This window comes from Rana temporaria, chromosome 4 (genome assembly GCF_905171775.1).
Source record: "Rana temporaria chromosome 4, aRanTem1.1, whole genome shotgun sequence".
In the NCBI taxonomy this organism is placed as follows: domain Eukaryota; kingdom Metazoa; phylum Chordata; class Amphibia; order Anura; family Ranidae; genus Rana; species Rana temporaria.
Genome location: NC_053492.1, coordinates 108,550,140 through 108,622,228, shown reverse-complemented (window position 1 = coordinate 108,622,228; position 72,089 = coordinate 108,550,140).

Below are 72,089 nucleotides of genomic sequence, written 5' to 3'. Positions count from 1 at the left end.
CATGCATTTATTGCACTTTTACATCAAAGTTTATTTAATTGAGTTGGAAACTCCAGTCATCGAAAAGGTCACAAATAAACTTATGTAATATCAAGTGGTGCAGGCTTATTAAAAAAAGTGCAAAATACAAGCAGAAAAAAAGCACTGCTCAAACAACCAATCAGAATTCCTCCTGTAAACCAAATTGAATTAGCTTGTTATGGTGTAATGCATTTGCCTCTTGGACTGTCTTTTGAATAGACCAGTTGGTTGACACTGCATTGTGCATAATTCTCAGTATTCTGTCTACAAACAGATAAAACAAGATGTCTTCCGAGACATGATTAATTTCTTAAACAATTATGGAATACTAAACATTATGGAATACTATTTGTGCTTTTATAGACAAAAACTGACAGCATATTCATTCTAAATAATCGTGTTGCAAGTACTCCTTTAAAAAAAAAAAAGACCTTGACAAGTATAGCACCCACCTCGTTAGGTTGCTAGGCAATTTTAGTTTTTTTTGCTTCTGCTGTAAACACAGGATAAGTGATTGTTTAATCTGGTCTGTTCTAAGCTTCACAAGCCAGAGTTTGACTGCTTCTTTCTGCCCCTCTGCCTCTAGGAGACGTTTTCTAGAGTTTACAGCAGCAGAGTCTTGGTATCCAGACTGAATATTTAGCAGGACACAGCCAACCCCTGAAGGACAAGGGGATTGTGCCGACATGGTGGTTTGAGTTCTGTTTAATAGGTTGGAGCACTGAACAGAAGAGTCTTCTCTCCCCAGTGGGGGAATGTATCAGCCCTCCTGTACTGGATGCTGGATGCTCTTATGGGAGCTGCTCCCAAGAACTGACTATAAGCCGGGACTTTGTTGAGTAGAGCCTCTATGCTAGCTACACCTGCATGGTGTTTAGCTGTGCACCCATAGACTGTCCAAGTCTTTAACTTCTCATGTTGCATTCTTCTGCACAGTCCCCAGCTATGCATCTATACACCGTATTGGTCAATATGTCTTTGTACTACTGTAACACTGTCCTCCTCAAGCAGTGTTAAGTGCTTTGGAGTATTCCACACCCCACTACCCTTTCCAGTACAATTTTAATCAGCAATAAAATATATCCCATTGATGTGTGCAGCTTATGGCATTAAGGTGTGCACCTCAAAGCTCAAACACAAGTGTGTATATATACAGTATCTCATAAAAGCGATTACGGTATATCTTTTTATGTGACAGCACTGAAGAATAGACACTTTGCTAGAATGTAAAGTAGTGAGTGAGTGAGTGAGAAACTTATATAGCGCAACACATGCAAACTGAATCGCCTCTGGGCGCTTAGTATGCATTCCCTGAATGAACTTTTTGATCTCAGAAGAGATAGGTTTTGATCTTTCTTCTGAAGGCCAAGTGGTTCACCTCCAATCGGATGGTGGTTGGTAGAGCGTTCCACAGTCTAGGTCCTTCGACTGCAAATCTTCGTTCTCCTTTGGACTTGTATCTGGCTTTGGGTATCTGGAGTAGATTTTGGTTGGTGGATCGCAGAACGCTATTGGGTTTGTGAGCTTTTATTTTTTCGCATAGATATTGGGGGGCATTTCCTTGGATACACTTATGTGATAGGCAGAGTGCTTTGAAAGTGATTCTGTCTTTTACTGGGAGCCAATGAAGGGATCTCAGAGAAGGTGAGATTTATTCCCATGTTTTTTTTACTATCTAGTCAGAGTTCAATACTGGATGTGCCATAAGTCACAGTCACCAAATCAGAATCCTCCCTTTACTAATCAAACTGCAGTAAAGTGAAAGTTTGATTGGTACACAGATGTACTGTACAATACACCATTATTGCATATTTCTTTTCATTGGTGGCCAGTGCTGTAGACCAAAGTTTTCAAGTAAGAGAGGGGCATCAGTTAATGGAAACCCCTTGTAACCACAGAAGCCTATTGCATTAGGGTGTGCACCCCAAAGCTCAAAAACACAAGTGGGTGTGTATAGTATATATAAATATACATACACAGACACACACACATACTCTTAAGCAGCCCATAGAAAGAAGTCCACAAAGCCTCCCATACATCAGAGTTCCTCTTACATTAGAGTACTGACTGGGAGGCATGAGAGAGAAGGAAGGGGTGAGAATTCACTCACAGTGGATGGATGGATGGATCGGCAGACGGGACCTTACCTCTTCTGGCTGCTGGGCTTCAAACTTTCCGTGGCAGACACAGGAGGAGAGGGTGGCAAAAGGAGGGAAAAGGAGGAGTATATATATATACTCCAGTATATTTTCTGTCAACACAACCTTTTAACCGTTCAGCTGGAGAATATTTTTCTGGAATGGATTCAAGAACTCATACTTTTAGATTCTTGGAGGATTGTTTATCTGGATATTGCTTATCCAGAAAGTGGTGGGGAACACTGTGTTTGGGGAAACCTGCATCAACAAATCATTGGTGTTCCCCAAATCTGGCACAGAGGGCCCCGATGGTATGCCCACCAATGGAATAGGTATCAATGGAATTTTGTCAATCAAAGATGTAGTGGATTTGATTTTTCTACGAGCAACCTTCCCTTTGTCATTAGGAGCCTTCCTATAAGCAAATTGAGGAACTGTAGAAAGAGTGGGTTTTAAGTGGGGGTCCTGCTATAGAATGAACCATTGTTATTTGAATACACTATTCAGTTTGTTATGGTATTGGGTTATAAATCTTACTCCTACATTTTTTTGCGATCGCTGTTTGGATTTGACTTGATTTTTGACTGGATTTTTTGCTGAATTACAAATGTCGATCTTGTAACTTTTTTTTTTTTTTTACCTTAGGGCATTTTTTACAAACTGAGGAAGAGTGAATTAGGCATACAGGGTTAATTTCAGTGCTGGCTGGGATGACCAGAAGCTCTGAGGGCAATATATCTACACTACCAAGATACTTAAACAGATTCTTCTTGCTGCACAATCTGCAAAGAGGGATCTGTTAACAGAGACAACAATTGTGAAGTCTCCTCCTGTCTGATGACCACTGTTCTTGACTGGATATATCACATGGGGTACAGGGTCAGTGTTAAGAGCAACCTCTATAGTCCTTAATGATACAGTACTATACTGTATGTGTGTTGTCTCCATATGCACACAAATCTTCTAGGTTTAATTTGCTTCAAGAGCCCCCCAAATGGGGCCCCTTCCACTAGCAGGCCTCATACAGGCGCCTGACCTGCTATGGCTATTTGAATGCAATTTATATAAGTGATACCTGTGTGTGGTAATTATATATAGAACGGATAGATCATAAAGCAGCTACATTCACAGAAGACGTACAGCCAAGTTTAATGGTCTTAGTGTTAAAGCTTAACTAGAATAAATTTACTTTTAATAACCATTTAGCATATACCTGGCATACGTACACCGTTGATTAAAAGAAAATTGAATGAGTGTTTTGTCTCCCGACTCACTTAGGACATAAAATGCAGTTTAATTGAAATTCTAGCAAAGCATGATGCCGCGTACACACGATCATTTTTCGGCATGAAAAAAAAACGTTGTTTTTCAGCATGTCCAAAAAACAACGTTTTTCCAACTTCATCATTAAAAACGACGTTGCCCACACACCATAATTTTTTAAAAATGATGAACAAAGTGCGGTGATGTACAACACGTACGACGGCACTCTAAAGGGGAAGTTCTATTTGCCTTTGGGCTGCTTTAGCTGATTCCGTGTTAGTAAGACGATTCACGCTTTTCTGTCTGTTACAGCATGATGAATGTGCTTACTCCGTTATGTACGGTAGTTTTACTAGAACGAGCACTCCCGTCTCATAACTTGCTTATGAGCATGCGCGGGTTTTAAAACGTAGTTTTAGCCCACACACGATCAATTTTTACAACCCGAAAAAATGCAGCATGTTCGAATTTTTTTTTGTTGTTTTTCAGAAGCCGAAAAATGATGTGTAGCCCACACACGATCATTTTAAATGACGTTTTTCAAAAACAACGTTTTTTTCATGCCGAAAAGTGATCGTGTGTACACGGCATAAGGCACAATAATATATGATGGGATGGACATTGAGAAAAAAACATAGCGCTGTATTTGTGTTGTCATTAATACACATCAGACTCCATTACATCATGAGACACTCTTTCTGTTAAAGCATATAAACATGTATATATGTATACACCTGCGCACTTGTAAATAACCAGCACATGGTTTTGTAACCTGTGACTCTGATCATTAGAGGGATGCTGAAACCAGAACCGTAAACACTGGAATCATTAAGCATACTTAACACTGTATATCAAGAAATGCTAGATGACTTTAAGGATTCCAATTAGAGGCCTCATGGGAAGCAGCCATTTTGATTTCCCCAGAGGAAAGACACTGGTATTAATCAGGGGAATTGGGAGGCAATTGAGCTGAAAATTAGGCAGGTGTTTCTTATGTCTTACTTAGAATTTATTTAGTGTGCAACTGCACTACTGTTTACTAGAAGATTTTATGTATGCAGACTTTTCTTTCATCTGGAATTTTATGTCCATGTAGTAGAAAGCAAGTAGACCATGTAGGCATCCAAATAAACATGCTGTAAATAAGAGATTAAAGCACGGCTGTACTGTTAACAAAATTAACAATACCCCAAACCTCCTAGACCTCCTAGACTATTCTACATTATACACCCCCTTCTCCACATCCGCCCACTTACCTCAGTAGTCCAACCATGGCCTCCTTGGCTTTTTACAGCCTTTAAAGCAAACATTGTTTGGTCACAACTGCAGAATGAGACCCCTAGACTTATTTAAGGCCAGACCCCAAGCATATCCAGCCTGGGAAAAGGGATAATTCTCCTGGAAAGGCTGTAAACATCTAAAGAGTCTTTGCGCCTGGCTTTAACCCCTGCATTTAACAGTGAAGGAAAAACAAAAACAACATCAACCAGTGCACATTTTTGATTCGGTTCAACCTGATCTATTACATAGACCTGAATATTGCCCCTTCACTTGCCTTGGCTTGCATGGCCATCACTGGGATGTGCTAAATGCTTGTTCCATTTCCTCTTGACACCTTTCGGACTTCATGTTATGGGGGTGTCTTATGTCTGAACACAGTTGCAAATTATGAAAAATCTATCTATCTATATCTCTATCTCTCTATCTATTTACACTATATTACCAAAAGTATTGGGATCCCAGTCTTAGTTCATAGGGTTCAATATTGAGTTGGGCCACCCTTTGCAGATATAACAGCTTCAGCTCCAAACTCGCTCATCCATGTCTTTATGGACCTTGCTTTGTGCACTGGTGCACAGTCATGTTAAATTGGCCAAATGTCTTGGTATGCTGGCACCTTGAGGCCGCATAAACACGATCAGTCCATCCGATGAGAATGGTCCGACGGACCGTTTTCATCGGTTCACCGCTTACGCAGACTGATGGTCTGATGTGCGTACACACCATCATTTCCAAAAACGAAAAAACAAAGTTCAATGCTTCCAAGCATGCGTCGACTTGATTCTGAGCATGCGCGGGTTTTGAACTGATGCTTTTGCGTACAAACCATCAGGCGTCCATCGGTTCGATTTTAAAGCAAGTTCTCTTTTTTTGGACCGAAGGACAACTGACCGGTGGGGCGTACACACGGTCGGTTTGGACCGATGAAACTGAACTTCAGTCCATTTTCATCGGTTTGGACTGATCGTGTGTACGCGGCCTAAGAGTTCCCTTCACTGGAACTAAGAGGTACAGCCTAACCCCAGAAAAACAACCCCACATCATAATCCGCCTTCCACCAAATGATTTGGACCAGTACTCAAAGCAAGGTCCTTAAAGACATGAATGAGTGAGTTTGGGGCAGAGAAACTTAACTGGCCTGCAAAGAGACCTGACCTCAACCAGATAGAACACCTTTGGGATGAATTAGAGCAGAGACTGCGAGCCAGACCTTCTCATTCAACATCAGTGCCTGACCTCACAAATGCGCTTCTGAAAGAATGGTCAAACATTCCCATAGACACACTCCTAAATCTTGTGGACAGCCTTCCCAGAAGAGTTGTTATAGCTGTAAGGGTGGGCCAACTCAATATTGAACCCTATGGACTAAAACTGGGATGCCATTTAAGTTCATGTGTGTGTCAAGGCAGGCATCCCAAAACTTTTGGTAATGCAGGCCCAGATTCTCAAAGGACTTACGACGGCGCAGCGCCATGTACGCCGTCGTAAGTCCTAATCTGACCCGTCGTATCTATGCGACTGATTCTTAGGCCCCATACTCACGACCAAACATGTTTGCTGAAACTGGCCCGCGGACCAGTTTCAGCATACATGTTTGGTCGTGTGTAGTTACGAGCGTACAGAATTTCACCGTACATTTGCCCGCCGGGCCGTTTTCCAGCAGACATTTATTTCCAAACTTGTTTTAAAACCGTCCGCTCAAATCCTGTCCGAACGTACATGTTTGGTGGTGAGTACACAAAACCAACGTACAAAAACCCCGCGCATGCTCAGACTAAATGAGGCCACGGGAGCGCTCGTTCAGGTAAAACTCACGTTTCTTTGGGATATGGCACATTCGTCAATAGAAAGATTAATTCTAGCAATAGAACACTGAAGCAAAACACACAATAACCAATGCTTGATGCCGTCGTTTTCTTCATTCTTCTCTTGCTATAACTAATCAGTTATTTAGCTCATGTTATTTCAACTGAGTTGTTCCATACTGAAAAGTGACATTTGTTAGCTGTGATGTAGTAAGATTTTTGCAAACTTTTATTGGCCCGACGTATCATATTTTTAGTGGTCCTCCACATTTCAAATTTTTTGCTTTTAATGTTTAATGGTTATCTTTCCCACTTTCTTTAGGTGTTTATAGTTATGTCACCATTTAGAATATTTTAATAGGAAATATTTTTGATTTAGCTTTTGTTTGTATATTTAACATGATTTTGTTGAAGGTTGTTTAAATTGTCTACCATGTTGGCACACCAAATGACCCCCCCCCCCCCCCCCCACATGAGTTAGTGAATATTTTAGATTAATCATTTTATTTGTTTGTAATGTTTGATGCCTAAAATAATACCCACAGTATTACAAACAATAGGCACGTTTTTCAAATCAACAAAAAGGCTTTTATTTGAGCAAATTATAAAAAGGATCAAAAACAGAATGGCAGCACTTGAACAGCTAGCAACATACATGCAAACTTGCATTTGAAACATGGTGAAGGATAAACTAGCCAACCTCAGGAAGCACACAAAAAAAAATCTGAAGCAGCAGCACATAACCAAAGGAACCCAAGCTGTGGTAGTCCAAACAAGATGCCATTTGTGGGGGATCAAATGGAAGGCAGGGCATCAACGTCTCCTCTTCCTTGCAACCTTCCTTCCAGGCTGCCTTCCAGCGGGTCTTCCCTGGGCCCTTGCAGGTGGGGATGATGTGGCAGCAGGAGAATGGTGTTCAGCAAGCCGGGCCGGGTCACATAGCCCAGTGTCTGGGGTCAGCAGCTCCCTCTGCATCCACCAAAGGGCCTGGTTGATCACGCCCTTTGCCAGTTGCCTCTGCTCCTCCGTGCCTTGATTCAGGTCATGTGCCACGGAGGCACTGTAGGCCTCAGTGGGGTTGAGGGGGGCCCTCATGATGGCACTCGCCTCCCTAATCATTTGGAGGCTGGCTTCCTCCACTGCCCCCAATTTCTTCTTACGGCCTGGTGGCCTAATATAAAGGGGAGGAGCCTGGCTGGTGGTGCTTGTCCTGGGGAGCTGCTGAACGCCACTGGGCCCGGCCTCCTCCTGGCTGCCACTGACCCCTTCGGCCTGGCTGTCAGTGAGGAGAGGATCTGCCACCTCCTGGCTGGTCTCTTCTTCCTGTGTAAAAAAAAGGGACATGTTGTAATATATTTAGGAATATACTCACTCACATTTTCATGCTTGAATCTTATTTTTTGCCTTGAATTTAAACTTGAAAACAGACTCACCCTCTGACCCCTGCAGTTGTCATCCCTGACACCTATTTGTTTGCCCACGATTTTAGATTTTTACTTCCCAGCTTGTATTTTATTAACCAATATCAAGTCAAGAATCAAACAATAATTAATATTATTACATAAATAGTTATGAAACTACTATACCTCATCATCGTAGAGGCGCAGATCTGCCTCTCTGTCAGCCAGGCCCTCTTCATCTGACTCTGCAGGGCTGTGGTGATCTTGGGAAGTCCCGCTGGGAGGTAGCGTGGAGGAAAGGTTGGGATTCAGACTCGACATTGATGGCCTGCCTTCCAGTTGATCCCGCAAAAATGACATCTGGTTGTAATACCACAGCTTGGGTTCCTTTGGTGGTCTTGCTGCTGCTCCAGATCTTAGCTGTTTTTGGTGAGCTTTGTACGCTCTCCTATATGTGCCCCTGAGGTTGGCAAGTTTATCCTTCACCATGTTGGCACTGCATTCTGGCACCCATGTCCTCATGTATGCTGCTAGCTGTTCAAGTGCTGCCGCTCGTACGTCCTTATTGTGGTAATGGTCCTGCTTTGAATCCCACAGGATGGGCATTTCCCGAAATTTATCCAGCAAATGCTGGATAATGTCTTGGCTCTGCAGGAGATCCATTGTGAAATAAATTTTTTTTTTTTTTTATTCTAGATTGAAAAAATGAAAAGAAACCAAAAACACAATTAAAAAAAGCCTCAGCATTTACATTGATAGAATATGTTGTTAAAAAAGTAGTACCTATATAGAAATACAAACACAGTGTCTCTTGTTTAGAAAATGCTGGCCAGCTCTGCCCCATTGGTTGGTTTTAGCTAACATTTTTTTTTAACATGCCGCCCCTTTGGTTACATTGCAGGAAATAATATAAATCTACAACCATACACAATTATTACAAATGACAGCATTCATCAAGGCACTATTGCATGTGTAGATATCCTGCCCCTCAGCATTGATTACATGAAAGAAACTTCCTAATGACCTCTGTCCAACCAACACAGAACAATACTTGGCCTGATCTGAATACACCCTACATAATTACTAATGAGTCACAGCATTTTTGATCTCTCTATTTTGTGATGTCTACAAAAGCATTTGGGTACGAAAATCACATTCTGGTATCCAAGAGACATAATAGCTTAATAAAACTGTGCAACCAACAGACCAAACCCCCATCCCATTGCTCTACATTTTAGAGCCCGCTGCTGATCCCATGTTTAAATTTCTTACCTGCCTCTCTCACAATCCTCGTTTCTTCCGCTCGCTGAATTAACACGTAACCTACGTAATCACGTCAAGCGCCTTTTATACACTCCGCGTATGTATGAAACGCCGCCCTCGTCACCTTTGCCATGCCCCTAATCAATTGAAAAAGTAAATATGGCGTTAACTGTGTAGGTTCTGGAATCGCGCGAATATTCTCCGCGTAACCTACGTCAATACGTTGTTGGCATTCGCGACACTCCGCATATGCAATAATCCCCGCCCTCATCTCCGCCCCTGACGGGACATTTCCTCGTTTCCACGCCCCTAATCTCTGTGGGAAGGAAAGATGGCGATGTCACACGAGCGGGCACGGAGCTCTCATGGCGCAAGTGAAGGGACAGAGGCTGGACCGTCCCGATCCAGGCCTAAAAGATATAAAGCCACTAATATGGCGTTCGAAGAAATGGTGGAGTTGGTTTACATCATGAGGAGGAAGGATTATGATGGTGAATGTGGGCCCTACAAAACACCGAACCGTAGGAAGTCACACATAATGGACAAGGTGGCAAGGAGAATGAGGAGAATGTTTGGTGTCACCAGGTCAAAGGAGCAACTACGGAAGCGTTGGTCCGATTTAAAATTGAGGGAGCCACATCACATGAAGAAGATCCTCAAAATTCTGCGTAAAAGTAAGTCCATATTATTTAAGGGGGGGGGGAATGTCTGCAATAATGTGTTGACATGTATTTTTTCACATCTGCCTCCTTGGCCTGCTTTTACTTTTGAACATGTGTAGATACTGTATTGTGTTTATGTCAAATAACAACCTTAAACAAATTTGGTGAAATAGTAAACACGCGTAATATGACATTGTTTCGCAAAAATGTGACGTTACTCCAGGAACAACACACCTGGACATGGCTGACTGGCCCCAAACTTGGTTTTCCAACATTGTTGACTAGCAAAATCACAGAAATTAAATTGAGTGAATGTGACAGGCAAACAAGATTCATTCTCCAAAATGCAAATAAAGCTGATGTTTTAACATCTTGAAATGCAAAGCACCTGTGTCTCAAAAATCAAAGTATATTTATTTGGAGGGTCGACGAGAATTAATGTTTTGGGGGGACATCCATTTGTGTCACTTCTTTGCAAAAAAGGGGCAGCATCAGAGCTTGGCCTAGAACTACGCCAAAAATGGAGGATTGCTGAAAGAAAAAACAACCAAAAATCATCATAAATGTATCGTCTATGCAATGTGTGCGATTTATGATATCCAATATCAGTGTGCTGATGAGTATACCTTTTGTTTTTTATTATTTCTTATAGGGGAAAGAAGACGCCAGCAATTGGAGGAGGCAGAGAGGGCCAGACACCCGGAAAATCAAACACCTCCACATGTTGAGCAGGAGGAGGCTGGGGAAGGAAGAGAGGAGGATGTGGAAGGAGAAGAGGATGTGGAAGGAGAAGAGGATGTGGAAGGAGAAGAGGATGTGGAAGGAGAAGAGGATGTGGAAGGAGAAGAGGAAGGAAGAAAGGAGGAAGGAAGAGAGGAGGAAGAAGTTATTTTGGACTTAGAATTTATATCAGATGAAGGGCAAGTGGCGGAAGAACAATTTGGCGAATTGCAAGAAGGTGGATTGATGGATGAAGGAGGAGTCGAAGATGATGGGGAGGTGGTGGAAGAAGGAGGAGTGATAGAAGATGATGGGGAGGTGGTGGAAGAAGGAGGAGTGATAGAAGATGAAGAAATTGGGGATGTGGAAATTATCAGGCCATCAGGTCAGTGTCACCCCTATATTAATAGGGCCAAACATATGCAGATAGGCTGGAAATTATTTACATATTTTGAATGCCAATTTGTTTCTTTTTAGGGGATCAAGATGGAGTAGCACATTTTTCACGTGCAAGTGCTTCTATCATTGTACAGCAACTAATGGAGTGCAGCACGGAAATGGACATTATGCAGGAAAGGATGCTAGTCATGGAGCAGAATGTGCGAAATGTCATTTCAGAGTGTAGCACGGAAATGGAGAACATGCGACAAAGGATGCTAGTCATCAACCAAAATTACAAAAATATCATGGACATGATGGGCCGTGTCAAAGACTGAACCACAGAAGCCCATCCCCCGCCCATCCCCCGCCCACAAAACCCTTTTTAATTTTTGTACTTTATAATACGCCAAAATTTCTAAATGCACACACAGTGTGCCAATATGTGCTATCTGCCATCACAGACTATCTATTGTCTGTGCTTTGTGGGTACAAACCCCTCCTCGATCCTCAAGTAGTTGAGAGGAAGGGTTTGCTCCCACAAAACACAGACATTGATCACCCATGATGTCAGATAGCACATGTGGCCATTTGTCTGTTTAACCAATGACATTTGGCGAGTTTTCACTGAATGTGTGCATTTAGAAATTTTGGCGTGTTCCAGTGTGAAAGCACACCATCCATATGACTGACTGCTGTTCTTTTTTTAAATTTTTGTTTGGTGTTGATCTTTTTTGGTTTGTAAATGTTTCCAGTTTCAGATCACAAAACGAACAATAAATCTCACCTAAAGAAAGAAGTTAACTAATTTTTGAAAAAAACAAAAAAATTTTTGTGTTGTGTTAAAATCTTGTTTAAAAAATTAGACACAAACAAATGACAAGCCCAAAAATTCTTGCGTATAGTTTCAGTGAAATTATTGTTACATTGTGTTTCGATCATTATTATTGATAATCACTGTCAATAAAGACCAAAAAATAAAAAATTAAAAGCCAATATTTTGTCTCAAGAATTTGCAGGAAATGTGTTCTGCCTAAAAATACACATTTCTTGTTAAAAAATGACTAAAATAAAAAAAAAAAATGAGACATCAAAAGCAGAAAAAAGAGTGGCTTCTTATTTATAGACTGAATACCCAGTTTGTAGATGAGTGAATAATGTGCAAATGTGGTTAGTTAATACATCTGAGTAAGTAAATCTGGCACTAGAAGTGCACTATTTTTGGAGATAACCTGGAAGACAGAAAAATAGAGAAAAAGCAGTAATGACAAACAACTGTATAAAGTCCAATGGTCTAATTATTTATTAGTTGTGAGAATATTCCTTTCTTTTGGGGGCCGAATTAGAAAGAAATATGATCTGGCATAGCAATGGCCCCCCGACCCATGAAGTACTCAACATATTTGTCGCGTACCTCACGAGCAGATTGGGGGGCCAAGCCAGCGCGACCAGTGTCCAGGCCAGGAATGTTCTCTGAGGGTAGTCCTGCCTCAGAGCCCATGGGGGCTAGGTACGTCTGGGAGTGCCTGCGTAGAAAATTGTGCAAAATGCAGCAGGCAAATATAACGGTGTTCAATTTATATTCCGCCAAATGTATCGATGTCAGGAACAGGCGGAACCGGTTGCTGAGGATCCCAAAGGCATTCTCGACTACCCTCCGAGCCCTGGACAACCGAAAATTAAACACACTCCTCTCTGAGGTGAGGGTCCTCTGGGGAAAAGGCCGCATTAGGTGAGGTCCAAGGCCAAAAGCCTCGTCCGCTAGGAACACAAACGGAAGTCCTTCCACATTATCTTCATCTGGTGGCAATGCCAGACCACCAGTTTGGAGACGATCATAGAAATCAGTCCGTGCGAACACTCCCCCATCTGACATCCGGCCGTTCTTCCCCACGTCCACATAGAGAAACTCATACTGTGCCGACACCACCGCCATCAACACGATACTATGATAACCCTTGTAATTATAATAGTAGGACCCCGAGTGGGGTGGGGGCACAATGCGGACGTGTTTCCCATCTATTGCTCCACCGCAGTTAGGAAAATCCCACCGCTCGGCAAATTGGGAAGCCACAGACTGCCATTCCTGTGGTGTGGAGGGTAGCTGTGGGGACAAACAAAAAAAGAGATTTAGTACTTTGGCACATAAACATTGCAAACATAATCCTACAAGCATCCTTGTGCAACTTTACATTTTTTAAATAGCATTTGCAAATTTTGAAGGGAGAATTTCGGGGCACAAATATATAGGGCCACTTAATTAATAACAGACTCCACAGCCCTCTGATGGGGACAAAAACACTTTGAAGGGGGGGTGGGGGGTGTTTAAACTGTTTTTAGAAAACCAAAAAAATAAAAATAAAGTGGCATGGTGGGGGTTGGCCCGAAGATAGCATGCTGGACAGGTTAATATTGGGTAAGATCAAAATATGCAGGTAGGCCAAAATAAAAAGAACATGTAAAAGCTGATATCAACATGCATAGTGAGAAAAGGGAACGTTAGTTAAACACACAGCATATCTGGGAAATAAAATAAAAAGTTAGTTTGCCACATTATTAAAGACACATTGTGAGGTTAAAATGAGGAAACTTACCTTCATATACTCCTCGTGCATAACTTTAATGATGGCAGCACACGTGTCCGGTATGATGACCCCAAGCGCCTGCGGAGAGATGCCTGTCGAGAACTTGAGGTCCTGCAGGCTCCTCCCAGTCGCCAGGTACCGCAACGTGGCAATAAGCCTCTGCTCGGCCGTGATGGCTTGGCGCATCACAGTGTCCTGCCTCGTGATATAGGGGGACAGAAGATCCAGCAGACTGTTGAATACGGGGTCCGTCATGCGGAGAAAATTCCTATAGTCATTAGGATTATTCTCCTGGATTTCCCTAAGCAGAGGCATATGTGAGAACTGGTCACGCTGGCGCAACCAATTCTTGGTCCAGAAACGCCTCCGCCCCCTGTTTCTGGCCAAAGTACTGGAATAATGAACATATCCAGCAGCCATCCCATAAACAGCACCAACTCGCGAAAATTGACGCTGCTGCTCCATCATGGCTTCAAACCGGCCGGCTGGTCAGTCAAGAACACACTCCAACAGAAAGCACAATCAAATCCAGCGGTACCTGCAAAGAACGCACGACACACAGATACGAACGCACAGTACGAATCTGCTAAGCAGAACGAACTGCACGCCTGTACCCGAATGCCAACTACGTACCCACAAGCACACGCACTGAACGAGAAAATACTACCTGCTAAAGCCTGGAGACCGAGAAGCGCGAATCAGCTCTAACCAAACCTTCACTAACACGAGCAAAGCCGTAACTAGCAAAAGCGGAACAGAGGGCGTCGCCATTGACTTTGGCCTTTCCCTTTATAGTGACGTCAAACGTGGATTACGTGCACGCGTTCAGGTCCGCAGGGAAATATCGTCCGCTGGTGTGTACAAGCCAGCGGGCCAAATGAAAAAACAGCCTTGTACGCCGGAAACAGCCCGTCGGACATTTCGAACGGACATGTTTGCTCGTGAGTACTCGGCCTTAGAATCAGTTACGCATAGATATCCATTAGATCCGACAGGCGTAAGTCTCTTACGCCGTCGGATTTAAACTGCATTTTTTTTGGACCGCTAGGTGGCGCTTCCTTCGAATTCCGTGTCGAGTATGCAAATTAGCTAGATACGCGAATTCCCGAACGTACGCGCGACCGACGCAGTAAAGTTACGCTAGGCTTTTCCCGGCGTAATGTTGCCCCTGCTATATGGTGGCATAAGTGCTGCGCAACAATGTTTAGTATGGCCGTCGTTCCCGTGTCAAAATTTGAAAAAAGTTACGTTGTTTGCGTAAGTCGTCCGTGAATGGGGCTGGACGTCATTTACGTTCACGTCGAAACCAATGACGTCCTTGCGGCGTACTTTGGAGCAATGCACACTGGGAAATTCCACGGACGGCGCATGCACCGTTCCGAAAAACATCAATCACGTCGGGTCACAGTAGTTTTGCATAAAACATGCCCCCCTGATCCAAATTTGAATTAGGCGGGCTTACGCCGGCCGAATTACGCTACACCACCGCAACCTACGGAGCAAGTGCTTTGAGAATACAGCACTTGCCCGTCTAAGTTGCGGAGGCGTAACGTAAATCGGATACGTTACGCCGCTGCAAGGAAACGCCGTTCTACAAGAATCTAGCCCGCAGTGTATTAATCTATCTATGTTAGCGAATAGTGTTTGTACTTGATCGGTAGTTAAAGATCTACAGAACTCCAGTGTTGCCCTTAATTAAAAATGGCATTGTCTTATATCCATTAGAGAGCTGCAAGACTTACCTCCTCTCTGGCCCTGCTCCTACAGACTCACTGTCACTGGCCATGGCTAATCTTCTGGATTAAATGACACCCAACACCATCCAACCCAGTTCCTGTTAGACTAGGCTGTCAACGAGACACCTCCGGAGTGGATGTCTTCTTGCACAGTCACTGAGGCTCCAATTCCATGGATCCAATTCCATGTACAGTATAGCACCTCCAAGAACTCTCCTGCAAATTTGTCTGCTGTGTTCTAAATCCTTCAAATACAACAAAGTCGGGGGCAATCTAATTAGACAGATGTTCTGGCATTCAGCCGACAAACTGCAGCAGAATTTAGGGTAAAACGTGTCTTGAAAGATGTGTGGCTACAAATAGACAAATCCCCACGTATGGTAATATATTTAAACTCTCCGTGGGGAGCTTTTTAATACATTTTCAAAACACAGAATTGTTTTTTCTTTTTAAACTGTAAATTAAAAATACATATAATATAAATAGTGTATTTTCTAATCCTGAGACCTCCAGGTGGTAAAATGTAGTGAAACTCCAGCACAAATACTTTCCCCTTACTTTCTGTTCTGGTAGCCAAAGAAGTAAGAGAAAAAAAACACCCAATGTGGACAAGAACAAAAATAAAAAACCTGATCATTCTGATAAAAAAACAAAAACACCCAAAACACCCCAACCGGGATGCAGACAGCAGTAAAATGTGTTCAATTTGACTGCATATGATCTGTATATGATCTAAGGGAGGGGTGCTTGTTTGGAGGAGTTTGGGGCCGAATTCCTTCTTTCCTTTAACCAGCACTGTAGAAATTGCATGTATTGACTGGATCTCAGACGATTGGTTGTTTAAAAACGGTTGATTTCTTCCCAGTTACAAAGGGTTACTGTACATTTCTGAGAAGATAAAACTGAAGAACAGAGTATCTTTACTGTTTATACTGTGTAGAGGTTTTAATTAATCCCACTGTGCTTCACATACCACGATGCATGACTGGAGGGAGGAAGATAGGACTAAAGGAAGCCAAATTCCCACTGCTGCTTTATTTTCACTTGGGGTTAGTTAATGGCTAAAATCTTTAGAGCCCCTTAGCATTGAAAGAGTTAAACTATTTATAAAGATATCCTAAAATACATTATACATGGATACAAAAACAGGACTTACTTTGTTCAGTGCTCATATTCCATTGTGTTTTGAATATAACACTTTCCTAGGTATGGATCCATATGCAGGCTCACGTGGAAGCACAAAAAGAGTGTGTGAATGTGTTTTCCAAAATCAGTCCAGAATATAAGGTTGTGAATTAGGAATCCACTTTATGATGGGTGATGTGGGGTGGTAATGTAAGGACTTTTGAGCAGATGGGGTCCTTCCTACATACACTATCCAACATCTTAATATGTCTGTTTGTAACAGGTTACTACCCTCTAGGGTTTGTCCTGTCCACTTGGCATGGAATTCCTGCCCCGAGCCTATGTATAGGAAAGTACAGTAGTAGCCTCTTGTGGAAATGATTGCCATCATAGTTTAGAGAAATTTTCTGCAGTAACAGCAAAGGCCTCTGAAGTGAATTAAGTAGTTCAATCTAGGCCTGAAAAAAATAACCTGTATAGTGGATGGACTCTCGAGCTGAAGGGACAAGGTTGGAGCTTCAGCTTACAGTCCAAGAAAAGCTTCTGTAACCATGTCCGATAACTGGCTTAACAACCCAGAAACCAAGAGGCTCCTAACATATTTGTCCAGTTTTTCACTTAAAGTATAAATAAAGGCAAAACTTTTTTTTTTTTATATAGAGTGGAGAGGAATTAGAACCCCTGTCAGTTTTTGTTGCTGTCTGTGCCCCCATGGTGATTGACCCTCTCTATTTTTCCTGTTTATCATTATAATTGAAAGGAAAAGAAAATGGGTTGTCCCCAGAAAAGTAATAAAGGGGAACTATTTTAATGGGGGCACTAGTTTTGGTGACTTGGGGGTCCCCAAGGAATTACTTTAATTTGCAGGCATTTCCTGTCACTTCCTGTTTGGCTATGGGACAGAAAGTGAAGGGAAATCTCTGTAATGTAACACAGATGGTAAAACAAACTATTTTAAATTATAACCCACCCTTGCTCTATCCAAAAGGGAAAAAACGATTTGCTTGTTTTGCCTATAGGTCTACTTTAAACAAGAGCACTTTTTCTACAAAAGAGCTACTGCGGAGGAAGTAGGAATCATGCACATACAGTCGAAACACCAGGGAGAGCAACAGTTGCATTTGCGTAAGGTTTTCTAACTTACTGTATTTGATTGTTTTGTTCTCCAAGAATGCTGTTGTGCTCTGCCACTGGAACATGTGTGGAGTCTGGTGGTGTAGTGCAGTTCACATAACAGTATCCTTTGTCACCTTAGGATTACAGGTTTATAGCTCAAACCATTTTTTTTATCCATTTGGATAGCTTTTGGAATATTTACTGCATTAATCTTAATCTAAAGTTTTTTTTACTCTTCTGGGTGTCAGGAGTGTGCTCCTACTACCTAACCATAAGCTCTTTTCTTTCAGAAGCTGCTCAGGTGTGAGTGAATTACCAGCCACTTATTTACACAGTGACTCATCTGTTTACCATTAAAGGAGTTGTAAAGGTTAGGTAAGAGAGCTGCCGCTTGAGTGTCAATGCTTAATCATAGCTATGATTAAGCATTGACACTCAACGCGAAATGCGTCAGCTGTTTATCCCACTGTGTGCTGATACCTGTAGTGCATTTTTTCCTGTACCCAATAAAGGGCACGTCTTTTTCAAGTTACTGGAGTGCAGTTGTAAAGGTTAGTTCTTTATTTTCCAAACAGATTCCTTTAAGCTTTGTTGGTTCACTTACCTTTTCCTTCAATTTCCCTTCTAAATGTTTTTTTTCTTTGTCTGAATTTCTCACATCCTGTTTCTCCCCAGCAAGCTTGCCCCCATCATAGGACTTAAGGAAAGTATATTATAACTTTTTACATTTTATTGAGGGCAGATTTAAAAAGTGGATGTCTCCCCTCAGGGATGTAGTACCAAGGGAGGGGGCAAGCACGCTGACTAACCCCCAGCCAGAACGACTCGGATGATGGGTGCAAGCTTACTGAGGAGAAACAGAAATCGAGAAATTCAGACAAAGAAAAAAAACAATTAGAAGGGAAATCGAAGAAAAAGGTAAGTGAACCAACAATGCACTAGCTTAAAGGAACCTATTTATAAAATAAAAACAAACCTTTACAACCCCTTTAAACTGCCTCATTATTCCAGACTACAGCCAGTTGCTACTTTATTTAGGCAGCTTAGCTAATTTTCTCCGTGCCCTTGCGTGGTCTATGATCTCTAAATGCTTCCTTCCTGTCCTGTGAATGACTTAGCCTGGCTGACTAACCTTCTGATTCCTGTTCCTGATTTTTGCTCCTGACTACACTGACTTCTGGTTTCCTGACCCCGACTTGTCCGATAAACTGCTCTGGCATCCACAACCTGGCTTCTGTTTTTGACTATGTTCCTGAACTGTGTTATTTTTGCCAAATTCATTAAAGGTGTGATTTTAACTGCACTTTCTGTCCCCATCTAGTTTATGGTTCATGGCACTGGGGAGATTTCACCTCATTTCATATTACTGACAGTCTATGACACAGAACAAGAAATTAGGTGGTTGTAACTAACCATTTCCTAAATCATCTGTAAAAAAAAAAATGTGTCTGGCAGAGGTTTTATCAATTTCCAACTCTGCCCAAAACTAAACTGAAAATGTTTTTGCTGGAGTTGGAGTCCTACAACATCAGCAGCCCAAAAAAACTTGGAGATGTAAAAATAAATGGACATGTAAAAAACAAAACAAAAGTAAATGATGTTCTTTGGCTCTGTCCTTTCTCACCAAGCAGCTGATGATTCAAAAGAAGACGTCTGACGTGTCGCGTCTCATTCAATGCATTGGAACCGTTCTAATAGGAGCGACGCAAGTCGCTCCGACTTAGAAAAAGGTTCCGGTACAACTTCGGGGGCGGCTCGGAGCGACCTGCATTGACTTCTATACAGAAGTCGTTTTGCAAATCGCCTCTGAAGTCGTCCTCAGGACGACTTTCAGAGTCGCCCCCGATGTCGTGCCGCTGCTGTGTGAACCGGCTCTTACTCTGGCTTTTGCCAGTGGAGTTTTATCACAGGTACACAATAGTTTATGCTTCTGGGCTTGTAGTCGATATGTGCAAAGGGAGATCACACAAATATTTGTTCCCAAGTGTCATTGGTTAAAGCTGAGTTCCACCCAAAAGTGCAAGCTCCACATATCTGACGGAGCAGGTACCTGTTTTTGACAGTTACCTGTCCCCACTTCTGGGAGATCGCTCCATGGTGAGATCACTCAGAAATTCAGCCCCCTTCCTCCTTTCCCGCATTGTGCATGCGCAGTAGGGAACCGGCTGTGAAGCTGTAAGACGTTACTGCCGGATTCCTTTACTGTGAATGGCGACGGCAGCACCCGAGAGCTGATGGAAACATCAGCTGGGGTGCCAACATCACTGGATTCTAGGACAGTTAAAGCGGTTGTAAACCGCATAAACTTTTTTTTTTTTCCCCCAAACCTGCAATGCAAAAGGCATAATAGGCTAGTATGCATCGCATACTAGCCTATTATGAAATACTTACCTCGGAACTTACCTGGTCCACGCCGAGCAGGATGTCATCTTGCTCCGGCGTGTCTTCCGGGTATCGCCGCTCCGGCGCTGTGATTGGCTGGAGCGGCGATGACGTCACTCCCGCGCGTGCGCGCGGGAGATTTAAAATCGGCAGGGTCCGGCGATGCCGGTCCTTCAGCCGTGGAGTCCCCCCTGCGCATGCGCCGCCCGCATTGCGGGGGTAATATCTCCTAAACCGTGCAGGTTTAGGAGATATTCTCCTTACCTACAGGTAAGCCTTGTTGTAGGCTTACCTGTAGGTAAAAGTCCAAATAGTGGGTTTACAACCACTTTAAGTGTCCTAATATTAAAAGTCAGCAGCTAAAGTATGTGTAGATGCTGACTTTTAATGTTTTTGCTTGGGGGGGGGGGGCGGGTCCAACTCCTCTTTAAGGTCTTAATTACTCACTGCTTCCTCCTGCGGTGTGTGAATACTAAATGCTGCAGAGTGCATGTGGCTCTGCTCTCTGCAGCATTATATTGTGGGGGAGAAACCTTCACAAACTGGGCTCACAGAAGTGGGTTAAATGATGATTTCAATGGAAAAGCACCACATCGCTGGATAGGTATGTCTGCAAGGGACCTGCAGATCTATGCAGGCATCTGCAGACCTATACAAATCCAAGACCTATACAAATCTGTCTCAGTATGCTGCTCAGGATTGCATTGACAGGGGGTCGAAAATAACAATTGCATAGAATTTGCTGTCTGGCAGCCTGATTTAAATCCAGTTTTTATGTTTATTTTAACCCACAACGAGTTCTAACACTGTAACAAAGTCAATACAGCTTAAGTAACATTTTCTTTTTGACACACTGAGAGCCATGCAACCACCAGGGCCTCACACTCATCAGCCAATCTTTTGTAGTACCCTATAGGCAGGCTGAAAGCACAAGGCAAAGACACACTGCAGCTTTTATTGGTGTGCATTTAGCTGAAGTCCTATAAAATAGGAGTGTAGAGGTACACCTAAATAGCATCATCCCACATATCCATGGGTCTCTAAGCATCATTAGTGATCTGCAGCTGCACACCTGACAGTTAATTATGAAACCACACCCACTAGAGCCAATCAGAACAGAGGCACAGAGAAATACAGAGGGATTTCTTCAGAATAACAAAAGGTAGAAAACTGCAACAAAGTTTGTTAAAATCCTTGTACATATATCACCCAGAGGGGGATGTTTTTTTCTTGAAAAAAAGTTTCTGCAAAAAGAAACTTACAAACCAGTGGTAACCATATTTTTAGACAAATGTACAACAATAGAGGAGGTTGTTACCATAATAGGCCTATCCTGCCAATTATAGGGGAAAATAACTGTCATGAACCCTAAACACTTGACAAGAAGAATGCAGATATTTGGGAGCTGTGTGTCTAGTAGGTTTTATCGTTAAGAAAAAAAAAAACATTCATTCCATGTAAGTGCGATGATGGTTGGAGTTCATGAAAGTGATCCAGGTTTCAATAAATTTGGATGTTTGTCAAATAAGTGTGTGGTAGGTTCCTCTATCTGCATTAAACAGTTGACCTCTGATATCAATTATTTAATTGAGGGGACAGTTGCTGTTTTCCAATGTCTGGGGACCAGAGTCCTACATGTTAAAAAAAAAAAACTGAGTATCCCAATGCGGGGCATGAAGATTGATTCTGGAATTGTGAACTTTGGGAGATAGCTTGTAGCACGTGCTTGACAAGTGCTTATAGAGCTAAAAAATTGGGTTCCAATAGGCAAGTATCGGTTGGCATGTCCATCAATTATGTAACATCGGTTAGATCTACCTCTAACTATGAAATGCAAGGACCAGCACATTGGATAAATACTAAATTCAATGTTTTTGTTCATCCTCATATTACAGTTTTGGTATATTTAGAGAAAATCATGCAAAGACTGTGTAATTAGAGTGTACAATGTATGATCACCCTTAAATTTGCTGGAGTATGGTTCCAGATATATGCTATATGCTATTTGCAGGAGCACCATGAATCGGCAAAGATTGAAATAAATAAGGATGTCTGTTTTGTACAATGACATTTTTTTTAAATTTCCCTTTGAATTTTGTTATTGTAATTTTCTCAACCTTATTACACTATGGGAACCCTTACAATACTTTTCAGGTTCCGAGGAACCCAGCTAAAATAAAAATTTGGGGTCAGTGGGAAGGATATCCCATTACAGTGGTGATCAAAATGCGAACCCTTATAAACAGCTTAAAATTTCATTGGTGCCATGGCACCAAGTTGAAATTATGCAGGCACCATCAAGTGAAAGGTCAATCAGCCACAGATGGTTCACCCTGGTTGAAGTTCTTTTCATTATTATCTACAATAAATCCAACAATTTTCCGAGGATTTACAGAGGATATCAATGAATTCGAGAAAATCCAAAAGATAGTTACCTCAGTTCAGCAATAAACAGAGGCTAAAGGAGAAAGACTCCCCGGAGTTCATGCTCAGCTAAATAATAAAATCCTTTCCAGTAAGAAAGAAAAACAATATATTAATTACCTTTTCACAATTTCTGTTCCTTTCCACTTAAGCCCTTAAAAGCACCAAGTTCACTCACCTTCTTTTGAAAAACGCTAGGGAGCCATTGATCCATATTATAAGTTGTTACCATTGAAAGGCTCAGCCAAGATGCAATATTTAGGCCTTAGGTATATCTGTTCTGCTTTGATGTTGTAGTCAGTAGTGTAGTTTGGTTTTGTGCTGCTCTAGGCATGACTAAAATCGGGCGCCAGCCCCATCTAAATTTGTCTCACTCCAGCCGGGGTATACCATTCTTGTCTTAAGGCAGGGGAGCCCAACCTTTTGAAGAGTGAGGGCCACTTAAGCGACTTGGTAACCGATCGTGGGCCACAATGAGCAGAGCGGGTGGATGGCATGTCTGTGTCCACTCTGCATATGCAGAGCAGACACGGACACGGACACGGCCCACTATACTCTTTTTTTTTTTTTTGCAGATTGTATTGGAGGCAGGACACAAGTCAGTTTATGTCTTCCACTACTTAGAGGTAAATGGAGGGTCCAATTGGTCAGACTGTTGGACTGACCGTGTAAAAGGGGCCCAAGGCTGCTTTCACTCTGATGCTCTGCAATTTACCAGCACCGCGGGTGCAACGCAGTGTACCTTTGGCTTTCCTGTAATAGACTTCTATTATATTCCGCAGGTTTGGTGCACTTTCAGAAAGCTCACCAAACTCACAAGTTATTACCTATTACAGAAGTATATGTCTCAGTGCAGGTAACCCGCAGGTGCCCACCCTGGGCCACTGGGTGGGCACCCCTGTCTTAAGGTCTGATGGGGAAGCTGCAGCCTTTCACAGTGAACAGCTGTGGCTTCCTCATCAGACCCTGAGAAATGATTAGTCCAAGTGTCATATATAGAATTACATGATCTGACGTTCGTGTTAATACCTCACATGTGTGAGAGGATCGCTGTTTGCGTGCGTGCAGGACCAACACATTCATTCGCCTTAACACACGAGCATGGGAGGATGGGGGACATAATTTTTTTATTATTATTATTATTAATTAATTAATTATTATAATTTTTTTTTGATTTTTTTTTTACACTGTTGCTTTAGTTTTCATTTTTTAAATCATTTTTATTGCTGTCACAAGGAATGTAAACATCCTTGTGACAGCAATAATCATAAGACCCCAAATCCCTCCTCTGCGCGTAAAAGAATTCACAACACACAGATCAGTGTTTTTGAATGCTTTTGATTTTTAAAAACTGGCGCCAATGTTTTCTGTCATGTCATCACTTCCGGTTTACTGTTACAAACAGCTGATCAAAGACAGTGGGACAAGAGGGCCCTAAAGAGCTGCAGAAGGTGGCGGGTGGGGAAAGGGGACTTCCCCTCCAGCTGCTTGTAATAGCAAATGAGTGGCTAGTAAGCCGGGTCCAAAAAAACAACAACACCAGGGTGATGCCTGCAGCTGCAGGCATAATCCCGATACAACCACCAAAAGAACGGTAAGTGGTTAAAGAGCCTTTAGCCAGTGGTTTAGCCAGTGGTTCTGCCCTTCTGCCTGGCAGTGGTAATAATGTCCCCCTAAAAAATGCCACCCAAGGCAAACGTCTTGTTTTCCTTGCAGTGGATATGACCCTTCTTGCAGTACCGTGTCACGTGTGTTCATTGTCAGTCTACATGCATGTTTCTTCATTTTGCGATTATTCTGATGCAGAAACATTGCAGCAAGGAACATTGAAGTTCTCTATAATCAACGACACACCAACAAGAAATATGTATAAAAAACATGGTGTACATTGGATATCAGCTGCACTGAGACCTTCATATATGAAAATATACAGTATCTCACAAAAGTGAGTACACCCCTCACATTTTTGTAAATAATTTATTCTACCTTTTCATGTGACAACACTGAAAAAATTGCACTTTGCTACGATGTAAATTAGTGATGTACAGCTTGTATAACAGTGTACATTTGCTGTCCCTCAAAATAACTCAACCAACAGCCATTCATGTCTAAACTGCTGGCAACAAAAGTGAGTAAACCCCTAAGTGAAAATGTCCAAATTGGACCCAATTAGTCACTTTCCCTCCCCGGTGTCATGTGACTTGTTAGTGTTTCAAGGTCTCAGGTGTGAATGCGGAGCAGGTGTGGTAAATTTGGTGTTATTGCTCTCAAGCTCTCATTCTGGTCACTGGAAGTTCAACATGGCACCTCAAGGCAAAGAATTCTCTGAGGATCTGAACAAAAATAATTGTTGCTTTACATAAAGATGGCCTAGGCTATAAGAAGTTTGCCAAGACCCTGAAACTTAGCTGCAGCACGGAAGCCAAGACCATACAGCGGTTTAACAGGACAGGTTCCACTCAGAACAGGCCTTGCCGTGGTTGACCAAAGAAGTTGAGTGCACATGCTCAGTGTCATATTCAGAGGTTGTCTTTGGGAAATAGATGGATGAGTGCTGCCAGCATTGCTGCAGAGGTAGAAAGGGGTGGGGTATCAGGCTGTCATGGCTCAGACCATACGCTGCACTCTGCATCAAATTGGTCTGCATGGCTGTTGTCCCAGAAGGAAGCTTCTTCTAAAGATGCTGCACAAGAAAGCTCACAAACCGTTTGCTGAAGACAAGCAAACTAAGGATTACTGGATTTACTGGAACCATGTCCTGTGGTCTGATGAGATCGAGATCAAGTGGCTTCTACCACGCCTTCCGCCGTGTGTCTCCTCTGTCCTTCTCATAGGTGCTAGGCATCCAATAGGATTGCCTGACACTTTGGCCAATTGGGAAACAGGTCTCACGACCCGCTTCCTGATTGGCGGGGAGGAGATTTAGTGTGAAAATATTGAATATTCATTCGCTATCGTCACACGATAGCGAATTAATGGCTCTAATCATGTGCTTCAAACCCCCCCCCCCCATTGGAATCCATAGTCCCAGTGCCCTGTATGTAGCTCAGGGGGTCGGACGTATGGAGAGGGGGGGGGGGGGCAGCGCCTGTGCACCCCTAGTGGACTGGCCGCTACCGTGCATGATCTAAAATTCTTGCAACACAGACAGTGAGATTCTGGACACAGTCTTTAGGAAACTGCATTGGCAGGGTACAACAACGCTGGAAGATGTAGATATGTATTATTTGATGATATACACACATGGCATGACATTTCTCAGCTTTCTAACACAGTAACCCATGATGGTGCCATGATAAACTGCAAGAGTAATAAAAAAAAAGCTGATATTGATATACCAGCACGCCTGGTGATGTCCTTCGCACAATGCTAGTACAATGACAGAGCACTTATCTACACCATCGCCGAAGCATGCTGCGCAGCATTAATAAATGAACCATAATTAAGGAAAGTGAACAAGAGCTGACTTATCAATTCAGAATGTCGCACATAGAGGGTTTCTGTGTAAGGCTTATTACTTCCCCACAATGCCTCTGGTGGGACATGACCTGAATCTATGAATCCATTCTCCATACAAAGGAATAACAGCAGCAATCGATATGCTAACCTTTTCCCTTTTTTCTGTTTCTCTTCAAGTCTCTCCAAGGTGATGCTCTGCTGTTCTCCGAGGCAGAAGGAGGAAAAGAGCTGCTTAATCCTTCTCGGCTTGGAAGGGGCTCTAGCACAACAGATTACCATCTTGCTGTACACTCTGGAAGAGTGAGATGCTGGTAAAATTGTAGAATAATATTACAACACGTCATACTGGTGTCCAACATATTAAACAAGATCTGTGAAATTATGAGAACAGTGATCGGAAAATGTTTTAGCATCTCAGAAATAAACAATGTGATAGTTTTAGTACTGTGTCTTTTCACAATTCTGCAGTTTAATCTTTGTTTTTAATTTCAATTACTGTTTATTGAATTGTTAAAAGAAAGGTCCAATGTGAACAACACGCCCAAAAGGCAAAAAGGCCAAAATAGTGTTTAAGGCACATAAAGGTTTGCAAGGCAATTCATAAAAGAAGGGTATAAAATAAAAGGACAATCATAATATAATATAAAAATCTCTTTTTATGTTGTGAGCTCTTCCTGTTTGTCGGTCTTTGCTATCAACAACTTCCTGCATTCCCTGCAAACTTTGCAGCTTCACCATTGTTGTTTACCTTTGATTTCTAAGAACTATGGGCCAGATTCAGGTACAATTGCGGCGGCGCAACGTAACCCATTTACGTTACACCGCCGCAAGTTTTCAGTGTAAGTGCCTGATCCACAAAGCACTTACCTGTAAACTTGCGGCGGTGTATCGTAAACACGTCCGGCGCAAGCCCGCCCAATTCAAATGGGGCGTGTACCATTAAAATTAGGCGCGCTCCCGCGCCGGACGTTCTGCGCATGCTCTGTTCGCAATTTTCCCGACGTGCTTTGCGCGAAAATTCCGGCGGCGCAACGTGTTTGTGAATCGCGACGTGCGTAACGTACTTACGCCGTAAAAAAAATTCAAAATCGACGCGGGAACGACGGCCATACTTTAAAATGGTGGAGTAATTTTAGACCATGTTAATAGCACACCTAACTTTGCGACGGGAAAAAAAGACTTGCGCCGACGCAACGAACACGAAAAACCTTTGTGGATCGCCGTAACTGCTAATTTGCATACCCGACGCTGGAAAACGACGCAAATTCCACCCAGCGGCGGCCAAGGTACTGCATCCTAAGATCCAACGGTGTAAGTCAATTACACCTGTCGGATCTTAAGGCTATTTATGCGGAACTGATTCTATGAATCAGCCGCATAGATACGACAAGAGATACGACGGTGTATCAGGAGATACGCGGTCGTATCTATTCTGTGAATCTGGCCCTATATATCCCATGGTACCTTCTTGCCTGCAGGCTATGATTCTTGTACTGACTCCGCCTCCTGAAACTCCTCCTCTCAGCACCATTGTAATTTAAACGGCAAGCACTGTGAAATGTGTGACACGACAACTTCTGGAGCTGATTTTTTTTAAGGGCAAACTAACTGTTCACTATCGAGGGGCCTTGCATTTTGCAAGGGATTTTTTCCCTGAGCTTAGTAAGTGTCATGATTTTTTTTCACTTTGCAAAGAATACCCAATTAAGTGCAAGGTAAAAAAAAAAAAACGACATAAGCTTAGCCCTAGAAAAAGTTTCACTGGAGCAAGTGATAACAGTAATATGAGACAGTAGAACAGAAACAGTAACTTAGGGTTTTTAAACTACTCAAACAATACTCTGTTTAGCTGGAAACTTATGTAAGCAGGCAGGAGAAAGGCAGAGGCATGACCTTTCTTATGTCAAACTTCTCAATTCTGTGTCTCAACACCACAGGCCAGACAAGACAGGAAGTTACAACACAGTTCTTAAATTGATCAAACTATTAAGAGTACTTAAACCTACTCAATTAGCATGTAGAGTCCTGGGCAAAGATACCTGTGCTTATGGTACTTAAAGCGGGGGTTCAGCCAAAAAAAAAAAATGTAACATTACATCTAGCAGAGCCAGCATACTAAGGACATTTACTTTAGGCAGGTACATTTTTTTTTTCTCCGTACATACCTTTATATTCTGTTTTTGTCCAGGGCTTCCGGGTTCCGATGACTGCGCGTTCCTATCCTTCGGTTCGATGATTGACGGCTTGTGAAACAGGTGACCTGTCACACAACGCGCGTCACCAGATGTCGGGAAATAGCCGAGCTGCGAGTCGGCACTATACGGGCGCCTGCGCAGTTAGCTCTACACGGCGGGCGCAGGCACCATATAGTGCCGACTCGCAGCTCGGCTATTTCCGGAAGTCTGGTGATGTGCGTTGTGCGACAGGTCACCTGTTTCGCAAGCCATCAATCATCGAACCGAAGGATAGGAACGCCCAGTCGCGCAGTCATCGGAGTCCTGAGGCAGGGATAGGAACGCCCAGTCCCAGAGTCATCAGAACTCGGAAGCCCTGGATCAAATCAGAATATAAAGGTATGTACGGAGAGAAAAAAAAGACCTGCCGAAAGTAAATGCCCTTACTATGCTTAGTCTAATGTTAAAAATTTGTTTTTAGGGTGAACCTCCACTTTAACTGCTTTAATCCCTTAGTGGGAAGGGAATATGTTTTAGTCTCTCAAAAGAAAGAAACCCCCTTGTCTTTGAGATATCCTGATATTAGGAGGAGGTGAAGTAGCCTGGTGATGTCTAAACAAACAGTGTATAGCAAAGTGTACTTGTAGTGTCCTGTAGAAAGAGGAATGCCGTTGCTGCTCCACAAAGTGTAAGTGTAGTACCAGGTCCTACAGGCTTAGGCAAAAGAACAAGACAATGATGTCTGCATGCAGTGTCTCTTGTGGTATCAGAACGGGCAAATGCCCGCTCACCAGTCCCAATTACTGTCGGTAGCGAAAAGTGGGGTGGGTCTCCATGATAGGATTTGGTAGAGCCCAGCTAAAGGGGTAATGTGGTCCAACGACATGCTGTGCTTTGGCATGGACGTGTGAAGAGCGGCCTCCAGGCTGCTGCTGGACAGTCAGAAGTAGCTGGCAGTGAATGCTTCTGCACCTGCATGCAATAACTCTCTCTCTTTCCTCTCCCCCTATTGCACAAGACGCGACTCGGCCACAGCACACACTGACACAGAGTCACTTTCTTGCAGTTGCAGGCTGGGGTCCCAAGAGGATGATCGTGCCTGCACACAGGCTTTTAATCACCTCTCCCAGCATCCTGTTCTTCTTCCCCAGCCGGCCGGTATCTGCCGTTCAAAACAGTCTAGCTGAATGCAAATCTTGGCTCCCTGGACTACATGTCCCAAGATGCTTTGCTTTACTCGTAGAACTCAGTCACTATATCTTCAGGATATGATAAGACAGAGTCCAGGCTGAACACTAGGAGAAAACAGCTTTACAGCAGCAATGCTGTACAGTGTCAATTGACAATGCAGGCAACATTAGCCAACTCCTCGCTACACTTGCACATTGATTGATTTAAACCGGAAGTAGACCCATCTATTTGATAGTTTAAAAAAACAGTTAACATTCCCGGCATGCCGGAAATGCTAGATGTCACATTTGCTTGTGCTCTCAACCAAACTGTCAAACCATCCAATGGTTGGTTTCATAACTGATCAGCATCGTGGCAGTTGCAGATTAAACAGAGGCCAAGATGGCAGCTTCCTTGTCTGAAAACAATAGGAGGGTTTACTTCCATTTTAAGTCAGCAAAGATTCACCACATTCACTAAGCTCTGTGGATAATTTCCTTGCAAACTACAACTTCACTTGCAAAATGAACAACCTACTTGCCTTTACTAAATCAATCCCTCTGTTCATAAGAATAGATGGTAAGGGGGGGCTCAGGCACACATTGTGGTAGAAGCACAGTATTCAGTTCTGTTGTGGAATGCACTGGAGCATTTTCAAAACCACTGTGAGCAGATCATTGACCGGGTAAGAACTGAGACTGTTATGGTTCATAAACTGAAAAGAACTTTGCATCTAACACAGTACTCCAAAGTCTGAGCAATGCCATAAGCAAAGCCCACAGCCCGAAGATTATTTTGTAGCACACCCCCTAAGGTGCTGCTGATGATGCACAGATTCCTTCCTCAAGTTTAGTACAAACACAGACAGGCACTCAGCATTCCTCTCTCTCTCTCTCTATCTGGCTCAACAACAGTACAAGGAATATATTTTTCCGTGTTTTTGCAGATTATACTTTGATGGGGTGAGGGGGAACACGGTATACCCCAAAAGAGCTCTGAGTTTCTAGAGGACATGTCTCTTTCCACTGATACCTCACTGAGTCAGGACAGGTGAAGCAGATAAGATAAAGTTCCCAGATGATTCACCACTGATTGAATAATGACTAGTGCCTTCAAGGGGGGAAAAGATATGCACACAGTTACTAGGGGTCTGGATTTAAGTCAGTACTCACAATGCCAGAGGATCATCAGTTGACTCCTTCTGATATCCCTCGGGCACTCTTCAGTGAGGGAATAACAAAACTCACAATACTACAGGACAGCTAGATACTCTCCTCCAACTTCCATGAGAACTCTTCAGCAAGCTCTCCAGGTCAGGCTTGAAATAGGCCCCCCAGCTATGCTACAGCTCGATGACCCTCAAACAGTGTTTCTATCGGACTAACTCAATTTCTGCTCCAGGCCTCAGATTTTCCATGGGATCTGCGTACACTTACTGGGCACACTTCCCCAGGGATTGGCTGCGTCCCCATAAATATTCAAACTTGTGTAACATCTTATACCCTTAAGCCCTGTACACACGATCGGATATCTGATGGAATCTAATCCGATGGATTTTTTCGTCGGATATCCGATGAAGCCGACTTTCATCAGTCTTGCCTACACACCATTGGTCAAAAATCTGACCGTGTCCAAACATGGTGACGTAAAACACTACGACGTGCTGAGAAAAATGAAGTTCAATGCTTCCGAGCATTTTTTTACAACGATGGAAAACAAACCGATGGGGCCCACACACGATCGGTTTGTTTGATAAAAACGGTCCATCGGTCTGTTTTCATCAGACAAACCAATCGTGTGTACAGGGCTTAACTCGGGGGAAGCTACACTTTTAAGGTCAATCCCATCTGCTAACAGTGCAAAGGGATATGGATATAAATATGCAAATGGCAAAATAATTATGGCCAGATAGCCTTGCCTACTAAGTGAGGCTACAGTGACTGGGGAAGCTGTGTCATGGCTGTGGTCTCGAAGAATGCTCTGTGGATAACTAACACAGTACGTGGAGGTCAGTGTGTCAAAGTCACATTCCAGGCTAGCCCACAATTTACCAGTAGGGTGTGGGTAGGGCAGCAGTTAGGTGGAGGAAATACCAATATGCTTTAGCCTGTAAGCTTGCTCACCAAGTCAGTCTTTAGAGAATGGATCACACAAGAGGCTGAGCCATGGCTATGGACCTTGAAAACACAGAACACAAATATCTTTAAAGTAGATCCCAGTGCCTGAAGGTTATAATCAAGGCTAGCCCCACAATCTTTGGACCAGCAGAGTTTAGGTATGTTCTCCAAAGCAATTGCTCAGAATACACTAATCCAGATAGCTACTGTGAATAGACTAGAAATATCAACAGTTTATCTTCATTGAAGAGAAACATCACAGTTAAAAACTTAGTAGAATTTTCCACAGCAGAGCTAAGGCATGACCTTTGAAGCTGGAGGTATTCAAGGACTGGGGTAACATTTTTATTTGCCAGGCCCAAACCTTTTGAAGGCAGCAGTATAACCCACATGTATAAGATTTAATTCTGTCCTGTGTCCGTCACTAGACATTAAAGGGGTTGAAAATGTTTGTTTTTAATTTTCTAAATAGGTTCCTTTAAGCTAGTGCATTGTTGGTTCACCAACCTTTTCCTTCGATTTCCCTTCTATAAATGTTTTTTTTCTTTGTCTGAATTTCTCACTTCCTGTTCCTCCTCAGTTAGCTGTTCTGGCTGACTTACCCCCACACAGCTCGGATGATGGGGGCAAGCTTACAGAAGAGAAACAGGAAGTGAGAAATTTAGACAAAGAAAAAAACAACATTTAGAAGGGAAATCAAAGGAAAAGGTAAGTGAATCAACAATGCACTAGCTTAAAGAAACCTATTTAGAAAATAAAAAACAAACCTTTACAACCCCGTTAAAAATAAATATCTGTTCATAATAGATATGCGCTGTGATGAGAGAGAGTTAAAGTATGAAGATTTTTATGATGTTCCACCCTGTTTTTTATAATGTCACACCTCTGCCTTTGAACACTGCTCTTAGCACACTGCGTACGTCACTTTGCTGACATGTTCCTGTGGATGATGACTTATAGGAGTATAATTGCTGACATCTTTATTCTATGCTAGTGGAATAAGTCCTGATGGAAGGACGAAGAGGTTGACATGTTGTATAGGGAACATTTTTCACCTCACATGATCTATCACCCGCTCTCACCAGGAATGAAGAAATGTTATTAATATGAAGGCCGATGATAAGCCATGTACTTCACTTATAAAATCATCATACTTTACCTCACATTTGTTTTCTTTCATAGTCATTAATGACAACCCATAATCCCCCTTGACATTTTTATGCCAAGTTTCATAGTCTTGAGAAATCATAACAGAAAAATTGGTTTACACGGTTATACATTCCTCTCTTGTTAAAACATTCTTTTTCCCCACACCATAACATTGTTTAGATTTAGAATATTTCTAAGGAAATCTATTTATAAGTTAACTGTTAAAATGTATTGTCCATTATGCAAAATCACATATTTCATTAACCCAAGAGAAATATGTCAAGCCATTTATTTTGATAAAACTTTTTTTTTTTTTTTTCACAGATGAAATCAGGTAGTTTGCGTTTAGTTACTGAACACTGCACAGCAACCATGTATTATTAAATTAGAACTTTGGGGAACAAGATTAGCTCCAGTGAAGGGAACTCTTAAGGCGTCAGCATACCAAGACATTTTGGACAATTGTATGCTCCCAACTTTGTGGGGACAGTTTGGGGATTGTCCCTCCTGTTCTAACATGTGTTCGCAACAGTGCACAAAGCACGGTCCATAAAGACATGGATGAGCAAGTTTGGGGTGGAGTAACTTGACTGGCCTGCACAGAGACCTGACCTTAACCCGAAAGAACATCTTTTGGGATACATTTGAGCGGAGACTGCGAGCCAAGACTTCTCATCCAACATCAGTGCCTGACCTCACAAATGCTCTTCTGGAAGAATGGTGAAACATTCCCATAGACACACTCCTAAACCTTGTTAACAGCCTTCCCAGAAGAGTTAAAGCTGTTACAGCTGCAAAGGGTGGGCCAACTCAATATTGAACCCTACAGACTAAGACTGGGATGCCATTAAAGCTCATGTGCATGTAAAGGCAGGCAGGCATCATAATACCTAAGCAGGGAAACTGTTCTGCATCTCTAGCACTGGCCCTGTGTGCACTGCTGTCTACTGTCACTTGTAAGCACAGAAGCCCACTTTCTGTGTTTACAAGTGACAGAACCCTCCATGTCCTGCACTCAGGGCAAGGACAAGGGAGGGACAACTGCTGGGGTGCATTGCAGGTGAGGCATCCTGTGCTGAGTTGCAGCCTGTTTCCTGGATGCTGATGCCTTCTAGTGGATCATCTTGCTGCTGCTGATGGCCAATAGAGAAGAAGTGGAGCCGCAAATGAGTGTGCACTGTGTGGGGAAAAAATGATAGAGTGGCTGTTGAGTGGTGATTTTTTTGCAGAGCAAACAGTGGAGGAGGGTTTGAAAAAGTATGAGCTGTGGGGATGCAGAACTCATAGTTTAGGAATAGAGTTGAAACAATAAAAATGAAATATTCTTTTAAATATCCTGCCTGGGGGGTCCCCTTAGTCTGCCTGTAAAGTGGCACATCTGTGTGATGTGTAGCAAAATTTCTACAGAATTTTTTTTTATTTAAACTTGGTCACGGGTTGTAATGTATTGCCGTCTCAGGCAATATAGATGAAAAATCAAGGAAATAAATTGGCGTGGGGTTCCCCCCAAAATCCATACCAGACCCTTTTCCGAGCATGCAGCCTGGAGGACAGCAAGCATCCCCTCCTCAAAAGCCCATTATGCTTTACCTTTGCTGGAAAATAAAGAGGAAGTAAAACCGATCAGGGTTTACTTCCTTTTTAAGCAGGAAAATTAGTATAATATATGAAAATTAGTATAATATATGAATCATGGTATTTTGCCTGTTTATGCAACACATTTCAACTTAATTAACTATCTAATCCAGGACTTGCATTCAAGCATACCGGTTGTCCCGGCGGTCATAGTTCATTCATTATTCTCACTAAATATTGTGCATCCAACTGCTATTAGTCAAGGTAATTATGGCAGATGTATCTTTTGGGTATATTTTCATTTTACACCTAGATATCCTGGCTAGCTCATCTGCACGTTTTATTTACTTTGGTCTGAGTCCAAGTAAAGTTTCTGGTGGCCTTGAGCAAGTAATTTTATCTCTGTGCCTTAGGCACCTCAATTAAGAGTGTAAGATCCACATGACCATATAATATATTGAACAGCTGTGAGAATGCACAATGTTTTACTGCTTTAATAAAAAAATAAAATCTGCTATGCATCTTATAATATTACTTTTGTATAAATATTTGTTCAGCTGGTTTATATGGCAGATGGTCAATGACATTTGGCATATTTACTGCCACTACTACCATGGCCATCAATTGTGTGTCTTACACAGTACAGATTAGGGGCAAAAACCAGGACTCCAGAGGGAGCCTAACTGTCATCACCATCACACAATAATATAGAATAGTAAAAAAGTACCATGCAGAGCTCCAGCCCCAAAATCAAAACAGGCAGGCCCCTTTTGAGAAAGTTAATCAATAAAACTAGTTTTAGAGAATCACACAGAAAATGACTTTCTGGCTAGGTGGAAGGGCAACCGTAGGCATATTATTATAGGTAGTTATACAACAGCATCAATTTCACAGCACTTTACATATACAGTACACTCACAGGTCACTTAGGTACTATTAGGTACACCTGTTCAATTGCTTGGTAACACAAATTGCTAATCAACCAATCACATGGCAGCAACTCAATGCATTTAGGCATCTAGATGTGGTGAAGGAACTTGCTGAAGTTCAAACCCGAGCATCAGAATGGGGAAGAAAGGGGATTTAAAGTGGAGTTCCACCCTAAAAAATATATATATATACAAAAATCCTGCAGAAAAATAGAAAAAAAAAATATTTTTTTTACTCACCAGAAAAAGCGGTTGCTATGCGGATGTTCCTAATCTGCCTCTTCCTAGTCCTCGGCAGATCTTCTTCCTCGTTCTCCTTGCGGTGTCTTCTGGGGAATGGGGCATGCTGCCTTTTAGGAACTGTGTGTATCCCAGAAAGCAGCCGCCCATTCACAAAGCGCTGCAAGACTCGCGCATGCGCAGTAGGAAACAGGCAGCGAAGCCGCAAGGCTTTACTGCCTGTTTCCCTTAGTGAAGATGGAGGCACCAGGACCTGCCAGGATCGAGGGATCGCCCTGGGGGGGGGGGGCAGGCGACATCACGGGCGCCTAGGATAGGTAAGTGTCCTTATTACAAGTCAGCAGCTACAGTGTTAAAAAAAATTACATTGAACACAGCATAGTTGTTGGCGCCAGCCGTGAAGTTCTGAGTATTTAAAAAACTGCTGATCTACTGGGATTTTCACGCACAACCATCTCTAGGGTTTGCCGGGGATAGTCAGAAAAAGAGAACATATATTAAGTGAGCTTCAATTGTGTGGACAAAAAATGCCTTTTTGATGTCAGAGGTCAAAGAAGAATGGGCAGACTGGTTCAAGATTATAGAAAGGTAACAGTAACTTAAATAACCACTTGTTACAACCAAGGAATGCAGAATACCATCTCTGAACGCACAACAAATCAAACCTTAAAGCAGATGGGATACAGAGGCAGAAGAACACACTGGGTGCCACTCCTGTCAGCTATGAACAGACAAGTGAGGCTACAATTCGCACAGGCTCACCAAAATTGGACAATAGAAGATTGGAAAAACGTTGCCTGGTCTGATGAGTCTCGATTTCAGCTCCGACAGTCAGATGGTGAGGTCAGAATTTGGCGTAAACAACCTGAAAGCATGGATCTATTCTGCCTTGTATCAAGGGTTCAGGCTGGTGGTGTTGGCGAAATGGTGTGGGGGATTATTTTCTTGGCACACTTTGTGCCCCTTAGTACTAATTGAGCATTGTTTAAACACCACAGCCTACCTGAGTATTGTTGCTGAACATGTCCATCCCTTTATGACTACAGTGTACATAGGGAGGACTTATTAAAAGCTTAAGATGGCCGACATCTTATGGGAGCATGATCACACCCAGTAACACCTACGCCATTTGCAGTCCAGAGGACTACAGGATGTTAAGCCATGACTTCCTGTGCATTGACTTTGCTGGGCATCATTCGGTATTAAAGTGTGATGCTTGCTGGAGGACCATACAGAGTTTCTTTAAGGCCTTGTACACACGACCGAACATGTCCGCTGAAACTGGTCCATCGGACCATTTTCCGCGGACATGTTCGGTCGTGTGTAGGGCCAACCGGACAGTTTCCTGGCCTAGCGGACAGGTTTCCAGCGGACAAAAGTTTCTTAGCATGCTAAGAAACTTGTCCGCTGGAAGCCTATCCGTCGGACATGTCCGATGGTCAGTACGACTCATCGGACATGTCCGCTGGCCCGAAATCCCACGCATGCGTCGAAGTGATTCGACGCATGCGTGGAAGCATTGAACTTCCTGGTGCGCGCACTTCGCGGCGTCATCATCGTCACCACATTGCCGCCACGTCACCGCGTATTCTGTCCGCGGGGAATTTGGTCTGATGGTGTGTACACACATCAGACCAAATGATCCCAGCGGACATGTCCGATGAAAACAGTCCACGGACCGTTTTCATCAGACATGTCTGGTCGTCTGTACGAGGCCTGAAAGGACAGTGCCAATGGGAAGGTGTGATTTGCACTGAAAGTCCAATATTTTTTTCTAATGGGTCAAGGATAAAAAAATAAGTATATTTGTAAGCAGTGGGCTTTATGGGTTTTTAAATGAACACATACCTGCATGAAATGGTGTTTTTTTCTTTTTAATCTGCCTGTGTACAGCTTTGAATGAACATATAATTTTTACAAAATACCATGTTCGGAATTTAGAATTACACCTACAGCAAGAAAAATAGAAATGCTGCACTAGATAAATTATTCATTGCAGTTTTCTTTCTGAATTTTATAAACCTAGCAACAAATCCTCACTCTATTCTCGTATGTTAAATGGAATAAACACTTTGAAATATATGATAAAACAAGCTGGTTATAGAGACTGATTCAAAAGAAAAAGAAGAAAACAGTTGGTGAATTGCTGAATACTACATTGGGGACAGAAGTGTCAGATGCTGAAGATTCTCCCTGAGCATCTAGCTCTGCAAGACAATGAAAATTCAGTGAGACTGTAAGAAACGGTACTGTTTGAAAAAAAAAAAAAAAAAAACATTTGGTGTAGAAATGGTCAAAATCATATTCAGAATGGGAGGGTTTTAGATAAACCTTGGTTCATGCAACTTTGGCTCTGAAGTGCTGGACACACAGCCGGGAATCCCGTCAGGAAAAAAAACGTTGGTACCCCTGACGGGATTTCTGGCAAGCTTGCCTTGCAAAGCCGTGTATACAGACAGCCACTCAAAAGAACCGCCGTTCTTTTGAACGGCAAAAACGCGGGGACGTCATCGACTATGACGAGCCGGCGTCTCGTCACATTCGATTCCATCGCCCCCATCTAACTTTGTATGCTACTGCGCATGAGTCGAAGTGTTATCGTGCATGCGTGGTTTCGTTACCCTGCAGGTAAGCATACAGACGAGCGGTTTTCTCGGCAGGAAACACTCTGCCGGAAATCCCGACTGGAAAATAGAGAGCAGGGTTCTCTATTTTCTCGTCGGCATTCCCGGCTGTTTTACTGAAGGGAAAACTGCTAGGGAGCATACACATGGCCGGGTTTCCTGGCCAAATGCTCAGCTGGCAGTTTTCCTGTCGGGAAAACTGGTCGTGTGTACGAGGCTTAAATCTCTGTTTCTTAACCTAATCATCAGGTTTTCCATTTAACTGATTTTTATTTTTTTAAGAGTAACTCCACTTTTTTTTTTTTAAAGAATATTGCAAATTAAAAAAAAAATTATAATGTAGTCTATACAGTAAAATTGCAACACAGACCATATTGTCATATAGGGGTCAATTTACTAAACCCGGAGAGTGCAAAATCTGGTACAGCTGTTCATGATAGTCAATTAACTTCTAACTTCAGATTGTTCAATTAAGCTTTGACAAAAAAATCTGGAAGCTGATTGGTTTATATGCACAGCTACGCCAGATATTGCACTCTCCAGATTTAGCAAATCAACCCCTATACGACAATATGGTTTGTGTTACTTGTAATATTTTTTCCACAAAAGTTGAGTTACCCTTTAAAAATACAAATTAGTTGAATGTAGGTAAAAATCAATACATGTATTGTCATTAAAAATTACCTTTCCTTTTTAACCTGAAGCACTGTAAATTGTAACCTGGAGGCATTCTGTACACAGACGGTATACGGAACAACCCCCTAGAAATGTCATATCCTGTCTGTGTGATTGTGGCTGATTTTCCCAGAGGTCTGCAGTAAGATGCAAGACAGATTTTGGGCATGCTCACATCCTGCAACAAACATTTCATTTTTGGTGAGATACTGGGTTATCATGTATAAAGGGATTCAGACCCTGCCACTTTTCTCATAAGAACCTTGCAAGTGCAGCAGATGATCAAAAATGAAAAATCACTCCCATTCACTTCCATTCGCATTGACTTTGCTCATGGATACAAAGAAACAAACAGCCATTTCTCCAGAATAAAAAAAGGTAGGAATCTGCAATAAAGTTTGATAAAATCCCTGCAGAGTAAATAGATTACCCAGAGGGGATTTTTTTTTGCTATGAAAGTGGAGTTGCTCTTAAAAAGTACACTTGCCATGATTGAAAGATGGATGACATCAATGTTTCTAATCCACAGATACGGATCTAGCATGTAGCAACTAATACATTAAAAAGTCATCTCCATACTTGTATTAGGGCAATGACTCAGAAATCATCATCAGCCAAGCAATTAACGTTCTCAAAAGGAGAGCATGCATAGTTCTCTGCTGAAAGGTTTCCTTTGAAATATATCAGCTTATTGGGATCTTGTCAATGCCTCTGCTATTTGCCTGTGTATTAGTAAGGTGATTAAAGTAATTCTAAGTTTAAAACCCATGTCAATTCATTTTTTTTGCTGTATGTGTCCAATTGGGGGGTGGAGGGGGATTTTCCTTGACTTTCGGTCTGCTTGGATTTTCAACGGTTCTGGATAAAATTCGCTGTTTGTTGACTTGCTCTGTTCCAAAGAAGTCGATTGCTGTAAATTTGTAGAGGAGTCACGCTGTAAAAATTTTGGCTGGACAGCATCCCAGCAGGGGAATCCATCCATCTGTGCTGTTTAACCACTTACCCCCCGGAACATATTGCTGCCTAAAGACCAGAGTACTTTTTGCGATTCGGGACTGCGTCGCTTTAACAGACAATTGCGCGGTCGTGCGACGTGGCTCCCAAACAAAATTGGCGTCCTTTTTTTCCCACAAATAGAGCTTTCTTTTGGTGGTATTTGATCACCTCTGCGTTTTTTATTTTTTGCGCTATAAACAAAAATAGAGCGACAATTTTGAAAAAAAATAATATTTTTTACTTTTTGCTGTAATAAATATCCCCCAAAAATATATAAAAAAACATTTTTTTTCCTCAGTTTAGGCCGATACGTATTCTTCTACATATTTTTCGTAAAAAAAATCGCAATAAGCGTTATTGATTGGTTTGCGCAAAAGTTATAGCGTTTACAAAATAGGGGGTATTTTTATGGCATTTTTATTAATATTTTTTTTACTAGTAATGGCGGCGATCAGCGATTTTTTTTTCGGTATTGCGACATTATGGCGGACACTTCGGACATTTTTGACACATTTTTGGGACCATTGGCATTTTTATAGCGATCAGTGCTATAAAAATGCATTAGATTACTATAAAAATGCCACTGGCAGTGAAGGGGTTAACACTAGGGGGCGGGGAAGGGGTTAAGTATGTCCTTGTGTGTTCTTACTGTGGGGGGGGGGTGGCCTCACTAGGGGAAACACTGATCTTCTGTTCATACATTGTATGAACAGAAAATCAGCATTTCCCCCGCTGACAGGAACGAGAGCTGTGTGTTTACACACACAGCTCCCGTTCCCCGCTCTGTACCGAGCGATCGCGCGTGCCCGGCGGCGATCGCGCCCGCCGGGCACACGCACGGGAGTCGGGGGCGAGCGGGGAGCGCGCGCGCGCCTCCGGCGGCGCGCACGCGCCCCCTAGTGGCGGCTATACGATAGGACGTATAGCTACGGGCTCTCGCCCAGGAGAGCCGACCTGCCGCCGTATAATGACGGTGCGCGGTCGGCTACTAGTTAATGCGGATGGAGGAATCTGTTAGAATTCTTTCAATTAGGCCAGTGGTTTCCAAACTGCGGCCTGTGGGCCGGATGTGGCCCTTTGCTTGCCTTTATCTGTCCCTTGGGACACTTTTCCTCCCTCTAACTTCAACAATGGGGTATTATTCCTCCCACTGACACCAATGATTGGGCACTATTCCTCCTCCTCCTAACCACAGGGGTGCTATATTTTTTTTATTACCACTGAAAACCAAGACTGAGGTATTATCTACTCTAACTTGCCACAGTCCGCCCCCCCTGAAGTCTGAGGTACAGTAAACTGGCCCTTTGTGTATAAAGTTTAGAGACCCCTGATTTAGGCCATAGGTTGAAAAAAATAAAAGAGATAAACTCTCTCCAAAGTAGGGAAATTTTCTTTCTTGTTCTGATGACAACTCAAATTTTTGGATTTTGTCCTCATTTTCTTGGTAACAAAGGTCACAAATGGAGATTGTGAAGCTCCCCAGCAGGGACCCAACATTAAATACTTGACAAAGGTTTGAACTCTTCAAAAGGGAAAATTAAAAAAAAAAAATAGTTTTAGATGCGCATTAAGGAAGCAGAACTTAAGGTAAAAGGTTGTTGAACTGTGCCCATTGAGGATGCTTGCAGCTCTTAGGCCTCGTACACACGACAGAGTTTCTCGGCAGAATTCACAGAGAAACTCGGTCAAAACCCGGATTCTGCCGAGAAACTCTGTCGTCTGTACACTTTTGGCTCGATGGAGCCGCCGAGGAGCTCGTCGAGAAAATAGAGAACATGTTCTCTATTTTCTCGTTGTTCTATGGGAGAAGGCGGCCTGCCGAGCTCCTCGGCGGCTTCATCCCAGAACTCGACGAGGAACTCGACGTGTTTGGCACGTCGAGTTCCTCGGCCGTGTGTACGGGGCCTAAGATATGACATATACAATATATTTTACTACTGACAATGCTACTATACAGCCACTGCATTCTGCATGCCTGCATGTGTTCACTTGAGATATCCTTATGAAAGATAACACCACAGTCCATATTGGATTTTCATCAGCTTGAGCCCTAATATAGGGAGATGCTTTGGACCCTGAAACCTGTTGGGTGTTTCCTTTCTATTGGTTGTGATTTTGTTGTCAAGAATAACGGTTATATAGACTTTTTATTGACTTGGTTCCTTCCATTCACCTATTAATTATATGAGGCATATACCGTATTTATCGGCGTATAACACGCGTCGGCGTATAACATGCACCCCAAGTTTAGGAGGAAATTTTAAGGAAAAAACTTTTAGGAGGGAAGTTTAAGGATAAAAACTTACATTTAAATGCCCATCAATGCAGCCTTATCAGTGTCCATCTGCAGCCTTGTCCATCGTTGCAGATTGATAAGTGTCTATCTGCAGCCCTGCCCAGTGTCCATGCAGTCTTGCCCAGTGTCCATGCAGCCTTGCCCAGTGTCCATGCAGCCTTGCCCAGTGTCCTTGAAGCCTTTCCGCCGCAGCGCAAAGATAGACAGAACGGGATGTCCTGTGTACTCGGCTGTACTCGGCTCCTCTCGCAGTCCCGCCCCTTGCCCAGGCTCCTATGCTGGACATAACACAGGTCCAATGGTGGGACTGGGCGTGACTGCAAGCGGAGCCGAGCCTAGCCTAGTACACAGTACACTCGGCTATGTGTATATCGGCGGCGCGCTTGCGCCTCTTCTCCTCACAGACAGCGGGGATCGGTGTATAACACGCACCCCGGATTTCCCCCTGATTTTAAGGGGAAACAAGTGTGTGTTATACGCCGATAAATATGATAACTTAGATGCATTTCTGCTTTAAATAATAAAAAAAAAGAAAATAGCAAATGTATTCTTGGGGTCGTACAGTACTTGGGAACGTTCTGCATCTTTCTATTCAAATGCCAGCACATACAAGATTTTGAACTTTCCTTGTGGCATGAGCAGAACTGAGTATGCTAGAGAGTATGAGTGTGACCACAAATCTCACCAACAGCTTATGGTAGACACAATGAAGGGGGCGGGGGGGAGGGTGTCTACTAAAACAGGAGCACTTAGAAGCTGATTGGCTACCATGCACACCTGCACCAGATTCTAACTTCAGCTTCTTCAATTCATCTTTGACAATAAAACCTGGAAGCTGATTGGTTTCTATTCATGCTCCAGTTTTGGAAACCCCCTCCCCCAATGAGAAAAATATATTTAATGCACATACCAAAAAGTCGTCAAGCTCTCTAAAACAATAATTTCTATAAAAACATAAAAAACATAAAAAAAATCTTCAAAAATGGTATTCCTTCCCTTACACATGCAGATAAGAAAGTATGTTGCCTGGACAGTGAGGTTCACTGACAAACATCAATAGCAGCTTGTCAAGATAAAAGTAACTATAACAAAATGAAGAGAAAGGTTACAAAGTGCAGAATATATATTGATTTTTGTGCTATGCTGTCAACACCACTCTATTAATATATTTTCTTAGTTACATTAGTGAGTTGTATTGAATTTAGTTCTGATATGATGAAAATATATATATTTTTGTTACTGACCCTGCAAGTCTGTGTTAAATTTTGTCTATATTTTATATAGATCACAGAAGTGTAGTGTATATCTATAAAAATTTAAACATAAAAGCTACAAATAAAAGCCACCATAAAAACAAAAATTTAAAATATATTGCCCAGTATGTAAAACAATGTAAAAAAACGCTTCAATATTTCCTCTCCGGAACTGTCCCCTGAATACTTCAAAGTCCAGAGCCACCTATCTTTTGCATTAAATAATGCCCATTGTCATTCAACTCACTTCCTGTGAGCCCAGACTGTCATAGACCAGACCCTTGAATATTTAAACAAGTTGGCCTGGTTTACAGAGAGCAGCAGCAAGTCATTACATGACATTAACGTAGAACTAAACAGTTTCTGAGGACCACAAACTAGCAACACTATTTAATTCATTTTTTAAAATCCCCCATCCATGTCTCCAGGCTTTATTTTGTTGCTTTGGAAATCATAGCTCTAGTCATGACCATCTTGAGTAAGGGCATATGATTCATGTAGCATTTACTTCCAGGAATCCACCTGCCCTTAGCTAATGCATGCAGGCAGGAAGATGTGCTTAGCTGAGAAAAACCCTTCTCCCCACCCCTAGGTGAAAGGAAAAAAAAAGCCAATGGAGACTCCTGGGATGTATGACACTTCTTTGGCCTAGGCCAGAAACCAGAAGGCAACAAGAGGGTAAAAAAGTTGAAATATAATACACCTTTCTATCTTTATACTAACGCTAGCAGCATAATGATTAAAAATAGTTCATGTTGAATGAGACAGGTTAGTTCCATCTTATGTGGCCAAAACTTAAGAAGAAGATGCATATTCAGTTTTATTTTAACACTGGGGGGAGGCAGGGTAAGAGGGAGCCTCAAAAGCGGTGGCAAAATTACCAGGCACCAGGGAGAGTGCTCAGCCTAGAGTTCAGTTTCAGAGGTGGAACTCCAGCCAGAAATTTAAATACACAACTGAAATACATATATGTGATTTACAAACAAAATAAATATTCATGTTAGTGCGACAGACGGAAAAACCCTCAATGCTAGGGGTCCAAAATTGGTCCAAAGTAAGCTCCTCCTCCCTCTTGTGGAACCAGTAACGGACAATCACACCACATAGAGCTAAAACACGACTTTGACCTTGCTGCCCACCTCAGATCGAGAAAACCAAACTGGAACATAAGCAAAAAGAGAAAAGCGCACTGGTCTAGTGCACTACCCTAACACCTTTTATTAATAAAACAAACTTGAATAATACAAGGTCAAACGCATGTTTCGCAATCCACTTCAAACCTTGGCACTGTAGCTCATTCATCCAAAAAGCTGTGGCTTACACGTTTCAATGGCTGTGCCCTCTTCAAGGATTGGACTGGATTGTGAAACATGCGTTTGACCCTGTATTTTTTGTGAGTACATTTAATTTTTTTTTTTTATTGATAAAATATTTAATGGTAATGCACTAGAGTAGTGATCCTTCTTTTTTTTTATTCTTGTCACATATATGTGATTGGCCAAATGTTACTCAAAGTATTAGCCACTCTTAGAATTCACACGTTTCTACCACACTGCTTTGGCAGTCAGGGTGGCACCACTGGTTCCGATTGCACTTTCTTGTATCAGCTGCTTATTGGACAAGAAATGGACATCAACACACTGCTGAGGTTTTCTGCTATGCTCCCTTTTTATGGTAAGCATCCAAATAATATATACCTTCTCCTTCCAGTGTCCAAAAACCTATTAGGTTAATAAAACCATGCAGTACAATACTTCAAAAAGATTCTAGGATGTTTTTGTTAACATATAACTGAACCAACATCCATTTCAACTGGTTCAGTAATAAACTATCTTATTTTTTTAATTGCCTTACAGAATGTTTATTCTTTATTTCTTCAAACTCCCCAATTAGATTAAAACAGAACTCCCTTACTATCTTTATTGACAACTTACATTGGTCCAGCTTGGCACGGTACAATACAGTGATAATATTAAAAACAGTAAAGCGCTATCAGTAAACAATCCCAAATCAATAAATCATAAACATTACCTAAATAATATATATTAAGATATGCTAATTCAGTAAATAAATCAAACCTCAATACATCTACAATAAACCATAAAGAAATGTGCAATGTGTAAATCATTAAATAAATAATAGCATAATCAATCCATATGTCACAGTGATATTAAATACATTCATTCCAAAGTCAATAAAAAATGATAAAGTTCAACAGTGCTAGAAAAAAAACTCTATATAAATAAATAAAAGAAAAAGTCCATGAATAAACTATAGAGTCCTATACACCATTCAAATTTTGTGCAATCTCCTATTGCAATTAAGTCAATCTTTGGACAGTGCAAAAAAGTTTCCACACCATGCACACCAGACCATTCACCTCATCTTATGGGTATAAGCTAACCTCAATTGTTTGACCCCCTCTGATAAAAGGAGGCCAGCTACACTTTATTTACATGTTTAGGGTATAACATCTATATGTTACTAGCTGACCAGCCTCCTCTCCACCATTAGCTCCCGTTGTGACAGTGGGACAGGGATTTTCGCCCAGCACCCACTGACACAATTATATATAAAAAAAATTCTGCCCACCCGGCCACATCATTCATTCACAGAGTTCTGTGGATGTTAAAACTACAAGTACCATCAGCGATTGTGACTGATGGCTTGTAGTTCTCAATGAACTACCATAAAAAAAAAAAAATACCTGTAAAAAGATGTAAATTTATTATTATTTTTTCCTAAAAAGGTAAACTTATCCTTTAGGCTGGGTTCACACCGTCCCCGCATACGGCTCACAGCTGGTTCACCGGTTCAGGTCCGATTTCAGCCAGAATTTTGGGCTGAAATAGAACCTGAAATGCACCAAAAAAGGCACACATTTTTCCGGAACACTGCACCGGGCCCGCTGCAGAGATTTGTGAACCGGCTCCATAGAGAGCCAGTCACATTCTCCTGCTATGCGAATTGAATGCGGGGAAACGTGCATTCAATTCGCATAGGTGTGAACCCAGAGTTAAGCTTGACAAAAAAAAAACTGAAACCTGATTGATTTCAATAGACAACTGCAGCAGATTTTACACTCCCCAAATGTATTAATCAACCCCATTTTATTTACTGAAAAAAATACTAGACATTCTGTAAATATTGGCAGTGAGTATGCAGAAGGGGAAGACACTGGAGTAGGATCTGGAAGACTATGGCTATTGTGGTATTTAGGCCTCCACAGTGGGTCTCAACATCCTTATTGCCCCTCCAGATTTAGGATATGAAATATTTGGTCTTGCCAAGCTGGACCAATGTAAGTTGGCAATAAAGATCATTTCTGGAGTTCCACTTTAAGACTTGCACTGCAAATGGTGTAGAAGAGGGAAAGTCTTAAAGTTATTTGTGATTGTAGCATAATAGGAAACAGTCAATACTCACGACAGTGACAGAAACAGAAAGGTTACTGTCACGTACCTGGAAGAGATCGAGCTGTAGAGAGGGCTTCTCTTGCACCTCCTGTCCAACGTCCCTGATAGAGATGACAGGGAGAGAAGGGCAGAGTGGCATGAGGGCTGGTTTAGCAGGTGACACCAGCTGAGGCTTGAAGGGAACTCGATGGCTGTAGATCACTGGACAGGTACTGGAAACTGGAACAATGTGTCCCGGGCAAAAGTGTTGAATACATTTTTAAGATTTACCCTCCAATAATGTCAGTGGGATTTACATTAAAGTTTGCAATTTTTGCATGTTTGGATGTGTTCATCAAACATGCCCATTAATTGAATCCAAGCAGACTTACCTATCACTAGTCACTGTGTCAACATTGCACAACAAGTTTAGTTGATTGTGATTTATGTATTTCTTAGATTTGCAGATGAGTGTGTAAAAAAACATGTGGTTGAGCCATATTTTTAGTGCCCCAATCACCCTCTTAAGCTACAATGACAACAGAAAGACCACAGTTGTGATGCTTTGCTTCATGTCCTTGGCAAAATGTATCCCTCTGCATTCTGTTGGCAGTACCGCTGCCAAACGCAACCTATACAAGCAAATGGAAACACGCCACAGCTGTCGCACAACAGCATGTATGGCACACAATTGTGGCATTTATTGGTTTATAACAGGCAGCGAGGAGGCTTCCTCACTGCCCTTTAAATGCATCTGAAAGGTGATCCATATTTGGATTGCTTTGCAGAAGTGATCTGTATAAACTTACCCTAATTACTACTAGCTGTTCTAACCTTTAACCAAACACACAATAAATGCATTTTTTATTTTTGTATTTTCATTTGGAGAGATCCTATCAACAAGACAGGAAGTGAGTGGAAATCTCTCTAATTGCAGCACTAAAATCTGTCAATGATTGTAAACCTTCAGGTAAAAAAAAAAATGTTTTGACCAGAGCTAGGCTTGAATATGTAAATTATTACTACTCTTATTATTTTGTTGTTATTATTATTATTATTATTATTATTATTATTATTAGTAGTAGTAGTAGTAGTAGTAGTAGTAGTAGTAGTAGTAGTAGTAGTAGTAGTAGTAGTACTATGACCATTATTATTTTACATTTTAACCAAAAAGATTATAATGAATCTGATTTACAAAGGTTTGCATTAATGCTTGTTTGCTATTTGTATGCATTTTCTCTATTTCAAATATAGTGAAAGACATTTAAGTTTAGTGAAGGGTCTCTTAGAAATCTACCATTAATCACACCAGTTTTATTATAAAAATAGACGATAGGCCAGTGCCCTCTGCTATTCCCCATTCATCCACAGCCTACGAACTGCAAGGGAAGTTCCTCACTAATAACTTGTGGTGTAGAATCCATCCCCTGTAGTATTTCACTGCATTTTAATTGCTGTCACCTCTCAATACCTGTTAAGTTACTCTAGGGGAAGTTTTCAGCAAAGGCTTTTGGGAGTTGACCTATTACTCCCCTGTCCCATCTTGGTTTAGGAAGATGTCTTCCTCATGCCTCCCTGTTGACCAGCAGTTGCCTGCAAGGATACTGTTGCTTAATGATGTGCAGGCGGCAGATGGTAAAACTGCCTGTACGCCTGAACTGTAAAGGAAAACTTTCCTGACGGCACAAAACACACATGCAGAGAAGGGCCAAGGGCTGTACTGTTCCACCGAGCAAAAAGCCTCATTAGCAATAGAATTGTGAACAGTGTAATGAATGCATGTTAATGAGTCTTTTTAATCAGCCTCTCTCGCATTCTGGTTTAGAGATCAGTCAGTCAGCTTCTGTTATAACCAGTAAGTTTATCTGCAGACAGTTTTCTCCAGCACATAACCATATAACACAACAGTGCCTGGCAACCAAGCACTATCTTTTATAACACCTAACTGCTCACCGAAGGATCATTTCACTAAATCTTGAAGGTTCTATAACTGCATTATTATTTTATCCCATGATATTTTTTCTCATCAAAATGTTTTAATAACCTTTAGTGTGTGGAATTGTTTCTTATTCATTTTTGAACTACTAGGCCTTCTCCTGAATTAGTAATATCAGCATTTTATGCTTTAGCGATCTGATCTTTTAAGTCCAATTTCAGGCAAGACATTTTGTCAGAGTTTTGGACAGAGTAGGGGATCATTGGAACCTCTTAAGCCTCGTACACACGATAGGTTAACCAGAGGACAACGGTCTCAAGGACCGTTGTCATAGGTTAACCTATGAAGCTGACTGATGGTTCGTCGTGTCTACACACCATCCGTTAAAAAAACTATTATGTCAGAACGCGGTGACGTAAAACACAACGACGTGCTGAAAAAAACAAAGTTCAATGCTTCCAAGCATGCGTCGACTTGATTCTGAGCATGCGTGGATTTTTAACCGATGGTTGTGCGTACTAACGATCGGTTTTGACCTATCGGTTAGCAATCCATCGGTTACATTTTAAAGAAAGTTGACATTTTTTTAACCGAAGGTTAAATAACCTATGGGACCTACACACGACCGGTTTGGACCGATGAAAATGGTCCATCAGACCGTTGTCCTCTGGTTAACCTATCGTGTGTACGAGGCCTTAAAATGGGAAAATGTACCCTCATTTTCTGCCCTGGTCCTGTCCCATTGATACCTGTTCCCTCTAATTTCTTAACCTGGGGGTCCCTAGAAAAGAAAACAATTAAAAATCTTATGCGACCTGTAAACAGATCAGGAGGATGACGAGTTACAGCTGTGGATGTAAATATAAATGTTGTGGACAAATTTAGGACATGTAATTGAACACACATATTGTATAACATAATGCCCCTCTAGCCAGTGGTGTAGTTTGGTTTTGTGCTGCCCTAGGCAAGACTAAAGTCGGCACTGATAGGAGGCACTGTTGAGGAGGCACTGATTGGCAGCACTGATGGGCACTTATTGGCAGCACTGATTGGCACTGATAGGCAGCACTGATGGGCAATGTTGGGGCTGCGCTGATATTCAGGACACTGATGATCAGTGCCCTGATTATCAGTGTAGATGTCTCTTTTTACACTGGCAAGTTACTGGCTCTGTCCTCTCCTGACTCTGTGACAGTGTGAGGAAAGAATGCTGATAATCGGCAAGTGTGTTTACATCATGATCAGCTGTTATTGGACACAGCTGATCACGTGGTAAAGAACTGCTGTAATTGTCTCTTTATCCAAAAGGACACATCGATCACAGAGTGCACTGGGAGCGCTCAGCAGCAGGCACGTGGGGGGCGCAGTTCTGGGAGGACGTCAATAGATCCCCTCCCAGAACTGGACAACCACACTGGAGCCATCATCCAGCTATAGCATGGTTGCCTGGGTGCAGACGCCTTGCTTGTCTTGCGGTAGATACACCCCTGCCTGTAGCTAGTATACTGCTACCAGGCAACATATTGATTCATGCAAAGGCATTTGCAGCCATCTAAATCCCCAGAAACGGTTATAAGAAAGTATAGCAATCCACAAAGGTGATGTCCACCAATGACCACTTTAGGACCTTTTTGAGAACTAACAGAATAGCATTAGGGCCATTCTCTTACCTCACCAGGATAAGGTGACATGATGTCCCAAGATTCAGGGGACAATCCATGATTTTAGAGGATTGTCCCTGGGAAAAATGTGTCCCCAATTTTTTCCCTGGTTAAAATAATGTATCTCCTTTTCTCCAGCTTTAATAATTGTGTTCCTGGGCTAGGTGGCTGCAAGGTAATCCATTTTAGCAACGTTACTATGATTGGCCTGGAACAGGAGGAAGGAGGGGAGAAGTGTGTCTACTTATTGATTGTTATTGATCTCACATGCTGATATTAACTTGTCTATCTGATCCTTCCTTTCTCTGCTTCTGTAGACATTTTGTGGGAGGTAGGGATATGGATTATTTGCCGCCTTGCTATTCTTTCTAAAGGTGACCTGCAGTGGACATCCGGGCCTGCAGCTGGTAAGCCAACACTACACTTGGGTACAGGGCCAAAACAAGGGAGTGGGTGGGCAACAAGGGGGATCAGCTGCCCTATAAACAGTTTTTTTTTATATGTGGGAGAAGGGGTACAGTGTGGCCAAGTAAATAAGTCACGCCTCTCATGATGTACCATTGGATGAAACACATTGGGCGGGCCCTGGAGACACAAACATGCTGAAAGCTGTGGCAGTTCTATCACCCTTACTACATGCTAAGTTGTATCTTCCCTGATGTAAGTGCAAACTTAAATAAATTATTTCATCTACCTGTATGGGCTTTACTATGTGTTGCTTTATCATTGTTTCACTGGTGAAACCATCTTCCTGATTGTTAGAAAGCGTTTTTGATCACACCTGGTTGCTGGAAGTCCTGGCTGCTTTGGTTATCAAGAGCGGCGGTTGATTCAAGTCCTTTCCATGTGATTTCACCGCAATGAGTCATCTAATAAGAGAGTGGAGTTGGAGTAACTGCTGAGTTTCTGATTACATGCATGCTCTTATCCGCTATCTGGTAAGAAGATTGGATTGACATTGTGGCGTGGTGTGCTTTCATTACACACTGAAGCTGATGCAGGGATTTCATCTTTCCCTTCTCACTGAAAGTCTATTTGTTAGTTTTTTATCCTAGCACCGCATGTGGGCTTTTATTAAATAAGAAACAGTGACACAGCCTCAAACATGACCTTTCAGATGAGCGTGTTGGTGCAGAGAGAAGCATTCGGGGTTAGAGAGGTGACATGCTCCACCTGATGCCACAGACTACTTCCCATCCTGCAAGCATATGGTGCCTTCTGTAGCTCTACATGCGCTACCACTGGAGAGGTTAGAGAACTCACCAATAGTTGGTGAACTGCAGGGACTCACCAGCAATTCCATGCAAAGGTCCAGCAAGTACAATTCAAGGAAGGGGAAATTTGTTTTGAAGGTGGTTTTGTCATGAAGGTGGGAAGAGGGATATTGTATTGGGAGGAAGAATGAATTTTTGTTTGGGAGGCACTCTGGGCCAGATTCACAAAGGACTTACGACGGCGTATCTCCACGTACGCGGTCGTAAGTTCGAATGTGAGCCGTCGTATCTATGCGCCTGATTCCTAGAATCAGTTACGCATAAATTTGGCCAAGATACGAGCGGCGTAAGTCTCCTACGCCGTCGTATCTTGGGTGCATATTTACGCTGACCGCAAGGGGCGCTTCCGTAGATTTACACGTTGAATATGTAAATTGGGCAGATGCGCTGATTCACGAGCGTACTTGAGCCCGCTACGTCGTTTACGTTAGGCTTACGTTCGGCGTAAAGTTACCCCTGCTATATGAGGCACAGCCAATGCAAAGTATGGACGTCAGAACAAGCGTATCTTTTTACGTTGATTACGTAAGTCGTACGTGAATGGGGATGTGCGTAGGTTACGTTCACGTCACAAGCATTGAGCCGTCGTATCTTAGGGAGTAAATTCAACGTGATACTGAGCATGCGCGCGCGTGGGGTCACGTCTCATTTTAATAAAACACGCCCACCTCTCCCACATTTGAATTACGCGGGCTTACGCCGGCCAATATACGCTCTCCTACGTGAATCTGGCCCTCTGTGTTTTACTAACTTTTGGCCTCTACCCTCTGTGTGTTATGCATTCTTGGCACAGAACAAGGTAGGTTTAGCTGATAATAAACCATGCCCTTTGAAGTAACATGGAAGGCTATATTTTCTGTTAAAATAAAAAAATACATTATACTTACCTGCTCTGTTTAATGGTATTGCACAGAGCAGCCCTGATTTTCCTCTTCTTGGGTTCCCTGCAGCTGCTCTGGGCTCCTCCCCTTCAGCAAGTGCCTCCAAAGGAAGCTACTTTTTATAGGGGTATTTGTTTATGCTTCCTCCTGAGCCCCCTTGTCTATGTCCATTGACACAGACAGGGTGGTTAGCCCCCCGCCCCCTCATCACAGAATTATATTGACAGCAGTGGGAGCCAATGGTTCCCATTGCTATAAATCTGTGCAGTGAGGAAGAACAGAGCCGGGAGCATGGCGCTGGATCAGCAAAGTAATTTGTTTTACCTTAAAGCATACATTGCATTAAAGTAAAAAACCCTTAGGCCGCATACAAACGATCAGTCCATCCGATGAGAATGGTCCAAACCGATCGTGTGTGGGCCCCACCGGTTAGTTAACCTTCGGTCAAAAAAATAGGAACTGGCTTTAAAATTGAACCAATGGATGCCTAACCGATAGGTCAAAACCGATTGTTAGTATGCAAAAGCATCGGTTAAAAACCCGCGCATGCTCATAATCAAGTCGATGCATGCTTGGAAGCATTGAACTTAGTTTTTTTCAGCACGCCGTTGTGTTTTACGTCACCGCGTTCTGAAACGATCGGTTATATAACCTATGGTGTGTAGGCACATCAGACCATCAGTCAGCTTCATCGGTTAACCGATGAGAACGGTCCTTCGGACTGATCGTGTGTACGCGGCCTAAGGCTTTACAACCACTTTAACCACTTCCGGACCACTCACTGTCGTTATACCTCAGTACTTTTAAAAGGAATAACGTTGTTATGGCAGCAGCTAGCTACCATAACCCATGTATCCTCTTCTTCAGTGTGTGGCCCGCTTTCAGATAAAAGTGGTCTCTGCAGCAGATTTGCCGCATGATCACTTTTATCGGCAGCGGGAGAGGGCCCCCCCCCTTCCGCCTCTACCCATCTCCATACTATTGCAAAACATCACTTTCGCCTATAGCTCTTAAAGATAATTTTTTTTTTTATTACATTTTATTTCATTTTATTTTTTATTTTATTGCATTTTTGTGTAAATATGAGATCTGAGGTCTTTTTGACCCCATATCTCATATTAAAGAGGTCCTGACATGATGTTTACGTTCCTTATAATAGGAATAAAAGTGACACATTTTTTTTTAAATAATTATTTATTATCTCCGCCCCTGTTTCACCCAAATATAAGTGGACATGGTCAGTAGGGAGCCCCCGGATTTCATTTTGAAACTCAGGTCACCTTATACCAGGGTCTCTATAATACAAAACTGGTGAAGTTGTTGCACCTACGTTGATTTTGCTGCTGGTTTTTATCTTATGCTTCTAAAACTAGATGCAGTGAAAGCTGTTTTTTTTTTGGGCATAGTCCTAGAAATAGCAAGGAAGCGATTGTTCAGGTAGATAGTCAAGCTTGTTATTTGTCTGCCGTGTTTTATTTTCTGAATTGGTCTATTGGATATACCAGCATCTTTCAAAACTAAACTCTCATTCTTGAGTGGATTAACACGTTTTATATTTTATATGTGCATATCAGACTCTACAAAAATGGATTTCTGTTGCTAGACTAATCATACAGTCGAGTTGATTCTTGATAATGTCTCTCTACTCCCACTGTTACAGTGTGACACGGGGATGCTGGGATTTCAGTATTGCTGCAGCATTGCAGTGTCCGGCCGCTGGCCGTGCTGACTGTGCCTCACCTCTGTATCTTTTTGTCCACACCCCTTCGTTGTAATGGCTTATTGATTTTCTTGTTGAGCAGGAAAGAGCAGCGATGTTTCAGCTCACAGGAGCTAAGGCTGAGTCTTTATAAAATATTCATAGCATGATGCTGCCTTACAGAGAGGGGAACACATCGTATCTGCCGCTTGTTGACTGGAGGCCTACACTTGATTCATAGCTTGTTTGAGTATTGAGTAAACAGCTCATAGCTCACTACGGCTCGGCTCGGCTCGGTCCCCAGCTCTTGATGTTTTGGCAATAGGTAGGTGAGAAGGGAAATCAGGAGCAGCCAACTTTAAAATCCACCCTCCTTTAAAGTACTTCATGTTTAGGCATTGACATGAAAAGGATGTAAAAGAAGCTAATATTGATGCATCCGAAGATCCGAACATTCAGTATTATGTGTATCCCAATCTGTAATACTGTTCTGACAAAACACAGTCTGTTAATCCCTGTTGGTAGTGCTGATGTCATCCCACGCTGACAGATCAATAAGATACACCTGATGTGAAGCAGAATTTGCCAACACTCCACTAAATCAAGAAAATGAATGTTTATTGATAAAGTGACAGCTGATGCGCATTCCTATATGCAAATCATTCACGTTAAATACACAAGATATTTACATTTCACAAAAAAAACTGATCTCAATGGACATGCTATGAATGTTATTTTTTTGTTATGATCCATATATTACTCAATGACTAATATAAACACTAGGGTCATAAACCAAGATATCAATTATTTATGGCCTAGGTATGCAATCTGTTTGCCAGGAACCCCAATGGAGCCCCACTACAAATTTATGGTATCCCAAGATTATTAGTGTCATGGAACATGTTGCACTTACCAGGGGCGGCCATGTCCGTTAAGGTCGCACGGCATGGCCCCCTCTATCCATGCCACCCCCATATATGAATAATGGATAGATTCATGCATATAATTTATCCATGGCCGTGGCGACCACCCCCTATTCATGCACCCAGCGCCTTTCAGGCGCATGGATTATAGTAGCAGGGGTGTTTTTTTGAAGCAGGTAATAGGTTTCAAAATAGTGGACTCCTGGCACAGAGCATTGCACTCAGAGCCCACCCACCCAGGTGTGCTAGAAAAGCAAATTTCTAACACTGAATCGCCTCTTCACCAATCAGGAAGCGTGGGTCTGATACCCCTTTCCCAATTGGCTGAAAGGTCAGGCGATCCTATTGGACGCCTTGGAGAAGGAGGGGGGATGCACGGCGGAAGCCGCTGTGATCCACACAAGGAGGATGAATGCTGCCGGACAAACTATCCTAGATGGGGTAAGTGCGGGGCTTTGATGTCCTTAAAGTCCTCTGGGGGGAGTGTCTGTTTGCCCCCCCAAAATGAAAAAAACACCAGCCATCACTGGTACCTACAGAGCTTCATGACACCCTGTATTTTTTATGGTGTCACATTCCAGTGTAACTTTTATAAGCAGGTCTAAGGGAGAATAGTATTGTGTAATGTTTAACAATTGAGGTTTAGTATTACCAGTGTACTGTTAAGCACAAGTAATCTGTATTGATCACTTAGGAATTTTCTCAATAAATATTAACCACTTGCTGACCAGCCGCCACAATTATACTGCGGCAGGTCGGCTCGGCTGCCCAAATTGCTGTAGGTGTACGTCGGGCTCATACATATCCGGACTTGTGCCTTGAGTCTTTTTGTCTAATTGTTTGTCCTGTTCGTCATGCTGTATGTCTTTTCAGTGATAATTAGATTATTGTACATAATTATCCACCTTCTCCTATAAGCTTACTTGATCACTGTACTGCTTTTTATATACATGTTCTTGATATTAATATAAATTAATAAATAATTTTGTATATTCATACTATCTGAACATCTCTTGACCAATTACTCTCTGTTGCTAATAGTAACCTCTTCTGGTCTGCTCTAGGCCATTTCCCCTCTCTTTCCCCGCCCTACTCATTAAGCTTCGGGCTCATACATAGCCTTCTGTGGGTGCGTGAGCACCGATTAGCCAGCGAGGGAGCCAATCTGCAGGTCCAGTGGACTCAATGTCCGCTGGCCACCCACAATCGTTTCCTGCAGACACAGAACGGGGATCCGCCAAAGTAAACAAGGCAGACCTCCGTTCTGTCTGGGGATGACACAGAGATCCTGTCTTTCTGCTATGCCGGAAGACGGATTTGTGTGCTGTCCCAGGAAGCCCATCGCCCATACAGTTAGTAAACACACTGAGGGAACACATTTAACCCCTTGATCGCCTCTGATGTTAACCCGTTCCCTGCCAGTGTCATTAGTACAATAACAGTGCATATTTTTAGCACTGATTACTGTAATAATGTCAATGATTCCCAAAAAAGTGTAAAAAATAATAATAATAAAAATCCCATAAATCTATCCCCTATTTTGTAGACACTATGGGCCAGATTCACGTAGCGCAGCGGATCTATAGATCCGCTCGTTCTACGGGAATTAAGATCCGCTCCCGCAAGTTTAGGAGGCAAGTGGCTAATTCACAAACCACTTACCTCCAAACTTGCGACGGTGGATCCTAAATCCCCCGGCGGAATTCAAATTCCGCGGCTAGGGGAGTGTACTATTTAAATCAGGCGCGTTCCCGCGCCGTTTTAAATGTGCATGCGCCGTCCGGGGAATTTCCCGGCGTGCATTGCTCCCACTGACGTCGCTAGGACGTCAGTGGTTTCGACGCTTACGTAAACGACGTCCATCCGTATTCTAGAACGACTTACGCAAACGACGTTAAAAAATTTAAATTTGACGCGGGAATGTCGGCTATACTTAACATTGGCTGCCCCTGATGAAAGCAGGGGTAAGTATACGACGGGTACACCGCTACGGAAACGTCGTAAGAAGACTGCGTTGGGTCCGCGTACGTTCGTGAATTTGCGTATCTCGCTGATTTACATATTATTTATCGTAAATCAGCGGGAACGCCCCCGGCGCCATTTTTAAATTGAAAAAAAAATCCGACAGTGTAACACAGTTACACCTGTCAGATCTAAGCCCTATCTATGCGTATCTGATTCTATGAATCAGGCGCATAGATAGGACCAGTGTAAGTCAGAGATACGATGGTGTATCTGTAGATACACCGTCGTATCTCTTTGTGAATCTGGCCCTATAACTTTTGAGCAAACCAATCAATATACGCTTATTGTTTTTTTTTTTAACCAAAAATATGTAGCAGAATACAAATTGGTCTAAATTGATGAAGATTTTTTTTTTTTATTATTGTGTATGTTTTATAGCAGAAAATGAAAAATATATATATTTTTTCAAAATTGACAGTCTTTTTTTGTTTATAGCGCAAAAAATGCAGAGGGGATCAAATACCACCAAAAGAAAGCTCTATTTGTGGGAAAAAAAGGACGTCAATTTTAAATGGGTACAGTATTGCATGACCAAACAATTGTCAGTTAAAGTAACGGAGTGCTGTATCGCCTGGTCATTAACCACTTGCTTACTGGGCACATAAACCCCCTTCGTTCCCAGGCGAAATTTCAGCTTCCGGCACTGCGTCGCTTTAACTGACAATTGCGCAGTCGTGCGACGTGGCTCCCAAACAAAATTGACGTCCTTTTTTCCCCACAAATAGAGCTTTATTTTGGTGATATTTGATCACCTCTGCGGTTTTTATTTTTTGCGCTATAAACAAAAAAAGAGCGACAATTTAAAAAATATATATATTTTTTTTACTTGTTGCTATAATAAATCTCCCATTTTTTTTTAAAAAAAACTATTTTTTTTCTCAGTTAAGGCCGATATGTATTTTTCGACGTATTTTTGTAAAAAAAAAAAAAAAAAATCGCAATAAGCGACTGGTTTGCGCAAAAGTTATAGCGCCTACAAAATGGGGAACAGAATTATGATTTTTTTTCATTATTTTTTTTTACTAGTAATGGCGGCGATCTGCGATTTTTATTGGGACTGCAATATTGCGACGGACGTATCGGACACTTTCGACACAAATTTGGGACCATTCACATTTATACAGCGATCAGTGCTATAAAAATGCACTAATTACTGTATAAATGTGACTGGCAGGGAAGGGGTTAACACTAGGGGGTGAGGAAGGGGTTAACTGTGTAGCCTGGGTGTGTTCTTATTGTGTGGGGGGAGGGGGGTGACTGGGGGAGGTGACCGATGCTGTGTCTCTATGTACAAGAGACACAGATCGGTCTCCTCTCCTCTAACAGCACGTGGAGCTCTGTGTTTACACACAGAGCTCCACGTCCCTGCTGTTACCGGCTGTGTTCCCGAAGATCGCGTGTACCCGGCGGACATCGCGGCCGCCAGGTACACGTATCGGGTCCCCAGCAATGCGGTGGCACAGTGGTTACCCGCCGCGCGCCCCCCAGTGGCGCGCGCGGGTAATGCATTCCAAATGACGTCCAAAGACGTCCACTTGGCACCTGAGAACCGCGCTGTTGACGTCTTTTGTCAATAGCGCGGGGCTCAAGTGGTTAAGGGGGTAAATACTTTTGGGGCTGGGGCTAAAGGGTTTGATTCTTATGCTGCTAGCATTAAAAAATAGATAGGACGGTATATTATATTTACTTGTCTTAAACTTTTTTTTTATATTTCTTAAGTTTCTTCCTAGTTTCTGTCCTAGGCCAAAATTATGTCATACATCGCAGGAGCTCTCATTAGATTTATTTTTATTTCATCTGGAGTAGGGAAGGAGGGGTTTTCTTAGCTAAGCACACCCTCCTGCCTGCATGCCTGAGTTAGGTGCAGATTGTGACACACTCAACCAGGACAGGGGCTTTTGGAGGGGACTCCAGTGTAGCCTCTTGCCTACTGACTATGGGCCCTGGCTTTTGAGGGAGCTCTATTCTTGGGAGGTGAGTGCCTGGGGGGACCCTTGGAGTGGTCCTGCTTCAGATTAGGGTCCATGTCTCCCTTAAACACACAGACTCTGGGAATCTTTGATGCCACTGTGCCCTTTGTCCCACTGTGCCCTTTGTCGCCACTGTGCCCATTGATACCACTGTGCCCTTTGTCGCCTCTGTGCCCATTGTCGCCGCTGTGCCCTGTAAAATGCACTTACCTTTCTCCTTCTACGTCCCTCGATGTCTTCTTTCGCCTTGGTGACGCTTCAGCCAATCAGGTTACCGATAACCAGAATCGGTGAACCTGATTGACTGAGACGGCCGTCAGTCTTATCCAAGGAACACCCCCCCCAAACGTTCCGAGGATAAGCACCAGGGAGACGAGAGCTGTACTCGGAAAGCCTATCAGAGCCGCTGGCTCCCATAGGCACTTCCGCACAGCCAACCAGCTGCCATTATTCAGGTGGTCGGCGCTCAAGGTCCGGCCATCTGAATAGACCAGCGGCAGCTGGCAACAATAACATACATTCATGCAATGCATGAATGTATGTTATTTCAGTGGCACTGCGGAGCCAGAGGGGGTGGCGCTCCAGCGCCCTCTGTGGACGATCCGCCACTGGCTAGTTGACTTTGCTAGAAGTTCTCACTGCTCATCTGTAAATGATTGCATAGGGCTTGGGTTCTGATTGCTCTTAAAGGTCCAACTGCCTACTTTACTAATAATGCCCTGTACACACGAGCGGAATTCCACTCACTAACGAGCACTCAGCTTCATTCCCTATCCACACATGTGCAGTGTGAGCTGTGAAAGAGAGCAGACTGTGCATGCATAGGTTGATAATAAAACCGAGTGCTCATTAGTGAGCTCTGGGCATCCACAGCCCTACCCTCTGTCAGGGTGGAGAGGGGAGGCCTATGAAATGAGAAACTAAAAAACGAATAATTATTTTAAATAATAGGACACTGCATAGTATTGTACTAAGAAAGCTATAATATATAGGGAGGTTTTAGGCAAGATTCAGTAAAGGTTAATTCAGTAACCCTTTAAAGCTCTGCTTACATTGGGAACTTGCCAGGAGAGAGTTGATTTACAAATTTAGGGCATAACATGGCTAAATTCAAAAGTTCACATATAACTTGTGTACCCTTAAAAAGTTCCTTTAGATGACAAGATGGATTCCAAAATTGTCATGACAAACATCCATCAGTACATTGCCCTGTTACTTACAGAGGATAGAGGGAACGTGGCTATTGACCAGACATGGTATAAATCAGTTGTTTTTTGTCATAAAGGAAACCAGATTAGAAAGCTAAGCAGTCAAAAGGAAGGCGACAAAAACAACTTATCATCACTCTTGTCAAACCTTTTTGACAGAAAGCATTTGCTACATCTAATTACATGTTACTGCAGAAAAGAAGGTATTGTCTCTTGTCAGTGTATGTTGGTAAACACATAAAAGTGAGAAAGACAGGTTCAATCTGTACCAGCAATGAAAAATCCCTACCCTTTGTCCATAGAAATGTGAATGAACATTTCAGAGCATGTGTGACAAAGATCATTCTTGTACGGATTGAGGAGACACTTTATGGCAAGTCAAGTGATGCTACCATCACAATAGTAATTAGGTCAAAAGTCTCATAATGCCCTGTACACACGAGCAGAATTCCACTCAAGCTTGGCTTGCATACACATGGTCACACCAAATTCCGACCGTCAAGAATGTAGTGACGTACAACACTAAGACAAGCTGAGAAAAATGAAGTTCAATGCTTCCCAGCATGCGTCAAATTGTTTCCGAGCATACGTGTTTTTTTTCCCCGTCGGAATTCCGTACAGACGGACGGATTTTTTCCATATGAAAAATTGAGAACCTGCTCTCTATCTAAGTCAGTCGGAAATCCCATCTGACTTTTTCCATCGGAAATTCCGACCGTGTGTACGCGGCATAACTGTATTTGCTAAAGAAAGAGCCAACCATCAAAAGAACCCCAAGATCCCTATGGAACAAAGGTTCCACAACCATTTTGGGAGCCATCTCCAGAAAAGGTGTAGAAAATCTGAAAATTTACTAAACGTACATTGGTTAATAATAGAGTAAAATACTTGAACAACTATAATAAATTACTTCATACTTGTTGAAAGTGCTCAGACAGACAGGCTTCAAACAATATTCTTCTTGGAGCTACATGAAAGGTAGGTTGCAGTCCCATTATGCTATACTAAGCTGACAATTTAAAGCACAACTTCACCCTAAAGGAGAAGCTCTGCTTTATACCCCCCCACCCCCTTCTTCTTTTGGATCTTTTTGGAGTAGAAGCAGGTACCTGGGTTTGACAGGTATCCACTCCCACTTCCAGTCGGATCACCTAGGTCAGTGGTCATCAACCCTGTCCTCAGGGCCCACTAACAGGCCAGGTTTGCAAGATAACTGAAATACATCACAGGTGATATCATTTGCTGCTCAGTGATTGCAGTATTCTAGTCTGCATCTCCCCAAGGTAATACATAAAACCTGGCCTGTTAGTGGGCCCTGTAGGGCAGGGTTGATGACCACTGACCTAGGTGATTCCACTAGAAGTTCCCCTATCCCTCCCTGCCTGCACCCTGCTGGGATATAGGTCCCAGATGGCTGCCAGATGGCTGCCGAACCATTCACAAAGCGCAGTGTGGCTTGCGAATTTGCAGTGGGAAGCTGGCTGTAAAGCTGCAAGAAGTCGAAGCCTGTAGTTAACATGCCGGCACCAGGACCCCAAAAAAGTAAAGAATTAGCTTGAGTGAAGACAGTGCTGGATACCTGGACTGGTGAGTGTCTGTTTATTTATGCTACTTTCACACTGGGGTGAGGGTGCATTAGCGCTAAAGCGCTTTTAACCCCTGCTAGCGGCCGTTGAAAGGGTTAAAAGCTCCCTGCTTTGGCAGCGTTACCCATTCAATGGGCAGGGCAATTTGGGAGTGGCGTACAGACTTTTTTTCCTGTTGCGCCCCAGTGTGAAAGCACTCAGGCTTTTACACTTGGGAGGCATGAGAGGCGCTTTTCAGGTGCTTTACAGGTGCTATTTTTAGCGCTAAAATGCCTGAAAAATGCCTCAGTGAGAAAGGGGTCTAAAAGCTATCAGCTACAGTATGTGTAGCTGCTGACTTTATTTTTTTTCAAACAGGGTGAAATAACATTAGATCAGGTAACTATCTTTAACTGAAACATATCTGTGTTGCTTGAACATGCAAGAGTTAAATCCTCATTTAATGTGCCCAGCCTTGTTTGGTGTGTTCCTGTATTGAGCCTAAAGGTGCAATCCAAATGACTTTTCCTTACAATTAAGCACATGGTACAAGATGCTTCAAGGTTTCTTCTTTGCTGTATATCTGTGCATGTCTGAATCAGTGGCTGATGATGTATGCCTATAGTTCTGCCTTAAGATGCCCTTGTGTTGCCCTTTATCGACAAGACATTAAATGGCACCCTGAGTAGTTTAAATAGACTGCATTATCTCAAAAAGCAAAATATTTGGATCGAATATTGGTCCTACAATAAATGTTGTGGTCTTATTTCTGTTTTTAATGCTTTCCATGCTATTGTGTGTGCATTTAAAAGGCCCCACAGGTTGAGTCAGGAGGGCAGGTATCTATATATAGTGAGTACACCCCTCACATTTTTGAAAATATTTTATTATATCTTTTCATGTGACTACACTGGAGAAAATACACTTTGCTACAATGTAGAGTAGTGAGCTTGTATAACAGTGTAAATGTGCTGTCCTCTCAAAATAACTCAACACACAGCCATTATTGTCTAAACCGCTGGAAACAAAAGTGAGTATACCCCCAAGTAAAAATTTCCAAATTGGGCCCAATTAGTAATTTTCCCTTAATGGTGTCATGTGTTTCGTTGGTGTTACAAGGTCTTGGGTGTAAATAGGGAGCAGGTGTGTTCAATTTGGTGTTATCACTCTCAAGGCCCCATACACACCGCTTCCGCGGATAAATCCTCTCGTGGATTTCGGCGGATTTTCATGCGACGGTGTGTACTCACCATCGCATTGAAATCCGCGCCGAAATCCTCTTGCGATGACGTGTCGCGCCGTCGCCGCGATTATGACGCGGCGACGTGCGCGACGCTGTCATATAAGGAATTCCACGCATGCGTCAAATCATTACGACGCATGCGGGGGATCCCTTCGGACGGATGGATTCGGTGAGTCTGTACAGACCAGCGGATCCATCCGTTGGGATGGATTCCAGCAGATGGATTTGTTGTGCATGTCAGCGAATATCCGATCTGCTGGAATCCATCCCAGGGGAGATATATCCGCGGATAAAGATCCGCTGGCGTGTACACACCATAGGATCTATCCGCTGAAACCCATTTGATGGGATTTATCTGCGGATGGATTCTATGGTGTGTATGGGGCCTCACTCTCTCATACTGGTCACTGAAAGTTCAATATGGCACCTCATAGCAAAGAAGTCTCTGAGGTTCTGAAAAAAAGAATTGTTTCTCTACATAAAGATGGCCTAGGCTATAAGAAGATTGTCAAGACCCTGAAACTGAGCTGCAGCACGTTGGTCAAGACCATACAGCGGTTTAACAAGACAGATTCCACTCAGAACAGGCCTTGCCATTGGTCGACCAAAGAAGTTGAGTGCACATGCTCAGTGTCATATACTGAGCATGTGCTGCCTTGTGTTGCCCTTTATCGACAAGACATTAAATGGCACCCTGAGTAGTTTAAATAGACTGCATTATCTCAAAAAGCAAAATATTTGGATCGAATATTGGTCCTACAATAAATGTTGTGGTCTTATTTCTGTTTTTAATGCTTTCCATGCTATTGTGTGTGCATTTAAAAGGCCCCACAGGTTGAGTCAGGAGGGCAGGTATCTATATATAGTGAGTACACCCCTCACATTTTTGAAAATATTTTATTATATCTTTTCATGTGACTACACTGGAGAAAATACACTTTGCTACAATGTAGAGTAGTGAGCTTGTATAACAGTGTAAATGTGCTGTCCTCTCAAAATAACTCAACACACAGCCATTATTGTCTAAACCGCTGGAAACAAAAGTGAGTATACCCCCAAGTAAAAATTTCCAAATTGGGCCCAATTAGTAATTTTCCCTTAATGGTGTCATGTGTTTCGTTGGTGTTACAAGGTCTTGGGTGTAAATAGGGAGCAGGTGTGTTCAATTTGGTGTTATCACTCTCAAGGCCCCATACACACCGCTTCCGCGGATAAATCCTCTCGTGGATTTCGGCGGATTTTCATGCGACGGTGTGTACTCACCATCGCATTGAAATCCGCGCCGAAATCCTCTTGCGATGACGTGTCGCGCCGTCGCCGCGATTATGACGCGGCGACGTGCGCGACGCTGTCATATAAGGAATTCCACGCATGCGTCAAATCATTACGACGCATGCGGGGGATCCCTTCGGACGGATGGATTCGGTGAGTCTGTACAGACCAGCGGATCCATCCGTTGGGATGGATTCCAGCAGATGGATTTGTTGTGCATGTCAGCGAATATCCGATCTGCTGGAATCCATCCCAGGGGAGATATATCCGCGGATAAAGATCCGCTGGCGTGTACACACCATAGGATCTATCCGCTGAAACCCATTTGATGGGATTTATCTGCGGATGGATTCTATGGTGTGTATGGGGCCTCACTCTCTCATACTGGTCACTGAAAGTTCAATATGGCACCTCATAGCAAAGAAGTCTCTGAGGTTCTGAAAAAAAGAATTGTTTCTCTACATAAAGATGGCCTAGGCTATAAGAAGATTGTCAAGACCCTGAAACTGAGCTGCAGCACGTTGGTCAAGACCATACAGCGGTTTAACAAGACAGATTCCACTCAGAACAGGCCTTGCCATTGGTCGACCAAAGAAGTTGAGTGCACATGCTCAGTGTCATATACAGATTTTGTCTTTGGGAAATAGACATATGAGTGCTGCCAGCATTTCTGCACATGTTGAAGGGGTGGGAGGTCAGCCTGTCAGTGCTCAGACCATATGCCACACACTTCATCAAATTGGTCTGCATGACTGTCGTCCCAGAAGGGAAACTCTTCTAAAGATGCTGCACAAGAAAGCCCACAAACAATTTGCTGAAGAAAAGCAGACCTAGGACATTGATTACTGGAACCATTTCCTGTGGTCTGATGAGACCAAGATAAATATATTGTCCCAGATGGTGTCAAGCGTGTGTGGCGGCAACCAGGTGAGAAGTATAAAGACAAGTGTGTCTTGCCTACAGTCAAGCATGGTGGTGGGAGTGTCATGGTTTGGGGCTGCATAAGTGGGGAGCTACAGTTTATTGAGGGAACCATGGATGCCAACATGTACCATGACATATTGAAGCAGAGCATGATCCCCTCCCTTCAAAAACTGGGCCACAGGGCAGTATTCCAACATGATAATGACCCCAAACACACCTCCATGACAACCACTGCCTTGCTAAAGAAGCTGAGGGTAAAGGTGATGAACTGGCCAAGCATGTCTATAGACTTAAACCATATTAAACATCTGTGGGGCATGCTCAAATAGAAGGTGGAGGAGCGCAAGGTCTTTAACATCCACCAGCTCCGTGATGTCGTCATGGAGGAGCGGAAGAGGACTCCAGTGGCAACCTGTGATGCTCTGGTGAACTCCATGCCCAAGAGGGATAAGGCAGTGCAGGGAAATAATGGGGGGCACACAAAATATTGACACTTTGGGCCCAGTTTGGACATTTTCACTTAGGGGTGTACTCACTTTTGTTTCCAGCAGTTTAGACATTAATGGCTGTGTGTTGAGTTATTTTGAGGGGAAAGCAAATGTACACTGTTATACAAGCTGTACACTCACTACTTTACATTATAACAAAGTGTAATTTCTTCAGTGTTGTCACATGAAAAGATATAATAAAATATTTACAAAAATGTGAGGGGTGTACTCACTTTTGTGAGATACTGGCAATGGAGACCAATAGAGAATCTTTCATAACATTTCCAACTCATTTAATCAGCTTTTACTGTATTTATTGGCGTATAACACTCACCTTTTTACCCTGAAAATAGAGGGTAAACTGTGCCTGCGTGTTATACGCAAGGGGCTGTTGAAAGTTTTTTTCCTTAAACTTTCCTCTTAAAGTTAGGGTGCGTGTTATACGCCGATAAATACGGTAATTTGTTTTCCTTCTCTTAAAATCATCTGTTTTGATTGTTCACTTTACAGACACCATTCAACTGTGGTATGACTCCTGGCATCATTCTTATCTGATGTTACTGTATCTTTGTGTAAAAGTACATTTAACAATAACTATTTGGGCATTTTGTACTAGAACAGAGGTATACACATTATATTACATAACTGTAGATATCTAATTTTCCCCACCTGTGCTTAAAGCAATATAAGGCAATTAGTTTCAATACAAAATGAATTGAGATGGGACTTTTTTGAGCTCTAAAGGAGTTAAAGTAATTGTGACAAAAACATCTTTACAGCAGGAATAATAAGACTGACAAAGCATAAAGACTTTTACATGTTAATAACAGAACAAGAGGGAAGGAAAAGCGAGTCTCAAATCCCGGTCGACAATGAAATGAGATTTTAGCTGTGTTTATGTGAACACAGAGAGCGAGGTGAGCAAAGCTGCAAAGGAAAGCTCATTAGGGTGGCAGTATGTGCTGGTACAGTTGTCATATCACTCCTTCCATCTTTCTGCACCCACACAAGCTCTTTTATCTATAATTTAATATCTGGATATATGTGGATCTAAGAGGAAACTTGAAACATGTGGGAAGGTGTATGGAAAGTGCTTCTACCTCCGACAGCTGATAAAATGAATTGCTAATGTGTCTGTTCACCAGAGATATCCCTCATCTTCAACAGTGCACAGATAGCTGAGAAAGGGCAACCTGCCATGATGTGGCACCCATGGACTAACTGCACTCTACTTTCACCGATTATATGTTTTCTGTAGATAGTGAGCTGTTTTCAAAAAACTGTGCAATGAACGCCAGTGTACAGTAACTAAGAGCAGCCAATCAGATTTCATCCTCTGTTAATTTAAAACAGAATGTTAGAAGACAATGTAAATCTGGTTGCTTTGGTGATCAGAGGGGATGTCCATCCTGGGAAATTAACCAATAATGTTATCAAAATAATTGGGAGCAGAGGAATCAACATATATTAGTAACCATAAGTATATAGATGCCCACCAGCATGGAAAAAAAATACAAGCTTTATATAAGAAGAGATTAGTAGTACAGGCAGGTATTATCAGCAAAGGGCCCAACAAAAGTCCTAATGGAATTGTGCACATATACCCTGTTTTTATGGTTATCAGTTTTTTTTTCTCAGAGAGTAGGTGCAGGTACTCCCCTCTTTCAGGTTACCCGTTGTCTCCACCCCCTACTCACCTCCGAGCACTGTCCCTTGGTTCCACCCCTTACCCACCTCCCAGTACCCCTCTTTTTTTTAGAGAGAAAACAGATCCAAGTATAATTTTTGGTGCTAAGTAAGCTGTATGGAATTTGTTAAGGATAATATAAAAGCAAAATAGATCCCCTCCAGCCAGCAACAATAGCCCCCCAAACAACAATATATTTCTCAGGAGCAATAGCCCCCCCCAGCAACAATAAAGCCCATGCAAAACAATTTAACAACAGATCTACCCCAGGAGTAATAGACCCCCACCAGCAACAATAGACCTCCCAACAGCCAGAATTAATAGACACTCCAGCAGCCAGCAACAATAGACCCATCCAACAACATAAGACCCCCCCCCCCAGCAACAACAGACCCCTCCCTCAACAGTAGATCTGTCCAAACAACATATGACCTCCCAACAACAATAGACCCTTTTCTCAACAATAGATCCCCCAGCAGCCACCATCAATGGACTTTCCAGTACACCCCAGCACTCCTTCTCATTAAATACATTGAGTGCTGGAGGTGCCGGAACTGCGATCCCCCACGTTCCTGCTGAAAAAAGCCCTGATGGTTATTAATAAACATACATTCAGATGAATGTTGCAGCAAAGTTCAGCTGCAGGAGCCCCTGAGGATGATATGGTGTTTGTCTTTGTGTTGGAGATCTGACATTAGTGAATGTGATGGGGAGTTCAGTCAACCACTGTCCAACCTGCCTGGAACACAGCTTCTCTCTGACAGAAACTGTGGTGTGGCTGTGTAACTCAAATTCACTTATCTACTCTGCCTATTAGTCCATAGCAGTTTCTAATCTGTCAAACAATCGTACCTCTAACAACCCAAAGTGACCATTGGATGCCTAGCCTGGCTTTGGCCTATGCTACTGGTAGTTATTGAGCCTTAAGCTAAAACAAGCTATAGAATCCCAGACCAGAAGAGACAACTAAAATAACAAGAGCTGTATATTTGCAATAAGCATCTAACAAGATACTGGAAGGTGACCACGAAACACGTACAGTAGCACAGACCTGGCACTGTGCAGGTGAGATAATAGCAATAGAACAGAGATACTCTGTTTGTCATAAGGATTTAGATACACAATCAAAGGACCTTTGGGCACCTGCAATTGAACCATACCTCACAACTTTTGAACTTCAAAATGAGGGACGCTTGATGGAGAAAGTGCTCTGCGGCACTGCTGCAAATTGTGGGTGTGGCTAAACTCTTAACAGTGTGAGGGGTTTAGGCAGTGTGGTTAAACAAATCCTGGGCTTCCTTGTACTTATACAGGGGTCAGCAGGTCAGGGCGCAGGGGTCAGTTTGTCAGAGATGAAGGGTCACTAGAGCAGAGGATAGAGAGTAGCAGGATGGAGGAATGTAGGGAAGGGTACAGGGGTCAGCATTACAGAAGTTTACAATGTCATACATGAACCTTCAGTTGTACTTTAAGGCAAATATAATAAATATTATTAATAATAATATAGTATAATATACTATTAACTCAAAATATGTGTTCACTGATAATACATTATAGTTTCTATTGAATGCAACAAAGGTCAATGTGGAGTATAACAGCCTATGACTTATTAAATTACAGTTGTATTTTTTTGTAGTCTATACATTAAAGCAGGAAGTACATTACTGTCAGAACTAAAATACATATACATAGAAACTTGCTAATCGTTTTATGTCATAGGGTCTCTATTCATTACAGAATTTATTGTAAAGGATCACTTTAACTAATATGCATGACTGAATTAACGCATGAGGCAAAAGGTCAGGGATTTCTGTATGTTTTCCTTGAGGGCTTTACTTAGTCGTAGTGCAAAAAACATCAGTTACAGTTTCATCCAGCTAGAAGACATGGGGTTAGGAAAACACAGGGATGGTATGATTCACCAAGAGCCTAATTTTGGCCATGATAAAGTTGAATGTTACAATCCTTAACATTGTTTAAAGTGCAAAAATGATTGCAGCTGACACAATATAGATCCACCAGAGCTTTATTTTGAAGGATGTTGGTCCATGACCTCTCCCATATGCATAGTCACCCTATTTTTCTTGGGTGCCTTAAAATGCTAACTTTTCAGGCACTCTTTTAGCCCTCATTGTCCACTGGTCTCGGTAGATAATTAATCTCCAAATGATATAATCTACACTTGTGTTCTTTACAGTACAGTACAAACTACCTGAATTCACTATAGCCATTCCCCACCAGAAGTGGATGTCCTGTAAATGATAGATACATGCATCAGTGTGCAATGGTGTGGTCAATGGCTATTTGTGTTGCGAAAGTGAGGAAAATCTATAAACCGCCAAAACAATATTAAAAAGTTTGGCTAGTAAAGTCTTACCAACATTTTTTTTTTTTAAGGAATATGGAGTATGGAATGCTTAAAAACAGTGCCAGCTTTTTATTTCAATCTGTGTCCTTGATGGGGAGATTCGTCGGCTCTTATTATCTTAAAAAAAAGAAGAATAAATAGATACATAAAATTCATCTTTCCAAGGGAATTTGATTTCCTACCTAGTTTCAAGTATCCCTGCTGTGATTTTGCCTGTCCATCATTACTGATGGCTGCATTAAAGTTTTGAATACTCAGGAGAGATAATGTAGCACCCTCCTAGATAGGTGCTAGAATTAGGTAAATTCAGTCATGGCTCAATGTATCCAGTGGAGCTGTAGTTTGTTGTTAGGCAAATTTAGTTTTGGTTTACTGTAACCAGTGTGGCTGTGTTGATTGCTTTGGACTGTTCTATATTTCAGTAGTTGCAGGATTGACTTCTTCCATATAATTTGTCCAGAAAATTCTGGAAATAAGTGGATAGAAAGAGTCTAATCAGCAGGTAAATATACATACAGCCCTGGCCAATCCCTGGGGAGGGTTGCCTAGATGGTAGCTGGGAGCTTGTATAAATAAACTGGGACAGAGAGGAGCCACTGGGTCTTTTTCCTTAGAATGAGATCACAGCCTAAAGGGGGGCTGCTGGCCCCCCAGGCCATCCTGCCATGTGCCTGCAGGGCGTTGAGGCCTCAGGTGGGCTACCTGGAGACTTGCTTTGCTGGAAGCTGAGGAAGGCTGACTGAAGTACTGTCATTTGAGGATCTAGTCTGGTATCATGGGGTGAAAGTGAAGCAAGGATATTGGAAGAAGTGAACCAATTTTCCAACCACATATGTAAGTACAGATCAGAGAGAGATCATAGAGACTGTGGGCTGAGCCCATCCCTTGAGTGTTAGAGTTGGCTGTGTGTGTAAAGGGGAGATAGTGTCCCATGTCCTGAAAAGCTTTGTCTATTTAATACTCGTGAAAGGACTTTGCTTGGACTTTCCATCAGAGGAAGATTAATGTCCTCAAGCTGCTACAGACTCATATAATATTGTAAGAACTTCAACATTGTGACTATGAAAAGAAGTACAGAGTGCATGCACAGGATTAAACTGTGCTTGATGATAAACAGGCTGAACCTGCACTCTTCAGAAAATGCACTCCACCAAGGCAGTGGTGTGTAGGAGATGCTGCATCCAAAGTTGATTTGGTTTCTCGATGTGAAGATAAATCCATACTGTAGAGTACAATCACTCTGCCTGGTTATGAATATCTCTAGCAACAAACACAGTTCAGCTGGAATCAAAAAGGTATAGGAAAAACAAGTCCGAGGTTCCAATGGAATCACTTAGACATCAGTTTGAGCTTCTGATATCATTCAGAATTCATCCACATCTATATCTTAGTTGTAGCTGAATGCATTCTGACCAGTAAGTAGTTTTAATTTGCTTCAAGCAGGTTTTGAATACTGTGACAGACTCAGACCCTCTTATGTCTAAAATCATCCTATGTCCACTAGGGGCATAGGATGACTGAGAAATGATATCTTGGACTACCTTAGAAGGGATTATTCTGTAATTATTATGTACAATATATTCCAGGATATCTGTAAATAACTTTTTACTGGTTGTTGATTCTGAACTCAACGGGTTAATTGTAAGGCCTTGTACTCACGACCGGATCTGTGCGCTGGAAACTGTCTGCCCGACAGTTTCCGGCGTACAAGGCTGATTTGTGTTTTGTTCCGCTGGCGTGTACACACCAGCGGACCAAATTCCCGTCGTACCGGAACGCGTGCACGTAAACTACGTACGACGTCACTATAAAGGGGAAGACCAAAGTTAATGGCGCCGCCCTCTGTTCCTCTTTTGCTAGTTACGTGTTTGCTCGTGTTAGTGAAGGTTTGGTTAGAGCTGATTCGCGCTTCTCGGTCTCCAGGCTTTGACAGCGTGTATTCACGGGTTCAGTGCGTGTGCTTGCGGTAACGTAGTTGTCATTCGGCTATAGGCAAGCAGGTTGTTTCTGCTTTAGCAGTTGCATCCTGTGCGCTCGTATCTGTTTGTCACGCGTTTGTCGCAGGTAGTGCTGGATTTGCGAGTGCTTTCTGTTTCAGTGTGTTCTTGACTGACCAGCCGGCCGGTTTGAAGCCATGATGGAGCAGCAGCGTCAATTTTCGCGAGTTGGTGCTGTTTATGGGATGGCTGCTGGATATGTTCATTTGTCCAGTACTTTGGCCAGAAACAGGGGGCGGAGGCGTTTCTGGACCAAGAATTGGTTGCGCCAGCGTGACCAGTTCTCACATATGCCTCTGCTTAGGGAACTCCAGGAGAATAATCCTAATGACTTTAGGAATTTTCTCCGCATGACGGACCCCGTATTCAACCGTCTGCTGGATCTTCTGTCCCCCTATATCACGAGGCAGGACACTGTGATGCGCCAAGCCATCACGGCCGAGCAGAGGCTTATTGCCACGTTGCGGTACCTGGCGACTGGGAGGAGCCTGCAGGACCTCAAGTTCTCGACAGGCATCTCTCCGCAGGCGCTTGGGGTCATCATACCGGACACGTGTGCTGCCATCATCAAAGTTATGCATGAGGAGTATATTAAGGTAAGTTTCCTGGCTCTAATA